The 60,948-nt window shown below is 40.0% G+C and overlaps 2 protein-coding genes and 1 pseudogene across 2 annotated transcripts in view; 2 read left to right on the forward strand and 1 right to left on the reverse strand.

Annotated features, from left to right (window-relative positions):
- Positions 1 to 447, reverse strand: part of LOC110597079 (PRAME family member 12-like) — a 2,646-nt gene extending 2,199 nt beyond the window's left edge. The window contains exon 1 of the mRNA XM_078027780.1: positions 161 to 447. Coding sequence (XP_077883906.1) covers positions 161 to 447 — 287 coding nt within the window. The remainder of the gene's footprint in view (positions 1 to 160) is intronic.
- A 21,984-nt stretch (positions 448 to 22,431) lies between these two features.
- Positions 22,432 to 25,077, forward strand: LOC144368590 (PRAME family member 12-like). Its single transcript, XM_078027781.1, has 3 exons — positions 22,432 to 22,718; positions 23,100 to 23,681; positions 24,504 to 25,077. Exons 1-3 carry the CDS (start codon positions 22,432 to 22,434, stop codon positions 25,075 to 25,077), a joined length of 1,443 nt encoding a protein of 480 aa, XP_077883907.1.
- Positions 25,078 to 25,465: 388 nt separating this feature from the next.
- On the forward strand, positions 25,466 to 57,027 carry LOC144364749 (large ribosomal subunit protein eL19 pseudogene; annotated as a pseudogene).
- Positions 57,028 to 60,948: the final 3,921 nt, after the last annotated feature.

Below are 60,948 nucleotides of genomic sequence, written 5' to 3' on the forward strand. Positions count from 1 at the left end.
TCCCAGATGGGGCTCAGCATGGCCAAGGCCTCTCCACCCCTCATTGCTGGCAGCACAGGAAGCCTGTGGTGCACAATTCAGCACCCACTCTCCCTGCCTATACCCATTCCTTCCCTGGCCCCGAGAGTGCTCCCTTCCAGGCCACCTGGGTCACCCTCACCTGGGGTGATCCTGCTGTGCAAGCAGCATGTCCAGGCCTTCCAGGGCCACTCGGATCATCTCAAGCTGTGGCTTCCTCATCAGGGCCCCCAGGGGCAGGCGGGTGAAGGGCCAGGCCTGCACCATTTTCTTCAGGACCTCAGTGTGTCCCCTGCTGAAGGCCTCCACAAAGAGTGGTGGGAAGAGCTCTATGGGAAGGTCCTCCAGATTCAGGACGGCCCTGGACTTGTCGCTCAGCAGGCTGCACCCTGCCAGCTCCAGCAGCGTGGGTGGAGACTGGACGCTCATCCTTGGGAGTCTGAAAGAAGAAAGATCCTGGAATATGGTCCAGAGAAAAGGCCACTATCCCATCCATTGCCAGCCTCTGGGAAGGGGGTACGGGGAAGTCTATAAACACACCTCACTCTTATGCGTGAAAGCTTTGGATTATTAGGTTGTCCTTCTAAAAGGGAAATTGGAGTGTCATGTGACCTAAACAGTAGGCTCCTAGATTCAACAACTATATGGCTGAAAATGGACTTGCCCTTATATGGGTGACATTCATTTTAATTTTTTTTTAAATGAACATTTATAAAGCTTGTGGCCATATTATAAAACACTTGGAAATTACAACATGGATATCTGTTACACATGTGAGATTCTGCCATCTTAGGGGGATGTTGAAGAGAACAAACAGATCAGAGAAGAATCTATGAACTATTCCATGAGATCATTTGGAGCTTTTGGTTTAAATTGTTTAAACAAATTATAAATTACAAAACAACATAGGCCATACATTATAGTCTTTTAGGGGCCAATATTGGTGACTGAATTTAGGACACTCAACCACTGAGTCACTTTCCTAAGCCTATTTTGTATTTGAGATGGAGACAGGGTCATACTGATTTGTGTAGCATTTTGTGTTCTGAGGCTGGCTTTGAATTCTAGTCCTCCAGCCTCCTCAACCTTTTGTGTTGGCGGGATTATTGGTGTGTGCCACCAGCCCAGCAAAAGAGTATAATTTATAGGCACACAATATAAATATTTCCATCATCAGAAAATAGAATTGCAATCAATTAGAATGAAATAGAAATCCAATCTCCTTGGTGAAAAAAAAAAGTAGCTGGGGCTTGAACTGGGCTTGATCCTCAGCAGAACATAAAAATTAATAAATGGTGACCTGGGGATATACCTCTGTAATTAGAGTGCTTGCCTCGAATATACAAGGCCCTGGGTTCAATCACCATACCATACCACCAAATAAATAAATAGGTAAATAAATAAATTATATTGTCCATATAATCCTTAAAAAACAAAAAAAAAACAAACAAATGAATAGAAGTTGGGTGAGGGAGCCTACACTTATAATTCCATAGGCTCTGGAGACTGACACAGGAGGATCAAGGGATCAAAGCCAGCCTCAGAAAGAGCAGGTGCTAAGCAACTCAGTGAGACTCTGTCTCTAAATAAAATACAAAACAGGGCTGGGGATGTGGCTCAGTGGTAAAGTGCTCCTGAGTTCAATACTGGGCACCAAAAACATTTTTTAAAAAAGGAAATTTTAAAGTGACATAAACCAAAATGAAAATCCTAATATTTAGCATAAAGGCAAAACCACACTGAGAAGCAAAATTGAAGTCCTAAGTTGCTTCAGGAGAAAAGACAGGAACAAAATTGTTTTTGAATCCACACAGGTGAGGAGGGAAGGCGCTGGTCCTTAGGCCAGTGACAGACTTACGGGATCTGGCCAGGTGTGCAGGTGCTCTGAGCTTCAGTAGGTCAGGATGTGTCTCCTTAGGCTGCAAGACACTTGTGCTTCTCTTCTGGCTCTGCAGAAGCGTTTAGGGCCTCTCTGGCCACGCCCCCACCTCTCTCTGATTGATCAGCATCCAATCAGAAAGCAGTATGTGATCACCTTCCAAAATCTCCACCCACTTAATAATGGGTGGCGGTTAGACAATTGCATTTCTGTTTTTTCGGTCTCTTTGTTTTAGTCAGCTTTATGGTGCTGTAACTAAAAGACCAAGGACAACAATTACAGTTGAGAGCCACAGCCAAAGGGGCCCCAGCAATCTTCCAGCTGCCAGCAAACTTCCAGCTGCCGGCTGATGATTGGCTCACAGAGGCCCCAGCAACATCTAGGTGTTTGGCTTCTCTGTGGTGATGCTCATTGGGCTGTTTCCCCGCCCTTCAGACTGCAAAGCTGATGATTGGCTCACAGCGGCCCCAGCAACATCTAGCTGATTGGCTCCTCTGCGGTGATGTTCATTGGGCTGTTTCCCTGTTCTTTCAGACCACGGAGCTGCTCATTGGGGGACTTCTTTGGCTCCGCCCACGTGACCCAGCCAATCGGCCTCAAGAGCAGGAGGATTGTGGGAGGTGGTGAGGCTGGTGTGGGTGAGAGGCTTGTGGGAAGCCAATGGTGGCAGTTGGGCTCTGAGGGTTTTTTCCTGAGGAGCTGTTTTGTTTGGCGTTTGTAGTTCTAAAAATAAAGTTAGTTTCTTTTGACAGGTGGCTCCTGAACTGTGCCCAGCCAGACTGCGGCAAACTACAGAGGAGGAAATGTTTATTTGGGTGGCTTGGTTTCAGAGGCCTCAATCCAGAGACAGCACCTCCAAGTTGAGACTGAACATCATGGCAGAAGCATGTGGCAGAGGGAAGAGGCTCACATTACCAGAAAGCAGAGAGAGAGATGGCCACTTGCAGATACAAACTCTACACCCATATTCACACCCCAAAGATCAGCTTCCTCCAGCCACAGCCCAACTGCCCCCATTTTCTCCCAGTTAATCCCACCAGAGATTAATGCACTGGCTAGGTTATGGCTATAAACCAATCATTTGTCCTCCAAAACATTGTCACAAGTGAGCTGTTAAGAGACACAGCGTCTAAACCGTGATGGTCTTTTGGGGGTATCTTGTTGGAAAGTGTCCCTGCTCACATCACATAATCATATGTAAGATGTATAATTACAATTGGCTATGTTTATATTTGGTTTCTGTTTCACATCATAACTTACCACAAATGAAACACATTTAATTTCATGTGTGTGTGTGCACCCCTAGGATTAAGTCTACATCCAACACTGTCTCTGGTTTATATGCTCTACAATATTTGAAATCTACACTCTGATTTAATTTTAAGTTTCTCTGGAATTTATCTGTGTGTCACCAGCTGAAAGGGTGACTTCATGCCACAGCCCTGGCTTCTCTTATTACCCCTGACTTGGTGCACAAGGCAGGTCAAAATTACAGTCAACCTATATCACAACAGACAGTGTCTCTCCAAAGAAAAGTGTAGTCAGTCATAATAGGGCAGGAATGCAGGACACTTAAGGAAAGATGAGGCAGTGCCCCATCCAGGAGGCAAAGGGAGACAGGGTGTCAAAGGCAGCTTTGAATCAATTATCACTGGTTCCACAGATTCAGTACCAAGGGTGGCCTCAGTTCAAGGACAATAGGTGGTGACTGGCCAGGTGTCCTCTTAGAAATTATGGGTTTATTTTATGCACAGCTGAGGTTGGAGCTGACTGGTTTGTGATAGTTCCTGCCATCATGCAGGGCTGCCTAGGGACCTTCACTTTGCAGCACCCTGCTTCCCCTTCATCAGGATTTGACAAAGTTACTTCCTGTTGATTTGAGCACCATTTATGTTTCCCCCTTGGGATGAAGATTTTTTTTCTCTGGATGCATCACCTAATTGTTAGGGTTTGATTCTATCTCAGTTCCAGGATGGACTTTTCCTGGTTGGTCCAGTCCCCCATTGGAGGGAATTAATAGATGACTAGGAATCAATGTTGATACTCATTAAGCCACATTTGAACAACAAGGTGGGTTTGAAGAGAGTGGAGAGAGAGAGAGAGAGAGAGAGAGAGAGAGAGAGAGAGAGAGAATTTTTAAATATTTATTTTTTGGAGGACACAACATCTTTATTTGTACATGATGCTGAGGAATGAACACAGGGCTGAGTGCATGCCAGGTGAGCATGCTATAGCTTGAGCCACATCCCCAGCCCAAATGATAGCTATTGATGATAAACATTTTGAATCTTCATGGCTTAAAATCTGTTGGCAATATATGATAACCAGTTATTAACAAGTTGATTTGATTGAAATACATTTTTATATAATGTCTGGAATAGTATCTGAAAACATAAGAGATTTTTTATGAATTTTTGCCATTATAAAGTAAATATTAATAAAGTATCCCAATAAATGTAACTTGAAAATGTTATGACACATTTGACATGACTTCCCATCATATCAAAATTAGGCTAATTGCCTTAATGTCTCTTTTCTTGAAATCCCTTGAGCAAATATGAAGTTCTCTAGAACATCCCAATGTTAGCTCAAGGTCAAATGACTATGTAGACTTTCATAGTAGAGAAGTTAGTCAATAATCTCAAATGGTTTAAAGCTCTTAGTGAAAAGTGGGCTTTCAGATCATTATAAAAGATAAATCATTTTACCAGAGTGGTGAAAGATATTTAAAGTGAATACAGAAAATTATGTCCTATGAAATAATACTTCAACTTTTAACAGAGATGATTCAGTTTTCCTTTTCCCATGTAATCAGAGAACTGGATAAAAGCAAATTGAAGCCTAAAAACTTACTCTCCCCTCCTCCTGTACTGAGCATTGAACCAGGGGCACTCTACCACTAAGTTACTGGCCCAGTTCTCTTTGTTTTATTTTGAAACAGGTTTGGCAATTGGCCAAGTCTGGCCTGAATCTTGCCATCCTCCTTTCTCAGGCTCCTGAGAATCTAGAATTACAGGCATGGCCCACCTCACCTGGCTTAAAAGAGCATCTGTTTGAGAAATGTTCAACTGGAACATTCCACGTGGAAGCCATTACTCTATTTAATTGTCTTTGGAATCATTTGCCCACCAGTTTCAAAATGTGCTTGAGAATGAACCATAATAGACTCCACTGCAGTGCAGAAGAAAGTCTCTAGTGGAGTTTCTTGGAATTTACAGGTCCCATTCTGTGTTTTATTAATCTCTTGAGAGCCAATGATAAAAATCCTATGATCTTCTTTGGAAAGTTCGGAGTTGAGAAGCAATTTTTTTGGTGTAAAGTTGTGGTTTTGGCAGAGTCCTCCTGAAAGTCTATTATCAAACTCTCAAGCTCAAGGACCTTCTCCTGCATGATCCTCTGCCCTCCACTTCTGTGAGGTTTTGGTACATAAATTTCATTTTGATTCTGCATTCTTTCACAGTAGCATCATCAGCTGGGACACTGTGACCATGGAATATTCTAAGCCATTACATGGTCAGTATTGGCTCCCGTGAGTTGTCTGAATCTGATGGCAATCACTTGGCATGCAAAAGGCTGCTGGACTGTGTGTTTTTGTGTGTATTTGTGTGTGTGTGTTAGTGTGTGTGTGTGTGTTTGCATATGTGTGTGTAGTGCTGGGGATTATGTGCCTGGGGCAGTTTACTATTGAGTTACACCCCCAACGCTTTTTAATATTTTAATTTGAGACAGGGTCTGACTCTGTTTCCCAGGCTGGCTTGGAATATCTGATCCTCTTGCCTTAGCCTCCCAAGTTACTAGGATTCTAAGTGTGCACCTCAGTACCTGGCCATAGAGCATTTAAAACCCTCAAGAGTTTACACTGCACTGGCGAGCAAGTGCCATAATTAAAAGAGAATAATAGCCTCAGACTGCAAAATTCCTCTGGATGAACTTTATACTAATACCGAGACCTCAAATTACTCTCAGACCACACATTGCCATTACAATTAAGCCTTTATTGCTGGCCAGCAGCAGACACTCTCCTCTCTAAAAGCAAAGATAACTCCTTCAGTTATGCCTCATATTAAAGCCAAAAAACCACAAAAGGGAGATTTGGGGGTGTAGTCAATGTAACCAAGCAAATTGGATATGTAAAGAAGTGTAATGTAGTACAATTCTATTTATATTTTTATATTAACCAAGTTTCAGACTCTGTAATGTGCAATAATACTCTAAAATAACAGTTGCTGTTTCACCAGAGATGTACAAACCTTCATTTGTCCAATTAGTTGCTCTAGAGCATAAACCTTAACAGACACAATGTATTTAATATTTTAAGAAGTGTTTGTCATTTTAATATGTGAATCAAACTTTGGTTTATATCAGCACATTAAAATTTGCTCTTAGGGAATAGCCTTGAAAACTGTTAACTATTTGTGTTATATACATTAACAACTTAGTTATATAAAAACATTGTAATATTTTCCTTTATTTATAGATGTTTACATTAACTTACTTAGACTCTATTGTTTACTTAGATGTATTATAATTATGTTTTACCACACAGAGGCTTTCTTACCTGGAAACATGTTTTTTACTAAATATATTTTTATATTTAGGACCTTTTAATAATTTTTAATCCATGGATCCCTCTTTTTGTTTATATCTTAAAATAACCCTTATTAATTTCTGAATTTAGATAAATTAATCCATTTTAATAGGAGAGAATATATTTATAGTACTGTAATTGAAATGCAGTTGAAACCTCTTGACTATTTGTATATAGAATTATACCTGCTGGGACTTTTAAATTTTAGAAACCTTGTTTTGGTGATAAGGTAAAATAATTTTAAATTTTTTAAATTTACCAATATATGAAAACAAGAACGGTGCTTAAATATTTTTATCTTCTGCAATTTAAGGAGTTTTATTACTTGATTTTACCTTTAACAGTTAACATTTAAACTTTGTAAACCAATCAGATGTCTCTAATACACACATCCATGATTAATTTTATATAGGTCAGATCTAATTTACATTTTTTTTAAAAAACAGGTATAAGACAAGTGCATTGAATAGTATTTGTAATTTTTTCCCATTGAAGAAAAATCCTAGAGATAATGGATATTAGACACTTTATAGATATTAACATTTTATTAACTGACCAAATAAAAACAAAACTGTGCATTAGTAACTTTAAAGACATTTTAACTTTTATTTATTCACTCAATTTCAATAGAACCTTTTTAAATTCTATGAAGGAAAGGTATTTGGATCCTTTTTTAAAATTTAATTTATGAGCTCATATATCCATTTTTTATACTAAATATATGTAGACACGGCAATATATGTAGACACACAGTACCCTGGTGCCCCTACAAAAAACAGACAAACAAAAGACTTGTAGGTTATTTATTAAAAACCTATTAGATTGAGAATTAACCCTTGTAAATTGGCCTTAGAAGAAAGCAGAATGCAAACAGAAAAACATATTAACCTAGGCATATCAGATCAAAATTATGAAGTTAACAAATATAGATTTTCAAAAACCTTCCTGGCCTTCTTCCTGAATTGGTCCTGCTCAACAAAGGTGAAAAGATTTAAGGGAACATAGACAAATGTTAGGGCCTTATTTCTCCCTGAAGAAACTTCCCAAAGATGAACTCCATTGTTCTCCTAAGAAGAGTCACCCAGATTGGGGTCCCATTGTATGGGGTCCCATTGTATGTCCAGTCTCCATAATCCACTGAGGTGGGAACTGTGAGTTATTTGGCCAGTTGGAGAGCAGAAGATATGTATCCAAAGCAGTTATTTCTGATATGGTTTGGATATAAGTTGTCCTCCAAAAGCCTCTGTGTTAATGCAAGAGGTGAAATGAGCAGATCATGAGAGCTATAACCAAATCAGTGGATTACTCCATCAAATGGACATATTTCTGTGTGTGTGTGTGTGTGTATTCTTATAATTAGCATGTTTTCAATCCTAGATTACCATTGATAAAATGCAGTTTCAGAAGCTCTCTCTGGCTTCTAAGGTCCTCTGACAATGACTGGTTTTAGCTGAGTTTCCATAACCTAGGTAAGTGCCATCCCAACCAGAACACAATTCAACTTTCCTCCTCAGGGGTTTTCCTGAATCTTCTCCAAAGCTTTTGTTTGTCCAAGGCTTTTTCCAAATCCAGAGTCCTGTCTTTTCTGTCCTTCAGCCTTTCAGTCTGATACCTTGTCAGGACTTTTAAGATAATCTTATGACCCAAGCCATTGGAGTCAAAGAAGGTGTGGGTGAATGACCAGAAAGTTTGGCTGGGAGGTCTCCACAGAAGAAACATAGGAGACCACTCATCACCTGGAACTAGGGGAGAGCAAGGAGCTGGAGCTAGAAAGGTGTCCCCAGGAAGGGTTTGCTAAGTGGAAATTGGCAGGCTTGGGCAGGGTTGGAGCATGGTCTGAGGTCTGTTTCCACTTCCAGAATGTAATTGAGAGGACCATGCTCCCTAGAGGGACTGTTTGATTCAAAGGAATCATTGCCACCAAGGTGAAAAAGAATGGCTTGCATTTGAGTGACCATGAGCAGCTTGGAAGACCATGGAGGTTGCCTTAGGCAACTTGACCTGAAGTTGCTCTTTTGCACCACAAAGAGGAGTAAAGCTTCTCCTGGGCAGGGAAGAAACCTGCAGTATCAAGGGTAGTAAGACTGGCCTTGAAGGGAGTTGGGAAGTTGAGGCCCTTGGTTCTCAGAGGCCACATGCAGCCAGGCTCTGCCTGCACCAGGGGTAACAGGAGCTCTAGTCCAGCACGAAAACTAGATATATCAACAACCAGGGTCCAGTTTTCTAGTTTCATCTCCCCATTGCCCTCCAAGATGCCTCTACCCAGTTTCACTACCAGCACCTACACAATATCGAATAACAGAAACAAACAGAAAATCACGTTTGGGGGTGGGGGAGATTGGTTTTTAATTAATTTTCATGCCTATTCTCTCCACAGTCAGCCCCAATCACAGAAAAATGTAATCTGAAGCAAGAGCCACCTAGAAATCAGTGTCAAATGAGCCAGAAGAAGGCAGGCTTGTCCCAGTGTGTCCCCTTTCCTATCAAGTAACTTTCTACTGCTGGGTTTTAGAGCCAGATGTCATTGTGCCCAGTAGAGGGAATGGGCAGCTTGTGGGTGGACTCTGCCTTAGGTCAGAGTTGTCAATTTTCCCTTAGCTGTTTTTATTTTCTTTCTCTTCTCCTTTTCTTCCTTATTCTCCTTCTACCTCTCTTTCTCCTCTCCATTCTTCATCTTCTTTTTTGGTACTGGTGTTTGAACTCAGGGTACTTAACCACTGAGCCGCATCCCCAGCTCTTTTCAATTTTTATTGATGTGGGATATCACTAAGCTGCTTATTGCCTTGTTAACTTGCTGAGGCTGGCATTGAACTTATGATCCTCCTGCCTCAGCTTCCTAAACCTCTGGGATAGCAATCATTGCCCAGCACATCTGGTTCCCATCCCTGTCTTATGCTGAGACAGGATCTCACTTTGTTCTGCATATTACTCTCAAACTCATGATCATCCTGCTGCAGCCTCTTAAATAGCTGGATTAGACAGGTACCAGCATGCTCCATTTAAATGTAAGCAATGCTAAAAGCCACATAGAGTATTTGAAAACATTGCAAGTAAGAGATGGAAAATGCTAACTCTTAGATGAGGCTTGATTGTCATGTGTATGTTGTACACATGACAGCATGCCACTTTGGAGTGGAATACCAGTAAAGAAATAGATCCGAATAGAGTCCAGCCTATAAAAAATATTATGTCATTCCAGATATGGTTACATGCACCTATAATCCTCAGCTCCCAGAGAGGCTGAGGCAGGTGGATTATGAGTTCAAGCAGTGCCTTGGCAATTTAACAAGACACTGTCTAAAAATTCAAAATAAAAAAGCCTGGGATGTAGCTGTAACAGAGCATCCCTAAGGTTCAATACCCGGTAAAACACTCCCACACATATTTGCAAAGGGGAAATAAAGAAATTTAGCACAGTGTGGTGGCATGTATCTGTATTTCCAATGACTTGGTGCTGAGGCAGGAGGATAAAATTGCTTAAGCAAGATTTAATTGCTTCAGCAATTTAATGAGACCCTAAGCCACTTAGTGAGACCCTGTCTCAAACTGAAAATATATAAATGAAAAGAAGATGTAGCTCTGTGTTTTAGTGCACCTGGATTCAACCCTCAGAACCAAAACAAAAACCAAACCAAAACAAAAATTACAAAAAAAAAAAAAAAAGGATAAAAGGGCTGGGGATGTGGCTCAAGTGGTAGTGTGCTCGCCTGGCATGCGTGCAGCCAATGTTCGATTCTCAGCACCACATACAAACAAAGATGTTGTGTCCACCGAAAACTAAAAAATAAATATTAAAAAATGACTATTCTTAAAAAAAAAAGAAAAATAAAAACAGAAGGAAAGAAGTTTCATATGATCTAAACCAAAGCAGAAATCAAAACTATTGGGATGAAGGCAAATTTTATGTAGAGACACTAAGTCCAGACCTCTGGTCATTTGAAGAGAAAGATATGTGATATTCTCTTTGCATTACAAACTATGTGCCACTATTTTGTGTTTTTTTTTTTTTTTTTTTTTTTTGGTAATGGGGACTGAACCCAGTTGTGCTCTACCATGGAGGTACATCTCCACCTCCTTTTAGTTTTATTTTGAGACAGGATCTTGATAACTTGCTGAGTCTGGCCTCCCATTTGTGCTTCTCCTGTGTCAGCCTCCAGCATTGCTGGGTTTGCAGACATGTGCTACCACTTTTTGGCTTTAGGTAACTAGGGAAGACTGTCTGAGTGTAGACCCTCTAAAGGTTCTGTTTTGAGCTCAGTTGCCCTATATCACTAAAGCAAATGTTGTCAAATACTTTGTTCTCCTCCCTGATGCTAATGTAATAATGAGGACACAGGTTTCAGAAAAAGGAAAGGGAATGTTTACTATTTTGGTAGCAAAAAAAGAGGGTCTTCTGTCCCAAAGGCTGTCATTCTGCCTATCAGAGGAACAGGTTGTTTTTTTTTACTTACTTGATTTAAAAAACAAAAAATAAATGACAGCAGAATGCATTACAATTCTTATTACATGTACACAGCAAAATTTTTTATATCTCTGGTTGTATATAAAATATGTTGACACCAATTCTTGTCTTCATACATGTAGTGTATTTGTATAATGATGTCCATCACATTCCGGCATTCTTGCTAATCCCCTGCCCCCTTCTTTTTGCTCCCACTCCTTTGCCTTATTTAGAATTAATCTATTCCTTCCATGGTCCCCCTCTTTCCCCTACTATTAGTCAGCCTCCTTAAAGCTGAGAAAATATTTGGCATTTGTTTTTTTGGGTGGGGGATTCTGTAACTTAGCATTATCTTCTCTAATGTCATCCATTTACCTGTAAATGCCATGATTTTATTCTCTTTTAATGCTGAGTAATATTCCATTGTGTATATACGCCACATTTTTTTTTCCATTCATCCACTGAAGGGCATTTATGTTCCCTCCACAGTTTACCTATTGTGAATTGTGCTTCTATAAATATTGATGTGGCTATGTACCTGTAGGATGCTTTTTTAAAGTCCTTTAGGTATAGTCTGAGGAGAGTAATATCTTTGTCAAATGGAAATTCCATTCCCAGATTTCCAAGGAATCTTCATACTGCTTTCTGTATTGATTGCACCAATTTGCAGTCTCACCAGCAATATATGAGTGTGCCATTATCCCCACATCCCTGGCCAACATTTATTGTTGTTTGTCTTCATAATAGCTATCATTCTGACTGAAGTGAGGTGATATTTTAGAGTAGCTTTGATTTGCATTTCTCTGATTGCTAGAGATGATGAATATCTTTTCATATGTTTGTGCATTGATTCTATATCCTCTTCTGAGAAGTGTCTGTTCAGGTCTTTGGCCCATTTGTTGATTGGATTATGTGGTTTTTATGGTGCTTAGCTTTTTGAGTTCTTTATATACACTGAAGGTTAGTGTTGAACAGGTTGCTTTTACAGAGGTGATTCTGAGAAAATTAGATTAGAAGAAGAAACCAGGAAGGAGAATATCAGGGACAAGAATATCAGGGAGGAGGAAGTTAGGGAGAAGACTTGAGGAAAAGAAAAAAAAATATGTAAGATTCAAAGCCACAAGAGATTTAGTGAAAGCATCAAGCAAACTCTTGTTACACACTGAACCACATCCCAAACTCTCCCTTTTGTGGAGGAACTGAGGATTGAACCCAGGGGTACTTTAACACTGAGCCACATCCCTAGTACATTTTATTTATTTCTTTTTTATTTTCAGAGGGGTTATTACTAACTTGCTCAGGATGTCTGTGAACTTGCAATCTTCTTGCCTCAAATCCTGAGTTGGTGGAATTAGAGGATGTGCCACTGTGTCCATTACAATCCACATTTTTTAAAAATCCCCACCCCAAAATTTTATTCAGCAAAAAAAAACAAGGTACACAAGTCTGTTTTTCTATTTCTCTCTTTTTTTCTTTTTCCTTTGTACCAGGAGTAGAACCCAAGGACACTAATCCACTGAGCCACAGTTCTAGCATTTTTTTAATTCAATTAATACAAGTTATAGGAAATGAATACTTTAATTATACAACATGTTGGGCAATTAGGCCTTTCCTATTAGTTCCATTACCTGATTTCTGAAGCTTATTGATTTTGAGCTAAGATAAAACATTGAACTGTTTCATTGAAAAATTAATAGAGACACAATTCCCTGCATTAGTGAAGTCAAGGCACTGAGTGAAATTTACCAGTTGTATTTTGCTAATTTAATTTGTCTCTCAGAAATGCCCTTAGTGACACCACTGGTGTAGGTCTCTTTGTGCTGACACTAAGCAGATGTCAGAGCTGCAGTGTTTCTAATTCTCAAGGCTTCTCTTCCTGGATCTTTAGTCATCTTCTGTAACTGATTTCTCTGTTTGCTTCTGCCTCTGCTCACACTTCTGTACTACTGCATATTGTCTGGGCTCTAAGGCTGCAGGGTCTGCCTCCTTGGACTAAATCAACCTTGGATTGAACATGGTTGAAAATAAGTACATCTTGGCTGAATGTGTAGAGACTTTTTTCTTGTCATTATTCTCTAAACAGCACAGTGTAAACTGCTATGTAATATTCTCATTGTATGCTGTGGTATAAGGAACCCCTAGATGGTTTAAAGCACACAGGAGGATGTTCATAGGTTATATGCAAACACTGCATCATTTATACCTGACCTTGAACATGTGCAGAATTTGGTATACAAAGGGAGGGTCCTGGAATCAATTTACTGTGGATACTGAGTGATGGCTGTACTTGGCCTTTGGCTAGGGAGTATAATTTTCACATATGTGTTTACTCTCTAGGTCATTTAAACCCTACATATTTTCACACATTAACAATCATTTGTTTTGTAGTGGGTACCAGGGATTGAACTCAGGAGCACTTAACCACAGTGGAACATTCCCAGCACTATTGTGTATATATTTTAGAGACAAGGTCTCCTTGATGAGCTTAGTTCCTTTCAATTGCTGAGGCTGGAATTGAACCTGTGATCCTCCTGTCTCAGCCTCCTGAGCCACTTGGATCACAGGCATGTGACACTGTGACTGGCAACCATCATTCTTAGTATCAAAAACTAACCCAGGTACATTTAAAGAGAGAGAACAAGTATAAGCATGTTGTAAAGCCCACATGATTACTGTGAAAGTTGGAATAATGCTGTGGAAGTGGGCAGGCACCAAGGGAACCTGGCTAGTGTTGGGATGGGCAAAGGTATGACATCTGCAGTGGAGGGGAGAAATAAATCCTTTTAACACACTAATGTTTTTTAATGCTTTATTCACTCAAGTCACTCAATACAATTTAACTGTATAGGTTGTTAACCAAGAAAATGATAATCCTTAATGCTGGGTACTGCAATACACATAATCAGTTGAAAATTAAAAATTCTATGTTAACTCTGAGCACAGCAAACATTTAATCATGCCAGACTCATTACAGATATTTTCTCTGCATGCTCGGCTCAAGAGCTAGGTTTAGAATATCAAGTCTAAGGGTTGAAGTCCAGCGTAGGTTCACTCACTCAGAAAACAGTGATCAGGTCAGGAACTGATGGAGGCTTCTCCTGAGCTGGATGTGCCTGCTTGTTGAGGACACAGTCATAAGAGTAAGGCGCCATTTTTTCCAGGGTCGAGATGTGGCTGTAGAGTTTGAGAGAGGTGAGGATGATGCAGAGGATCAGGTAGATGATGAGAACAGGTGGGATTTCAGAGCAGGACCTCATCAGGCTCTCCAGCATTTTGCCATGTGTGCAGCTGTCTAAATATCTGTTTTATTGCTCCATCATTTCTACTAAATGTTGGGGCTCTGCTCACCCTTTCAGTCCCTATCAGCTCTTACCATGTTTCTTAGTGACGTCTTACATTCTGGGTCACAACATCTGGTTTGAAAGTTTCTTCCCAAAACTCTCAACTCTGACTCCCATTAGAGTTAAAAAAAAAAAAAACTGTGAGTGTTAAGCATAGCCAAAATAAGAGGTTAAGGAATGCATGAAACCAGGAGAAGGAAACCAAGGCAACCAAAGCACAAATTACAAGGAAAAGGACAGAATCCAGAGTACTGGTAGCAGAGCAGAAGGAGGTTCTGTTCAGGTTAAAACGCTCTTTGGTAATTATAAAAATTTTCTAAATCCCAGAGGAAGCCCAAAGGAAAAAAAATGGCAGCATGTTCACAAAGACAAAGAAGGAAATCCAAACTTATCCCATTAGAAAACACCAACCCACAGAAACAGACTAGAGAGGAAGGGAGGAAAACAGAGAAAAAGAACTAAAGAGCAATCAGAAAAAGAAACTAATAACAAATAAGCCCAGTCAGAAATAATTCTGTATCTTTCAATAAAAAACCTTGAATTTAAATAGATTAAAGTCCCCAATTATAAGAGGTAAAGTGACTGAATGGATTTTCTTTTTCAATGTACTCAGTTCCTGCTGTCTACAAGAAAGTCACTTCACCTCAGGACACACACAGAGTGACAGTGAAGAAATGGTAAAGACATTCTACAAGAAGGAAACCAACCTAGAGCAGGAATGGCTAGATTCCTATCAGATAAAATAGACTACAGATTAAAACACAATAAAAAGAGACAAGGTGATCACACCATGATAAAGGGTCTATTCAACAAAATGAGACAGCAATTGTACACATACATGTACCCGACACCCAAGCACCCACATGTGAAAACAGATATTACTGGAATGTAAAAGAAGAAGTCGACTACAACACAGTAAGAACTGTGGGGGTTTCAACTCCCCTTTTCAGCACTGGACAGATCATCTCTGCTAACAGTAGACATTTAAGACCATCCCAACCAACTGCTGCAGAGCAAACATCCTTCTCAATAGTACACAACACATTCTCCATTTATTCTCAAAATAAATCTGCATAAATTTAATAAGAATTGAATTTATAGCAGACCAATGGTGTTTCCTTTTTGGGAAGTTCCTTCAGGGAGGAATAAGGCCCTGACATCTATCTATGTTCCCTTAATTCTTTTCACCTTTGATGAGCAGGCCCAAGTAAGGAAGAAGGCCAGGAAGGTTTTTGAAAGTTTATATTTGTTAAATTTATAATTTGATCAGATATGCCTAGATTAATATTTTTTTCTAATTACATTCTGCTTTCTGCTAAGGCCAATTTACAAGGATTAATTCTCAGTCTAATAGTTTTTTTTTTAAACAAATAACCTACAAGGCTTTTGTTTGTCTGTTTTGGGTAGGGGGACCGGGGTACTGTCTGTCTACATGTATTGGCATGTCTACATATATTTGGTACTAAAAATTGACATATAAGCTCATAAATTAGAATTTAAAAAATGGATCCTAATACCTTTGCTTCATATGTCTTAAAAGGTTCAATTGAATTGGGTTAATGAATAAAAGTCAAAATGTTAATAAAATGTTAATGTCTAAAAATAGTTTAATATCCATTGTCTCTAGGATATTTCTTCAATGGGAAAAATTTACAAACACTATTCAATACACTTGTCTTATACCTTTTTTAATAAAATGTAAATTAGATCTGACCTATATAAAATTAATCATGGATGTGTGTATTAGAGACATCTGATTGGTTTACAAAGTTTAAATGTTAACTGTTAAAGGTAAAATCAAGTAATAAAACTCCTTAAATTGCAGAAGATAAAAATATTTAAGCACCGTTCTTGTTTTCATATATTGGTAAATTTAAAAAATTTAAAATTATTTTACCTTATCACCAAAACAAGGTTTCTAAAATTTAAAAGTCCCAGCAGGTATAATTCTATATACAAATAGTCAAGAGGTTTCAACTGCATTTCAATTACAGTACTATAAATATATTCTCTCCTATTAAAATGGATTAATTTATCTAAATTCAGAAATTAATAAGGGTTATTTTAAGATATAAACAAAAAGAGGGATCCATGGATTAAAAATTATTAAAAGGTCCTAAATATAAAAATATATTTAGTAAAAAACATGTTTCCAGGTAAGAAAGCCTCTGTGTGGTAAAACATAATTATAATACATCTAAGTAAACAATAGAGTCTAAGTAAGTTAATGTAAACATCTATAAATAAAGGAAAATATTACAATGTTTTTATATAACTAAGTTGTTAATGTATGTAACACAAATAGTTAACAGTTTTCAAGGCTATTCCCTAAGAGCAAATTTTAATGTGCTGATATAAACCAAAGTTTGATTCACATATTAAAATGACAAACACTTCTTAAAATATTAAATACATTGTGTCTGTTAAGGTTTATGCTCTAGAGCAACTAATTGGACAAATGAAGGTTTGTACATCTCTGGTGAAACAGCAACTGTTATTTTAGAGTATTATTGCACATTACAGAGTCTGAAACTTGGTTAATATAAAAATATAAATAGAATTGTACTACATTACACTTCTTTACATATCCAATTTGCTTGGTTACATTGACTACACCCCCAAATCTCCCTTTTGTGGTTTTTTGGCTTTAATATGAGGCATAACTGAAGGAGTTATCTTTGCTTTTAGAGAGGAGAGTGTCTGCTGCTGGCCAGCAATAAAGGCTTAATTGTAATGGCAATGTGTGGTCTGAGAGTAATTTGAGGTCTCGGTATTAGTATAAAGTTCATCCAGAGGAATTTTGCAGTCTGAGGCTATTATTCTCTTTTAATTATGGCACTTGCTCGCCAGTGCAGTGTAAACTCTTGAGGGTTTTAAATGCTCTATGGCCAGGTACTGAGGTGCACACTTAGAATCCTAGTAACTTGGGAGGCTAAGGCAAGAGGATCAGATATTCCAAGCCAGCCTGGGAAACAGAGTCAGACCCTGTCTCAAATTAAAATATTAAAAAGCGTTGGGGGTGTAACTCAATAGTAAACTGCCCCAGGCACATAATCCCCAGCACTACACACACATATGCAAACACACACACACACACTAACACACACACACAAATACACACAAAAACACACAGTCCAGCAGCCTTTTGCATGCCAAGTGATTGCCATCAGATTCAGACAACTCACGGGAGCCAATACTGACCATGTAATGGCTTAGAATATTCCATGGTCACAGTGTCCCAGCTGATGATGCTACTGTGAAAGAATGCAGAATCAAAATGAAATTTATGTACCAAAACCTCACAGAAGTGGAGGGCAGAGGATCATGCAGGAGAAGGTCCTTGAGCTTGAGAGTTTGATAATAGACTTTCAGGAGGACTCTGCCAAAACCACAACTTTACACCAAAAAAATTGCTTCTCAACTCCGAACTTTCCAAAGAAGATCATAGGATTTTTATCATTGGCTCTCAAGAGATTAATAAAACACAGAATGGGACCTGTAAATTCCAAGAAACTCCACTAGAGACTTTCTTCTGCACTGCAGTGGAGTCTATTATGGTTCATTCTCAAGCACATTTTGAAACTGGTGGGCAAATGATTCCAAAGACAATTAAATAGAGTAATGGCTTCCACGTGGAATGTTCCAGTTGAACATTTCTCAAACAGATGCTCTTTTAAGCCAGGTGAGGTGGGCCATGCCTGTAATTCTAGATTCTCAGGAGCCTGAGAAAGGAGGATGGCAAGATTCAGGCCAGACTTGGCCAATTGCCAAACCTGTTTCAAAATAAAACAAAGAGAACTGGGCCAGTAACTTAGTGGTAGAGTGCCCCTGGTTCAATGCTCAGTACAGGAGGAGGGGAGAGTAAGTTTTTAGGCTTCAATTTGCTTTTATCCAGTTCTCTGATTACATGGGAAAAGGAAAACTGAATCATCTCTGTTAAAAGTTGAAGTATTATTTCATAGGACATAATTTTCTGTATTCACTTTAAATATCTTTCACCACTCTGGTAAAATGATTTATCTTTTATAATGATCTGAAAGCCCACTTTTCACTAAGAGCTTTAAACCATTTGAGATTATTGACTAACTTCTCTACTATGAAAGTCTACATAGTCATTTGACCTTGAGCTAACATTGGGATGTTCTAGAGAACTTCATATTTGCTCAAGGGATTTCAAGAAAAGAGACATTAAGGCAATTAGCCTAATTTTGATATGATGGGAAGTCATGTCAAATGTGTCATAACATTTTCAAGTTACATTTATTGGGATACTTTATTAATATTTACTTTATAATGGCAAAAATTCATAAAAAATCTCTTATGTTTTCAGATACTATTCCAGACATTATATAAAAATGTATTTCAATCAAATCAACTTGTTAATAACTGGTTATCATATATTGCCAACAGATTTTAAGCCATGAAGATTCAAAATGTTTATCATCAATAGCTATCATTTGGGCTGGGGATGTGGCTCAAGCTATAGCATGCTCACCTGGCATGCACTCAGCCCTGTGTTCATTCCTCAGCATCATGTACAAATAAAGATGTTGTGTCCTCCAAAAAATAAATATTTAAAAATTCTCTCTCTCTCTCTCTCTCTCTCTCTCTCTCTCTCTCTCTCTCCACTCTCTTCAAACCCACCTTGTTGTTCAAATGTGGCTTAATGAGTATCAACATTGATTCCTAGTCATCTATTAATTCCCTCCAATGGGGGACTGGACCAACCAGGAAAAGTCCATCCTGGAACTGAGATAGAATCAAACCCTAACAATTAGGTGATGCATCCAGAGAAAAAAAATCTTCATCCCAAGGGGGAAACATAAATGGTGCTCAAATCAACAGGAAGTAACTTTGTCAAATCCTGATGAAGGGGAAGCAGGGTGCTGCAAAGTGAAGGTCCCTAGGCAGCCCTGCATGATGGCAGGAACTATCACAAACCAGTCAGCTCCAACCTCAGCTGTGCATAAAATAAACCCATAATTTCTAAGAGGACACCTGGCCAGTCACCACCTATTGTCCTTGAACTGAGGCCACCCTTGGTACTGAATCTGTGGAACCAGTGATAATTGATTCAAAGCTGCCTTTGACACCCTGTCTCCCTTTGCCTCCTGGATGGGGCACTGCCTCATCTTTCCTTAAGTGTCCTGCATTCCTGCCCTATTATGACTGACTACACTTTTCTTTGGAGAGACACTGTCTGTTGTGATATAGGTTGACTGTAATTTTGACCTGCCTTGTGCACCAAGTCAGGGGTAATAAGAGAAGCCAGGGCTGTGGCATGAAGTCACCCTTTCAGCTGGTGACACACAGATAAATTCCAGAGAAACTTAAAATTAAATCAGAGTGTAGATTTCAAATATTGTAGAGCATATAAACCAGAGACAGTGTTGGATGTAGACTTAATCCTAGGGGTGCACACACACACATGAAATTAAATGTGTTTCATTTGTGGTAAGTTATGATGTGAAACAGAAACCAAATATAAACATAGCCAATTGTAATTATACATCTTACATATGATTATGTGATGTGAGCAGGGACACTTTCCAACAAGATACCCCCAAAAGACCATCACGGTTTAGACGCTGTGTCTCTTAACAGCTCACTTGTGACAATGTTTTGGAGGACAAATGATTGGTTTATAGCCATAACCTAGCCAGTGCATTAATCTCTGGTGGGATTAACTGGGAGAAAATGGGGGCAGTTGGGCTGTGGCTGGAGGAAGCTGATCTTTGGGGTGTGAATATGGGTGTAGAGTTTGTATCTGCAAGTGGCCATCTCTCTCTCTGCTTTCTGGTAATGTGAGCCTCTTCCCTCTGCCACATGCTTCTGCCATGATGTTCAGTCTCAACTTGGAGGTGCTGTCTCTGGATTGAGGCCTCTGAAACCAAGCCACCCAAATAAACATTTCCTCCTCTGTAGTTTGCCGCAGTCTGGCTGGGCACAGTTCAGGAGCCACCTGTCAAAAGAAACTAACTTTATTTTTAGAACTACAAACGCCAAACAAAACAGCTCCTCAGGAAAAAACCCTCAGAGCCCAACTGCCACCATTGGCTTCCCACAAGCCTCTCACCCACACCAGCCTCACCACCTCCCACAATCCTCCTGCTCTTGAGGCCGATTGGCTGGGTCACGTGGGCGGAGCCAAAGAAGTCCCCCAATGAGCAGCTCCGTGGTCTGAAAGAACAGGGAAACAGCCCAATGAACATCACCGCAGAGGAGCCAATCAGCTAGATGTTGCTGGGGCCGCTGTGAGCCAATCATCAGCTTTGCAGTCTGAAGGGCGGGGAAACAGCCCAATGAGCATCACCACAGAGAAGCCAAACACCTAGATGTTGCTGGGGCCTCTGTGAGCCAATCATCAGCCGGCAGCTGGAAGTTTGCTGGCAGCTGGAAGATTGCTGGGGCCCCTTTGGCTGTGGCTCTCAACTGTAATTGTTGTCCTTGGTCTTTTAGTTACAGCACCATAAAGCTGACTAAAACAAAGAGACCGAAAAAACAGAAATGCAATTGTCTAACCGCCACCCATTATTAAGTGGGTGGAGATTTTGGAAGGTGATCACATACTGCTTTCTGATTGGATGCTGATCAATCAGAGAGAGGTGGGGGCGTGGCCAGAGAGGCCCTAAACGCTTCTGCAGAGCCAGAAGAGAAGCACAAGTGTCTTGCAGCCTAAGGAGACACATCCTGACCTACTGAAGCTCAGAGCACCTGCACACCTGGCCAGATCCCGTAAGTCTGTCACTGGCCTAAGGACCAGCGCCTTCCCTCCTCACCTGTGTGGATTCAAAAACAATTTTGTTCCTGTCTTTTCTCCTGAAGCAACTTAGGACTTCAATTTTGCTTCTCAGTGTGGTTTTGCCTTTATGCTAAATATTAGGATTTTCATTTTGGTTTATGTCACTTTAAAATTTCCTTTTTTAAAAAATGTTTTTGGTGCCCAGTATTGAACTCAGGAGCACTTTACCACTGAGCCACATCCCCAGCCCTGTTTTGTATTTTATTTAGAGACAGAGTCTCACTGAGTTGCTTAGCACCTGCTCTTTCTGAGGCTGGCTTTGATCCCTTGATCCTCCTGTGTCAGTCTCCAGAGCCTATGGAATTATAAGTGTAGGCTCCCTCACCCAACTTCTATTCATTTGTTTGTTTTTTTTTTGTTTTTTAAGGATTATATGGACAATATAATTTATTTATTTACCTATTTATTTATTTGGTGGTATGGTATGGTGATTGAACCCAGGGCCTTGTATATTCGAGGCAAGCACTCTAATTACAGAGGTATATCCCCAGGTCACCATTTATTAATTTTTATGTTCTGCTGAGGATCAAGCCCAGTTCAAGCCCCAGCTACTTTTTTTTTTCACCAAGGAGATTGGATTTCTATTTCATTCTAATTGATTGCAATTCTATTTTCTGATGATGGAAATATTTATATTGTGTGCCTATAAATTATACTCTTTTGCTGGGCTGGTGGCACACACCAATAATCCCGCCAACACAAAAGGTTGAGGAGGCTGGAGGACTAGAATTCAAAGCCAGCCTCAGAACACAAAATGCTACACAAATCAGTATGACCCTGTCTCCATCTCAAATACAAAATAGGCTTAGGAAAGTGACTCAGTGGTTGAGTGTCCTAAATTCAGTCACCAATATTGGCCCCTAAAAGACTATAATGTATGGCCTATGTTGTTTTGTAATTTATAATTTGTTTAAACAATTTAAACCAAAAGCTCCAAATGATCTCATGGAATAGTTCATAGATTCTTCTCTGATCTGTTTGTTCTCTTCAACATCCCCCTAAGATGGCAGAATCTCACATGTGTAACAGATATCCATGTTGTAATTTCCAAGTGTTTTATAATATGGCCACAAGCTTTATAAATGTTCATTTAAAAAAAAATTAAAATGAATGTCACCCATATAAGGGCAAGTCCATTTTCAGCCATATAGTTGTTGAATCTAGGAGCCTACTGTTTAGGTCACATGACACTCCAATTTCCCTTTTAGAAGGACAACCTAATAATCCAAAGCTTTCACGCATAAGAGTGAGGTGTGTTTATAGACTTCCCCGTACCCCCTTCCCAGAGGCTGGCAATGGATGGGATAGTGGCCTTTTCTCTGGACCATATTCCAGGATCTTTCTTCTTTCAGACTCCCAAGGATGAGCGTCCAGTCTCCACCCACGCTGCTGGAGCTGGCAGGGCGCAGCCTGCTGAGCGACAAGTCCAGGGCCGTCCTGAATCTGGAGGACCTTCCCATAGAGCTCTTCCCACCACTCTTTGTGGAGGCCTTCAGCAGGGGACACACTGAGGTCCTGAAGAAAATGGTGCAGGCCTGGCCCTTCACCCGCCTGCCCCTGGGGGCCCTGATGAGGAAGCCACAGCTTGAGATGATCCGAGTGGCCCTGGAAGGCCTGGACATGCTGCTTGCACAGCAGGATCACCCCAGGTGAGGGTGACCCAGGTGGCCTGGAAGGGAGCACTCTCGGGGCCAGGGAAGGAATGGGTATAGGCAGGGAGAGTGGGTGCTGAATTGTGCACCACAGGCTTCCTGTGCTGCCAGCAATGAGGGGTGGAGAGGCCTTGGCCATGCTGAGCCCCATCTGGGAAAGGCTTCCAGATGTGGAGGTGCTTGTGGCAGCTGTGGTGACCCATGGAGGAGGAGGCTGTACCTGCCCCTGCCTCAGTCTGTACAAGTGGGGGCACCAGGCTGGATGGGAGGGAAGTGGATGGAGAAAAGTGAGACAGAAGGAAGAGGTGGAGCAGGGGGCAGCAGCTGAGAGGGGTAGGTTGGGGCCTCAGGGCTGAGACTCTGCTGTCGTCTCCACAGGAGGTGGAAACTGCAGGTGCTGGATTTGCGGAATGTTCCCCAGAACTTCTGGAGGATGTGGTCTGGAGCCGTGGTTGACGCCTGCTCACCAGAAGACATTAAGAAGAATCGAACATTGAAACTTGGTCCAGCAATGGCAGCTAAGCAACCCTTCAAGGTTTTCATGGACTTGAGCCTCAGAAAAAGACCCCTGGATGAATTCCTGACCCACTTGTTCCTGTGGGTCACACAGAGAAGGGACAGGCTGCACCTGTGTTGCAATAGTCTGAAGATCTTTGGGAAACCCACCAGCCACACCAGGAAGGTCCTGAGACTGCTGCAGCTGGACTCTATCCAGAAGGTGGAAGTGCACTGCACCTGGGCGGCCTCCAGTTTGGCTGCTTTTGCTCCTTTCTTGGGCCAGATGAGGAACCTGAGGAAGCTGCTTGTCTCCCAGGTCTATGTGCCTGCCTACACCTCCCAAGAGGAGCAGGAGCAGCTGCTTGCCCAGCTCAATTTGCAGTTCCTCAGGATGGACTGCCTGCGGAAGTTCTGTGCCAATGCTATCTTCCTCCTCAAGGGCCATCTGGAACAGGTGCTGAGGTGAGTAAGACGGAGGAGAGCACCCTCTGCAGACCAGTTACAGGAAATTTGCACCTACCAGCCACTGAAACTCTCATGGTTAATAAGACACTGGGATTTCAATAACCTATCCTTTTGTTCCTATTTGATCCTGAAGCTAGATCACATAATGTGCATTGGAGCAGACTCCTAAAGGAGGGTCCATAGCCTGGGAAGTGCCACCATGCTGGGAATCCAGTTGGGAGGGACAGGAGCTAGGGATGGGATTGATGTTTCCTCCATGGGAGGCCTGTTCAAATAAGGTGGTGGAAAGTGGGTAGAGAAGAGTGCTTGGAAGGAGGGAAGCCCCCACACTTACACCTGTCAACAGAAAAGCTCTGTGATCCCCAGCTGGGAGCAGAGGTCCTGCCTCCATACCCACCTGGGAAAGGCTGTTCTGAACTCCAGGTAGTGATCCTGGGTGTAAGGGTCAGGAGCAGGGGTGGAAATCTTGCTGAGAATATAGTATGTGAGCCTCTCAGAGGGTTAACCCCAGGGGATTTTGTTACATCCTGCCCAAATTTTTCCTTCATACATGACTCCCCATGACCTCCTGTGGCCAGACCTGTGACTTTCTGCTTGGCAGTGAGGAGGGGACACAGAGATGTGGACTCATCTTTTCACAGGAGATGTGGTGAAAGGCTCACCCTGACATGGGGTGATGTGAATCACCAGATTCTGCAAAAGGCAGCATTCTAAGTGTGGACCATTGTCAGATCACCAGGGTGACTTTGGGTTTGGGCCAATTTGTCTTCTCCCTGCTTGACATTGCTCCTCAGTATTAACTTTCTGGTTTTTCCTTAGGCACCTGAAGACCCCCCTGGAGACCCTCTCAATAACCAACTGCCCACTGTCAGATTCTGACTGGAATTTTCTTTCCCGATATCCAAACGCCAGACAGCTCAGACACCTGGAACTGAGGGGCACAAAACTGACCGATTTCAGTCTGGAGCCCCTCCAAATCCTGCTGGAGAGCACTGCAACCACCCTGAACAGCCTGGACCTGGAAGATTGTGGGATCACTGACTCCCACCTCCAGACTCTCCTGCCTGCCCTGAGCCGCTGCTCCCAGCTTGTGATCTTGAGCTTCCATGGGAACTGCCTCTCTATGTCAACCCTGAGGAACCTGCTGCTTCACACTGCCAGGCTGAGCCAGTTGAGCATAGAGCTGTACCCTACCCCTCTGGAGAGCTATGATGCCTGGGGTACCATCCACCCAGGGAGATGTTCCCAACTCTGTGCTGAGCTGACAGCAATAGTGAGGGACTTTAGGCAGCCAAACATCCTTGTGTTCTGTACTGTCCCCTGTCGCCGTTGTGGCTACAAGTTCATGTATAACCAGGGCCTCACTCACTGCTCCTGTCCAACACCTGCCTAGTTGGGTGTGTTTCAAAAGTGTACCTCTAGGCAATTGGAGTTATAACCAGGATGTAAGGTCACCTTAGAGGGAATACAGAGCCCACCATTTCAGACATTGCCTAAAGTGTGGTTGCGGAAAGGAAACTACAGCAGGGGGCTCCATTGGAGGGAAGCCCTCTGAGGTTAGGACTTTCAGGACATGTGTCTTTATAGAGACATACATAGGGACCTGGATTTCTAGAATGGGATTTAGGCTTGATGGGCACAGAAAGAAGCTATTGTGTTTCATGGCTGGTCCATAAATAGTCAGAAATGAATAGAATCTCAAGGTTAGTCTTCTGATGTCTTCTGCACTGGATTTACCTGTCTTCCTAATGAAACCTTGGGATTCTGTGGAGAAAGAAGGCATGGAGTACTTGGTGAACAATGAGGTTCAGCCCCAAGAAGTCAAGGTATCAAACTGAAATCTGGTCATGATATGTGGCTACTCTGTGGCTTAACACATGCAGATTCACACAGATGGATTGGAACATTCTACCTAGGCATTAAACATGAGCCATTGCAAGGAAACCTCTTCTCAGTGAACCATTTAATGCCACCCAGACATTAAATGCTGGCCCTTCCGCATGGGTCTCCATGTAGACCCAGAAAACTCAGGTACCAGTCTCTGGATCTGCTGGGCAAGAGCATCTGTGCACAAGACAGGCCGAATTGCCTCACTGCCAGTGCCTGCAGGAAGTGTCCATGCTGCTCATTGATCAGAGCCTCTGGGCCTCACTGAACCTTGCCTGTCATTTACCTAGGTAGTCTGTCCTCATTTAAACTAGTGGTGCCCCTTGAAGGTATCCAAATTACCTTTCAGCAAAATAGTAGAATCATATATGTAGATAACACTTGAAAATATTTCAAAATGAAACTGAATCAATTACAAGCTCTGGTGGGGCGGGAGTTGCACATAACTGACAGATCTTGCCCTAATGCTTCCTTCCACTGAGGACTGCACTGATGGGGTTGTGGAGCGACCTTAGCCTTAGCTTCCCATCCAAGGATGAGAACGAGGTCCACTCAGTCTTCATTTGAGGTGTTCTAAAGCTGCCTGTGGACGTGTTTTAATTATGGCTTGAATAATCCCCCACCCATAGTGAACTGGAACCCACTTTGATGTGTAAACAGAGCGCAGCTCACTCTTGGAACTGGTAGCAGAGTCTGGACCAAGCACAGCAGGCTTCTCTTTTACCCACAGAGTGATCTTTGTGCCTTGATCCCTCTTTATGGCACTTTTTTTTTCTCAGGCTCTAAGTCTAGCTTGCACGTGTGGGGCAGGTGGAAGGTTCTGAATGACATTCAATTTGTTGGATTGTAGGATCAAATAAAGTCAAGGAAAATCTGCATAATGAGATCTGTCATCATGTGTTCTTTTAAGAGTTATCATGACTAAAACGGGTCTTGAAGATATTCTGGTGCCTCCAGACCCCTTGAACACGGCAAGGGTTGTGAGGGCACTTTGCTTTCTCAGACCTGGTTTGTAAGGGTGGCCGGGTCAGGAAGTGGGGACTGGGTTTCACTCCTTGACTACTGAGTGATTCAGAGTCCTTTGTACACCTGTATCCAGACACTACAGCCGCTTCTGGAACACTGGCCAATTTTACCTCCAAAATTTAAAAACCCAGAAACCTTTCTATTTTAGAGAACTGAGTGAACTTCATCAAAGCTAACTCAGGGAGCTGGAGACATTTCTCAGTTGTGGAGCACTTGCTAGCATGTTGAAGGGCCTGAGTTCCATCCAAGGCATCACAGAACTAAGTAAACAAATAAATAAATCCAAAAATTATGTGACTACATTGGGAAGGTTTAATTAGAATAGAGCTGTCTATCTGTTAGAAATATTCAAATTGAAGGACCCAGAACCGACATAAAAACAATGGAATGCATTCTTTAATTGGTCTGGACAGGTGGGTCAAATTGATGTCCTGAAAGATTCTCTTCAAAAAACAACTGCAAAAGCCGGCTTGGTGGTGCTCAGCTGTAGTTTTAGCAGTTCAGGAGGTGAGGAAGGAGGCTGGTGAATTCAAAGCCAGCCTCAGCAATTTAGTGAGGTTGTAAACAAGTTTGTGAGACCCTGTTTCAAAATCCTACCTCGGGATGGGGCTCACTGATGTAGCACCCTTGAGTTTACTGCTTGGTCCCCAAAACAATAACAAACAAGTATGAAAAGCTGGTTGCAGTGGCACATGCCTGGCATCTCAGCTACTCAAGAAGTTTTATGATTTTATTCCTTCTCCCAATTTTACAAACTGGGGCATGACTTATCCTTATTTTTTCCAGTCCCTTGAGATGCAATATTGGGCCATTTATTTAAGATCTATTTTCCTAATAAAGGTGTTTCTTGCTGAGGACTTCCGAGTTAGAATTGCTCTTGCCTAATCCCCAGGTTTTAATATCTTGTGTGGTATTTTTCATTGGTCTTCAGGCATTTTACACTTTCTTTCTAAATTTTTAATTATTTTTCTTATTTCTTACATACATGACAATGTTTTGATTTCTTCAATGACCCATTGGTTGTTGGGGAACATGCTGAATAACTCCCATGATTTGTAACTGTCCAGGTGTTCCTGCTGCTATGGATTCCATTCTTATTAAATTTATGAAGATTTATTTTGAGAATAAATGGAGAATGTGTCATGTGCTGTTGAGAAGGATGTTTGCTCTGCAGTGGTTGGGTGGGATGGTCTGTAAATGTCTATTGCAGAGATGATCTGTCCAGTGCTGAAAAGGGGAGTTGAAGCCCCTACTGTTCTTATTGTGTCCTAGTTGACTTTCTTCTTTTACATTCCAGTAATATCTGTATTGCACATGTGGGTTTTCCGGTGTCAGGTACATGTATGTGTACAATTGCTGTCTCATATTGCTGAATCGACCACTTTATCATGGTTCCATCACCTTGGGTTTTTTTTTTATTGTGTTTTAATCTGTAGTCTATTTTATCTATCATGAGTCTAGCCATTTCTGCTCTAGGTTGGTTTTCTTTCTGTGGAATATTTTTCCATTCCTTCACTGTCACTCTGTGTGTGTCCTGAGGTGAAATGACTTTCTTGTACACAGCAGGTTACTGAGTCCATTAAAAAAAGAAAATCCATTCAGTCACTTTACCTCTTATAATTGGGGAGTTTAATCCCTTTAAATTCAAGGTTTTGGATTGAAAGATACAGAATTATTTCTAACTGGTCTTATTCATTTTTAGTTACTTTTTCTGATTTCTATTTAGATCTCTTTCTATGTTTTCCTCCCTTCCTCTCTAGTCTGTTTCTGTGGGTCGTGTTTTCTTCTGGGATCAGATTGGATTTCCTTCTTTGTCATTTTTAAACATGCCATCATTTTTGTTTTTCTCTTTGGGCTTCCTCTGGGATTTAGAAAATTTATATACTTACCAAAGATCATTTCAAGCTGAACAGAACCTCCCTCTGCTCTGATACCAGTACTCTGGATTCCATCTTTTTCCTTGTAACATTTGCTTTGGTTGCCTTGGTTTCCTTCTCCTGGTTTCATGCATTCTTTAACCTCTTACTGTGGCCTTGCTTAACACTCACCATTTTGTTTTTAAATTTTCTATTTGTTATGTGAAAGTTTAAATATCCCTCTTATGTAATCCAGGCACACTTCTGTATGCATGTGATCTCTCAGGAACCCCTGGCAGGAGCATTGCAAATTGAAAGCTATCCTCAGCAACTTAGCAAGCTCCTAAACAACTTACTGAGACCTTGTCTCAAAATAAAGAATAGAAAGGGCTGACTTCTCATTAGATCCAATACCTTCAAGAGCCTGTACTCTCACCTGAGGCCTGCACTGGAAGATATGCTGTGTTCCCTTCCTGCAAAAAGCTGGCTGTGAGATACACCAAGAAACCAGACAGCACAGAAAAAATTTTGAAATGCAAGGGCAGGCCAGTTCTGAAATCTTAAGAGTTCTGCTTCCACACTGGAATAAGAGAGTGAGTGTGTGTTTTTATTTTTCTATGGAGGATACACAAAGGCTTTTCCATAGAATATGATTCACCAAATAAAGTAATGGGTGGCCTGTCCCAGCCCGACAGGTAACACCCAACCCCAGAGCTACAGAGCAGTCTCTACATCTCCATCATGTTCCCCTTCTCTTAACTCTCAAGAACTCTGGTGAGGGAGGCCAGCAGGACTCTTCAGGGGTAATAGAATAAGGTATCGATGGTGCATACACACATATATAGATAGGTAATATGTGTTAGTTTTTGTTTGTAGCTGAGGTGGAGTTTAGTTGGCCTTTGAATGAAAGCCCTTCCTGTGTCAAGGAATTCCCCACTCAACGTGGGATTCTCCAAGTAAGGCAGGGTCCACCATCAGTTGATAGGAATAAAAAAAGTCAAATGTATTTTTCTGCTTCCTGATGTAGTTTGGGGTTAATGCCTAAGGTGTGACCTGTGTCCCCAATGTGCTAGGTCACCTGGCAGCAGGTCTTAATCAGGATGTCTGTGGGGGTTCCAAGCTATGGTCCAGGCTAGCTGTAAGAATGGCCTTAACATTAAAATGGCCTAAGCCTGAGTATTTCTAGTTGAAAATGAACATGCAGGTCCACCAGGCACAGCCTCCAGAGCCCTCTAGTATGAATCAAGCACAGCCTGATAAAGACAAGTTTCTGTCCACAACCCAGTGGAAACTCAGTGAAATCATGGTCATTTGCCTTTACCCTGATGGGAGTCAGAGGTGAGAGTTCAGGGCAGAAATTGTCAAACCAGAGGTTGTGACCGGAAAATGTAAGAGGTCACTAAGAATAATAGCTGATAGGGACTGGAAAGGTGAGCAGAGCCCCAACATTTAGTAGAAATTATGGAGCAAATGAACAGACATTCAGCCATCTGCACTCATGGCCACATGCTGGAGAGCCTGATGAGGTCCTGCACTAATATCCCAACTCTTGTCATTATCTGCCTGATCCTCTGCATTGTCCTCACTGCTCTCAAACTCTACAGCCACATCTGGACCCTGGTGAGAATGGAGATTTCTTCTTAAGACTGTCTCTTCAACCAGCTATCACATCCAGCCCAGTAGAAGCCTCCATCGGTTCCTGACCTGATCCCTGTGATCTGAGTAAGTGAGCATCTGCAGGACCCTTAGACTTGAGACTTTAAACCTGGCACTTGAACTGAGCATAAAGAGGTAATGCCTGTAATGAGTCTGGCATGATTAAGTATTTGCTGTGCTCAGAGTTAACTTAGAATTTTTAGTTTTGAATTGATTATATGTATTGCAGTGCCCAACATTAAGGATTATCATTTTCTTGATTAAGAACCTATACAATGAAGTTGTATTGAGTGATTTGAGTGAATAAAGCATTGAAAAAAGCATTAGTGTGTGAATATGATTTATTTCTCCCCTCCACTGCAGATGTCACACCTTTGCCCATCACAACACTAGCCAGCTTTACTTGGTCCCTGCCCACTTCCACAGCATTGTCTTAACTTTGCCAATAATCTTGTGGGTTTTACAACATGCTTACTGTACATTCTCTCTGCTTAAATATACCTGGGTTATTTTTTGATACTAAGAACCATGGTTGCCGGTCACAGTGTCACATGCCTGTAATAGCAGTAGCTGAGGAGGTTGAAATAAGAAGATCACAAGTTCAAAACAGCCTCAGCAATGGCAAGGCACTAAGCTCATCAGCGAGTTCCTGTCCCTAAAATATATTCACAATTGTGCTGGGGATCTCGCTCAGTGGTCCAGTGCCCATGAGGTCAATCCCTGGTGCCCACCACAAAACCAATGATTGTTGATGTTTGAAAATATGTAGGGTTCAAGTGACCTAGAGAGTAAACACATATGTGAAAATTATACTCTCTAGCCAAAGGCCAAGTACAGCCTTCATTTAGTATCCACAGTGAATTGATTCAAGAACACACCTTTTTTATACCAAACTCTGCACATGTTCAAGGTCCAGGTATAAATAATGCAGTGTTTGCATGTAACCTATGCACATCCTCCCATGTGCTTTAAACCATCTCGAGGTTCCTTATAACATTTAATACAATGGAAACATTATATAGCAGTTTACACTGTGCTGTTTAGAGAATAATGACAAGAAAAAAGACTCTACACATTCAGCACAGATAAACTTATTTTCAACCATGTTCACTTCAAGGTTGATTGAGTCCAAAGATGCAGACCCTACAGCCTCAGAGCCCAGATGAGAGTCACCGTAGCACACAAGTGTGAGCAGAGGCAGAAGCAAACAGAGACATCAGTTACAGAAGATGACCAAAGGACCAGGAAGAGCAGCCTTGAGAATTAGAATCACTGCAGCTCTCACATCTGCTTGGTGTCATCTCACAGATACCTACACCCCTAGGGCCTCCAAGGGCATTTCTGAGAAACAAATAAGACTAGAACAATGAAACTGGTGAATTTCATTCCATGCCTAGGTTTTAATAATGAAGGGAATTTTGTCTCTATTAATTTTTCATTAAAAAAGTCCAATGTTTCATCTTACCTCAAAGCAATAAGGTGCAGAAATCAGAAACTGAACTAAAAAGAAAGGCCTAATTGACCAACATGTTGTATGATTAAACTATTGATTTCCTATAACTTGTATTTACTGAATTTAAAAAAAATGCTAGAACTGTGTGTGGCTCAGTGTTTTAGTGTCCTTGTGTTCTACTCCTGGTACCAAATGAAGAAAAAAAGAGGAGAAAAAGAAAAAGTCACGTGGGTACCTTGTTCTTTTGCTGAACAAATTTTTGGGGTGGGGAGCTTTTAAAATGGTGGATTGTAGTGGACACAGTGGCACAAGTTCTAATTCCACCAACTCAGGAGCTGAGGCAAGAGGATTGCAAGTTCATGGACATCCTGAGACAGTTAGTGATAACCCCTCTCAAAATAAAAAATAAAATGTACTAGGGATGTGGGTCAGTGTTAAAGTACCCCTGGGTTCAATCCCCAGTTACTCCACAAAAGGAGGAGTTTGGGATGTGGTTCAGTGTATAACAGGGGTTTGCTTGATGCTTTCACTAATTTTTTTGTGGCTTTGAATCTTACATATTTTTTCTTTCCCCCAAGACTTCTCCCTAACTTCCTACTCGTGATCTTCTTGTCCCTGGTGTTGTCCTTCCTGGTTTCTTCTCTCTAATCTAATTTTATCAGAATCACCACTTTAAAAACAACCTGTTCAGCATGAATCTCTAGGGTATATAAAGAACTCAAAAAACTAAGCACCAAAAACAAGCAACCGAAACAACAAATGGGCCAAGAACTTGAACAGGCACTTTTAAGAAGAGGATATACAATCAATCAACACACGTATGTAAAGGTGTTCATCATCTGTAGCAATCAGAGAAATGCAATTCAAAAGTACTCTAAGATATCACCTCACTCCAGTCAGAATGGCAGCTATTATGAAGACAAACAACAATAAGTGTTGGCGAGGATGTGGGGATAAAGGCACACTCATATATTCCTGGTAAAACTTCAATTTTGGTGCAGCCAATACAGAAAGCATTATGGAGATTCCTTGGAAATTTGGGAATGGAATTAGCATTTAACAAAGCTGTTACTCTCCTCAGACTAAGCCCAAAGGACTTAAAAACAGCACCCTACAGGGACACAGCCACATCAATGTTTATAGCAACACAATTCCCAATAGGTAAACTGTGGAGCCAACTTGAATGTTCTTCAGTGGATGAATGGATAAAAAAATGTGGCATATATACACAATGGAATTTTACTCAGCATTAAAAGAAAATCAAACCATGGCATTTACAGGTAAATGGATGGCATTATAAAAGATAATGCTAAGTGAAGTTAGAAATTCCCTCCCAAAACAAATGCCAAATATTTTCTCAGCTTTAAGAAGGCTGACTCATAGTTGGGTATGGAGGGGGACCATGGGGAGAATAGATGAATTCTAGATAAGGCAGAGGAGTGGGAGGGAAAAGAAGGGCACAGGGGATTAGCAAGGATGGTGGAATGTGATGGACATCATTATACAAATACATGTATGAAGACAAGCATTGGTGTCAACAGACTTTATATACAACCAGAGATATAAAAAAATTGTGCTGTATACATGTAATAAGCATTATAATGCATTCTGCTGTGATTAAGATTTTTAAACAAGTAAAAAATAACAACCTATTCCTCTGATAGGCAGAATGATAGCCTTTAATACTTCCCACCCCAAAATTTTATTCAGCAAAAGAACAAGGTACCCAAGTCACTTTTTTTTTTCTTCACTTTTTTTCCCCTTTTGGTACCAGGATTAGAATCCAAGGACACTAAACCACTGAGCCACAGTTCAAGCATTTTTTAAAATTCAGTAAATACAGAATAGTGGGGAATTGCTCCTCCAGGCAGGAGACCCCTCCCACATGGGTGTCAGGTGGAGATCTTATACCACTGTAGCCATGGTAGAGGGTACTTTCTCCTTCAGGTGGGTGACCCCTCCTACCTGGGTGGCTGGGGAGTTCCTATACTACTGCAGGCAGGGTAGAGGGAACTCTCCCCTCCAGATGGGAGATCCCTTCTATCTGGGTATCCTGGAGAGCTCCTATAACACTGCAGACAGGGTAGAGGTGAGTTGCAGCTTCAGAAGGGAGACCACTTCCAACTGGGTGTCAGGGGGAGTTCTAATAATGCTGCAGCCAGGGTAGAGTGGACTCTCCCTTCTAGTTGGGAGACCCCTCCCACCTGGGTGTCTGGGTGAACTCCTATACCTCTGCAGCCAGGGTAAAGGGGACTCACTCCTACAGGCTGGATCCCCACAGCAAGGGTAGAGGGAACATGCCCCTGCAGGCAGAAGACCCCTCCCACCTGGGTGTACTAGGAGCTCTTATATGACAAAAGGTAAATTAGAAGGGACTAGCCCTTCCAGGTGGGATACCCCTCTTACCTGTGTGTCAGGGTAGCTTGTATACTTGGAAAGCCAGGGTAGAGGGGACTCTACTGTCCATGCAGAAGACCACTCCCACCTGTGTGTAGGGGTGCACTTGTATACCACCTTAGCCAAAGAAGAGAAGACTTGCTCCTCCAGGCGGCAGACGCCTCCCACCTGGGTATCTGGAAGAGCTTGTATACCTCCAAAGCCAGGGTAGAAGGGACTCATTACTCCAGGTGGGACACCCCTCTCACCTGGCTATGGGTGGGGGGCCGCTTATACACCCTCAGCCAGTGTAGCTGGGACTTGATTCTCTACTCGGGAGACCTCATAACCTGGGTGTCTGGGGGAGCTCCTATACCACCAGGGTCAGGGTAAAATGGATATGCACCTCCAGTTGGAAGACCTACAGTTGCAACTCCAGTTGAAAGACTGCTCCCACCAGGGGAAAGTCATATATTGCTGCAGCCAGGGTAAAGTGGACTCTCCCCTTCAAGCATGAAACCCTTCCCTTCTGGGTGTCTGAGAGAGCTGGTACACCCACTCAGCCAGGGTAGAGGCACTCACCCCTCTAGGCGGGAGACCCTTTCCTCTTGGGTAACAGGGAAAGCTCCTTAACTGCTGCAGCCAGGGTAGAGTGGACTGGCCTCTGCAGGCAGAAGACCCCTCCCTCCTCGGTGTCAGAGGGAGCTCATATCCACAGTAGAGGCAACTCGCACCTGAGGCAAGAAACACCTCCCAAATGGGAATGGCTGTAACTCCTATACCCCCTTAGCCTGGGTAGGGTAGAGGGGACTCCCTGCTCCAGGTGAAAGACCCTGCCCACCTGGGTGTCAGGTGGAGCTCATATACCCTAGCAGCCAGGGTAGAGGCGACTAGCACCTACAGGCAAGAGACACCTCCCACCTCCCACCTGGGAATGGGGGTAACTCCTATACCGCCTTAGCCAGGGTTGAGGGGACTAGCCCCTCCAGGCAGAACACCCCTCCCACCTAGGTGTCTGGTGAGCTCATATACCTCAGCAGCCAGGGTAGAGGCAACTCCGTCCTCCAGGCGAGAGACACCAACCACTTGGGGATGGGGCTAATTCCAATACTGCCTTAGCCCGGGTAGAGGGGACTCGCCCCTCCAGTCTTGTTACCCCATAATCTGGGTGATGGGGGAGCTCATCCCCAGGGTAGAGAGGGGACTCGACCTTCCAGGCGGAATATCCATTCCACCTGGTTGTTAAGGGGTGTTCATATACTCCCACAAGCAGTGTAGCAGGGTCTCGCAAAAGGAGGCAGGAGACCCCTTTCATCTGGGTGTAGGGGGACCTCGTATACCACTGCAGCCAGGGTAGGGTGGCCTGGCCTCTCTAGGCCAGAGTCCCTCCCACCTGGGTGTCATGGGGAGATTATTTACCCCAGCAATGGTAGAGGGAACTCGCCCCTTAAGGCGAGAGATACCTCCCTCCAGGGTGTCAGTAAAAGCTAGTAAACCATTTCAGCCTGTGTAGAGTGGACTTGCCACTTCAGGTGGAAGATACCTCACATCCGGATATGGGGTGGTGGGGTGCTCATATACCTCGGCAGCCATGGTAGAGGTAACTGGCACCTCCAGTAGAAACACCTCCCACCTTGGAATGGTAGTAACTTCTATACCACCTTAGCCAAGGTACAGGGGACTCGCCCCTCCAGGCAGGAGACCCCATTACCTGGTTGTGGGGGGTGGAAAAAACTTCTATACCCTTACACCCAGGGGAGAGAGGACTCGGCCCTCCAGGCAGAAGATCCCTTCCATATGGTTGTCAGGGGAGTTCATATACTGCCACAGACAGGGTAGAGGGGACTCTACACTCAAGGTGGATGACCTCTCCCACCTGGGTGAAGGGAAACTCTGATACCACTGCAGCCAGTATAGAGAGGACTCACCTCTTCAATCCAGAGACCCTACCAGCTGGCTGTCAGGGGGAGTTCCTTTACAGCCACAGCCAGGGTAGAGGGGACTCATAACTCCAAGAGAGAGACCCATCCAACCTGGGTGTCAGGGAAAGCTAGTAAACCACTGCAGCCAGGATAGAGGGACTCACTCCTTAAGGAGGGAGACCCTCCCATCTGGGCATGGGGGATGGAGCTCCTGTTAGACCAGGACGCAAAAAAAGACCACTGACTCCAATTAAAATCAAATTAAAGCAAGCTTATTATTTGGACTGGCTGGGCTGCCTTTCCCTCCCAAAGCGGCGGGAACAAGACAGCCCCCCACCTTTCCTACAGCCCAGCTTTATAGCCCAAAAAGTTACACAAAAGGGGTGTTACAGATAACAGAACTCTGACAAGCATCACACTAATGATAGTTTACACATTTTTTTTTCTGCTGGCCCCAACATCAGAATTTATGAGGACCATTAGAGCCTCAGTCAGGATGGCCAGGGTAGGCCAATATTTATGAGGTGACACTAAAGTTTCAGAGAGGGCTGCTATCTGGTCAGAGAGCCATGCATGGGTGAGTTCAAGACACGGGAAGGCATTCCAAGCAGGTTTAGAATTTGCAGTAATTTATAGTAAAGCCAAAATTATCTTTTCATGGCTTTGTTGCAAGATTGCTTCCAATTTTAATAAAAGATCAGGTTGGGTCTATCATTCCCCCCTTATGTGTCTTTTTCAAATTTTTGATAAGGTAGGGGAAGAGCACTGAGGAAATTTTAATCCCTCAGGCAACAGTCTCCAACTTTTAGAACTCACCTAAAACTGGTCTCCCTGATTTCACCTGACTTAATTAATTACTTATATTGACAGTCTATTTTTGGCTCCATTGTTGTAAGAAGAGAGGCGTCACTCGTTTTGGCTTCTTCTGAGCTGAGAGGGGGTGACAACATAAGGGGGCACAGCGTGATGTGTGAGTTGCCTTTTAGAAGTCAGTTAAGGGACATGAGTTGCCTTTTAGAAGTCAGTTTGGTTTGAAGTCTGCTTGGGGAAGAACAGGTTGTAAAATCATCTGAGGATGGTGCTTCTATGAGAGAAACAAAAACCGAGTACTGAATAAATGTTGCAGCAGCTGGAACATGTCACTGGATAGAAGTTCCTTCACCAGGCTTTAACATCCCCAGTTATCAGGACTGTAAGCATAACATTTAACTTTTAGGACTACATTTGTCCCTCCCCATAAGATACAGTTTAATAATTTAATGTCATCTGATCTTGCAAAATTTTTTTACTAGTATGAGCTCTGTGTCTAATAGAGAAACCTTTAATCCTGTTACTCAGGGCTGCATAATCATACTAGAAAACACGAAGCCTACCTGTGTAGGTTAGGAATATCTGTAGGCCTTAAACTAAATACTTCTGTCTCTGGCAGCTCCTCTTGATAGTCTATTTTTATAGTTATCAGGCATTTCTGTCTGAGAATCCTTCTTTGTAGCCTCCAGTCTTACTTATTTTGGGAGGCTAACATAAAGTGTATATCTTAAAATATATTATTATTATTATTATTATTATTATTATTTTATTATTATTATTATTATTATTATTATTATTATTTAAAATGCCCAGGAATGGCTGTATTTTGGTTTTAATGTCTTTGCTAAGTGTTTAAGATGAAGCAGTCAAACTGACTTTTGTTTCTATCTATTCTTAACAGTCAGCTGAGCTTTTAAGGGAATCATTTCTGGGGAAACTTGAGAGCAGCTTCTCAGTTCTGCTAGTGCCATTTGTGCTAGGATGGGTCCAGGTCTTGCTTGACCACGTGGCTTCCCCTGGAAGCATCAGGGATGTCTCCTTTCTCTGATGACTCTCCTTTTCATATCAAATGCACTGATAGGCTTTCTGTTCTCCAGTGGTCTCATTAGTCTCCCTGATAGGGAGGTTATGTGGCCCAGAGTTGCAAAGCTCTTTAGAGAAGTCCCCTGTTCCCTGGATTCAGACTGACTCAGAGGGCAAGAGCCAAATATTGGTTTTTCTGGCCCTTTTAATTTAACTTTAATTTTAAAACTTAATCTTAAACATCCAGCAAATAAATTTTAACAGCCTTATATTTATTAAGAGTACTGGCCTTTAAAGTCTATAACTTTATAATTATTTATCTTTTTATTAATTGGGATCTGTATTATCCTATCTGTCTTGTACCTGATGGCTTATTATCTTAAATTAACCCATGTTGTGTTCTTAAAGCAACACTTTTGTAAAACACTATCAGGGAATCTTTAGATCACTTATAAGGAAATTACAAAATAAAATTAACAAGAGTAAAAACACTTAGTTTGTGTAATAGCTACCCTGAATATTTGGCTGAGTTACACACTATATCCCCTGTTTGAGCTCCTAGTAATCTTGACAGAAAAAAACAACTTTTGAAAATAACTTTAAATGAACTAAAATCTGGTCTACTCCTTTTGTAGTCATTCTCACATGTAGTAAGATGGGACACAGAGCCTTTTCTCAGGTAAGGCAGAGCTCTTTATTAATCTTAAGTGTTTTAGTTCTAAAGCTGATCATTTGGGTTTTTTTTTTAAATATCATTCTACAAAGTTTACATAAATTGTTTGAGGTCACATGAACATTAGCTAACACCATATGATATCACATTTAAAACATGAATTAAAGAAAGGCTGAAAGTTTTTTAATCTTTTCATAGATTAGGCTCTCAATAACTTAAAAATACATTTAAATTTTTCCCCAATGTAAAAAGTAACATAAAACTTTTTTATTGATAACAGGTAAATAAATCCCCAATATATTTTACCATACAACTTCAGAACACCAGCTTGATATAATGCTCTTTTAAAGTTTCTACCTTACAGACTTGTATACCTGGAAGATATGAGCACATTAATAACATCACAATTACATTGATGTTTCTACATTAACCAAGTTTAGCTTTTAAAGAAATGGCAGTACAGTGCTCTAAAATAACAGTTCTTATTTAACCAGTTGTTTAATTTTTATGGTTGCTTTCTCTAGAAAAAAAATAAAACTTAATAAACACAATGTTATTGGTAAACTTATGTTTTAAGAAATTTTTGTCTCTTTAACACATGACTGATTTTTACAATCTTATACAGACCTTAGTACAAACTTATATAGACCTTAGTAAATCAATCAGATATCTAACAAAAGTACTCATGAATGAGTAATCCCATATCAAATTTACTTTACTTATTTTATCAAAATATTAGACAAGTGTATTGAACAGTGCTAGCCATTTTTTTTTGTTTTTCTTGAAAGAAAAGTCCTAGAACCAAGGCATTTTAGACATTGTATAGGCATTAATATTTTATGAGTTTTTTTGGAACACCTAGGAAAACTTGTAAGCTTAAATAAAGACATTTATTTTTATCTATTTATCCAATTTAAATTGAACCATTTAAATCACATGAATTAAAGATCTTTGGATCCATTTTTTTTAATTTGTTTTTATGAGCGCTCCTTATATATGTTAATTGTATATCATATATAAGATATATTGACATATGTATATATAGACATACAACACATAACAAAAGTGTGCACACATAACAATAGTAAAGGCCTTAGTAGCTTTTCGAAAATCTGCATAATGAGATCTGTCATCATGTGTTCTTTTAAGAGTTATCATGCCTAAAACGGGACTTGAAGATATTATGGTGCCTTCAGACCCCTTGAACACTGGAATAGTTGTGAGGGCACTTTGTTTTGTCAGATGCCTGGGGATAAAGCACTCACCTCTATTTGAGTTCCTCATCTTTTGACTCTAGGTTGATTTGTGCTGTGAGAAAGCACACAACTGTAGGATGTCATAACAAACAGGGCCTGGGTTGTAAGGGTGGCTGGGTCAGGAAGTGGGGACTGCATTTTTCTCCTTGGCCTCTGAAAGATGAAGAGTCATTTGTGCACCTGTATCCAAAGACTCTACAGCCCCTTCTGGAACACTGTCCAGTTTTACCTCCATAATCTAGAAACCAAGAACACATGCTATTCTAGATAAGTGAGTGAACTTCATCAAATCTAACTCAGGGAGCTTGGGACATTTCTCAGTGGTGGAGCACTTGCTAGCATGTGGAAAGGCCTGGGTTCCATCCAAGGCATCAGGGAAATAAGTAAACAAATAAGTAAATATAAAATTGGTGTGACCAATATGAGAAGGTTTAATTGGAATAGAATTAATTAATTAATCTGTTAGAAATATTCAAAAAGAAAGAAACACAACTCACATAAAAACAATGGAAAGCATTCTTTAATTGGTCTGGACAGGTGGGTCAAATACATGTCCTGAAAGATTCTCTTCCAAAAACAACTGGAAAATCTGGCTTGGTGTTGCTCAGCTGTAGTTCCAGCAGCTCAGGAGGTGAGGCAGAGGATGGTGAGTTCAAAGCCAGCCAAAGTAATTTAGTGAGGTTGTAAGCAAGTTTGTGAGACCCTGTTTCAAAATCCTACCTGGGGATGGGGCTCACTGGTGTGGCACCCTTTAGTTCACTGCCTTTCTCCCCAAAACAATAAGAAGCAAGTAGGAAAAGCTGGTTGCAGTGGCTCATGCCTGGGATCCCAGCTTCTCAAGAAGCTTTAGGATTTTATTCTTTCCCCCAATTTTAATAAATGGGGCATGACCCACTCTTATTTTTTCCAGTCCCTTGAGTTTCAATATTGGGCCATTTATTTGAGATCTATTTTCCTAATTAAGGTATTTGTTGTTTGAATATCTTGTGTGGCCCTGTTCATTGGTCTGCAGGCATTTTATACTTTCTTTTTTTATTATTATTTATTTTTCTTATTTCTCACATACATGACAAAGTATTGATTTCTTCAATGACCCATTCGTTTTGGGGGAACACGATGATGAAGAATTTCCATGCTTTGAAACTTTCCAGGTGTTCCCCCTGCTATGGATTCCATTCTAATCAAATTTATGGAGATTTATTTTGAGAGTAAATGGAGAATGTGTTGTGTGCTTTTGAGAAGGATGTTTGCTCTGAAGTGGTTAGGTGGAATGGTCTGTAAATGTATACTGTGTGCAGAGATGATCTGTCCAGTGCTGAAAAGGGGAGTTGAAGCCTCCACTGTTCTTACTGTGTTGTAGTCGACTTCCTCTTTTACATTCCAGTAATATCTCTTTTGCACATGTGGGTGCTCGGGTGTCAGATACATGTATTTGTACAATTGCTTTCTCATGTTGCTGAATTGACCCCTTTATCATCGTGTGATCACCTTGTCTCTTTTTATTGTGTTAATCTGTAGTCTATTTTATCTGACAGTAGTCTAGCCATTCCTGCTCTAGGTAGGTTTTCTTTATGTGGAATATCTTTTCCATCCCTTCACCATCACTCTGTGTGTGTCCTGATGTGAAGTGATTTTCTTGTAGACAGCAGGTGACTGAGTCTATTTAAAAAAAGAAAATCCACTCAGTACTTTCCATCTTATAATTGGGGAGTTTAATATCTTTAAATTCAAGGTTTTGATTTAAAGATACAGAATTATTTCTGACTGGTCTTATTTGTTTTTAGATTCTCTTTCTGAGTTCTCTTTCAATATTTTTCTCTATTTTCTTCCCTTACACTCTATTCTGTTTCTGTGGGTTGATGTTTTCTTCTGGGATAAGTTTGGATTCCCTTCTTTGTCATATGTGAACATGCTGTCATTTTTGTTTATTTTTATTGGGCTTCCTCTGGGATTTAGAAAATTTTTACAGTTCCCAAAGAGCATATTAAGGTGAACAGAACAGAACCTCCCTCTGCTCTGATACAAGTACTCTGGATTCCATCTTTTTCCTTGTAACTTCTGCTTTGGTTGCCTTAGTTTTCTTTTCCTGGTTTCCTGCATTTCTTAACCTCTTACTGTGGCCATGCTTAACACTCACCATTTTGTTTTTAACTTTCCTATTAGTTATTTGAATGTTTAAATATTCCTGTTAAGTAAGCCAGGCACACTGCTGTATGCATGTAATCTCTCAGGAACCTGAGGCAGGAGCATTGCAAATTGAAAGCTATCCTCTTCTACTTAGCAAGTCCCTGAACAACTTAGTGAGACCTTGTCTCAAAATCAAATATAAAAGGGGCTGACTTCCCATTAGACCCAACCCATTCAAGAGCCTTAAGTATCACCTGTGGCCTGAACTGGAAGATATGCTGTGTTACCTTCCTGTAGAGAGCTGGCTGTGAGATACACCAAGAAACCAGACAGCACAGAAAAAATTTTGAAATGCAAGGGCAGGCCATTTCTGAGATCTTAAGAGTGCTGCTTCCACACTGGAAGGAGAGAGTGAGTGTGTGTTTTTATTTTTCTATGGGGAACACACAAAGGCTTTTCCATAGAATATGATTCACCAAATAAAGCAATGGGTGGGCTGTCCCAGCCCGACAGGTACAACCCAAACCCAGAGCTACAGAGAAGTCTCTACATCTCCATCATGTTCCCCTTCTCTGAACTCTCAAGACCTCTGGCAAGGGAGGCCAGCAGGACTCTTCAGGGGTAATAGAATAAGTTAGGGATGATGCATACACACATATAGAGATAGGTAATATGTGTTAGTTTTTGTTTGTAGCTGAGGTGGAGTTTAGTTGGCCTTTGAATGAAAGCCCTTCCTGAGTCAAGGAATTCCCCACCCAACATGGGAGTCTCCAAGTAAGGCAGGGTGCACCATCAGTAGATGCGAATGAAAATGTCAAATGTATTTTTCTACATCCTGATGTGGTTTGGGGTTAATGCCTAAGGTGTGACCTGTGCCCCCAAAGTGCTATGTCACCTGGCTGAATGTCCTAATCAGGATTTCTGTGGGGCTCCAAGCTGTGATCCGGGCTAGATGTAAGGATGGCCTTAACCTAAAAATGGCCTAAGCCAAAGTATTTCCAGTTGAAAATAAACCTGTAGGTCCACCACGCACAGCCTCCAGAGCCCTCTCGTTTGAATCAGGCACAGCCTGATAAAGACAAGTTTCTGTTCACAACCCAGTGGAAATTCAGAGTGCAGTCATGGTCATTTGCCTTCACCCTGATGGGAGTCAGAGGTGAAAGGTCAGGACAGAAATTGTCAAGCCAGAGGTCATGACCCAAGAATGTAACACATCACTAAGAAACACAGTAATAGCTGATAGGGACTGAAATGGTGATCAGAGCCCCAATATTTAGTAGAAATTATGGAGCAAGTGAACAGACATTCAGCCAGCTGCACTCATGGACACATGCTGGAGAGCCTGATGAGGTCCTGCACTAATATCCCAACTCTTGTCATTATCTGCCTGGTCCTCTGCATCATCCTCACTGCTCTCAAACTCTACAGCCACATCTTGACCCTGGTGAGAATGGTGACTTCCTCTTAAGACTGTCCCCTCAACCAGCTTTTACATCCAGTCCAGGAGAAGCCTTCATTGTTTCCTGACCTAATCACTGTGAGTGAGTGAGCATCTAGTGGATCCTTAGAATTGAGACTCTAAACCTGACACTTGAGCTGAGCATGCAGAGGGAATGTCTGTAATGAGTCTGGCATGATTAAGTGTTTTCTGGGCTCAGAGTTAACTTAGAACTTTTAGTTTTGAATCAATTATGTGTATTGCAGTGCAATATACATTATCATTTTCTTGATAAAGAACATATGCAGTAAAATTGTATTGAGTGATTTATGTGAATAAAGCATTGAAAAAAGCACTAGTGTGTGATATGACTTATTTCTGCCCTCCACTGCTGATGCAACATCTTTGCCCATCACAACACTAGCCAGCTTCCTTTGGTACCTGCCCACCTCCACAACATTGTCCTAAATTTGCCAATAATCTTGTGGGCTCTACAACATGCTTACTGTACATTATCTCTTCTTAAATATACCTGGGTTAGTTTTAGATACTAAGAGCCATGGTTGCCAGTCACAGTGGCACATCCCTGTAATCCCAGTGGCTTAGGAGGCTGAGATAGAAGGATCACGGGTTCAAACCCAGCCTCATCAGTGGCAAGGCACTAAGATCATCAGGGAGATCCTGTCTCTAAAATATATTCACAATTGTGCAGGGTATGTGGCTAAGTGGTTGAGTGTCCCCGAGTTCAATCCCTGGTACCCACCACAAAACCAATGATTGTTGATGTGTGAAAATATGTAGGGTTCAAGTGACTTAGAGAGTAAAATTATATGTGAAAATTATACTCCCTCTCCCAAAGCCACATACAGGCTCCACTCATTATCCACAGTGATTTGATTCCAGGACCCCACCTCTTTTGTACACAAAACTCTGCACATGTTTAAGGTCCAGGTATATATGATGCAGTGTTTGCATATAACATATGCACATCCTCCAGTGTGCTTTAATCCCATCTTGAGGTTCCTTACAACACAGCATACAATGTGAACATTATATAGCAGTTTACACTGTGCTGTTTAGAGAATAATGACAAGAAAAAAGACTGTACACATTCATTACAGATAAACTTATCTTAAACCATGTTCAATCCAAGGTTGATTAAGTCCAAAGATGCAGAGTCTACAGCCTCAGAGCCCATATGATAGATGCAATAGCACAGAAGTGTGAGCAGAGGTAGAAACAAACAGAGACACCCGTTAGAGAAGATGATCGAAGAACCAGGAAGAGCAGCCTTGAAAATTAGAAGCACTGCAACTCTGAAATCTGCTTGGTGGTGGCACAAAGAGACCTACACACCTAGGGCCACCAAGGGAATTTCTGAGAGACAAATAAGACTAGCAAAATGAAACTAGTAAATTTGATTCTGTGCCTACATTTAAATAATGTAGGGAATTGTGTCTACTAATTTTCAATGAAACAGTCCAAAGTTTCATCTTATCTCAAAGCAATAAGCTTCAGCAATCAGGAACTGAACTAATTGGAAAGGCCTATTTGCCCTACATGTTCCATAACTGAACCATTCATTTCCTATAACTTGTATTTACTGAATTTAAAAAAATGCTAGAACTGTGGCTCAGGGGTTTAGGGTCCTTGTGTTCTACTTCTGGTACCATTGGGGGGAAAAATAAGAGAAAAATATAAAGTGACTTGGGTACCTTGTTCTTTTGTTGAATATAATTTTGGGGTGGGGGTTTTAAAACATGTGGATTGTAGTGGACACAGTTGAACAACCTCTAATTCCACCAACTTAGGAGCTGAGGCAAGAGGATTGCAAGTTCATGGACATCCTGAGCAAGTATGTGATAACCCCACTCAAAATAAAAAATAAACTGTACTAGGGATGTGGCTCAGTGTTAAAGTACCCCTGGGTTTAAACCCCAGTTCCTCAAAATAAGGGGGAGTTTGGGATGTGGTTCAGTGTATAACAGGGGTTTTCTTGATGCTTTCACTAATTTCCTTGTGGCTTTGAATCTTACATATTTTTTTCTTTCCCCCAAGATTTCTCCCTAACTTCCTACTCATGATCTTCTTGTCCTGGTATTGTCCTTCCTGGTTTCTTCTCTCTAATCTAATTTTATCAGAATCACCACTTTAAAAACAACCTGTTCAGCACGAATCTCTAGGGTATATAAAAACTCAAAAAGCTATACACCAAAAAAAATCACGTAATCCAATCAACAAATAGTCCAAGGACCTGAACAGACACTTCTCAGAAAAGTATATAGAATCAACAACAAACATATGAGAAGATGTTCATCATCTCTAGGAATCAGAGAAATGCAAATCAAAACTACTTTAAGATATCATCTCACTCCAGTCAAAATGGCAACTATTATGAAGACAAACAACAATAAGTGTTGGTGAGTTGTGGGGAGAGAGGCACACTTACATATTGCTGGTGGGACTGCACATTGGTGCAGCCAATACAGAAAGCAGTATAGAGATTTTTGAAAATCTTGGAATGGAATTTCCATTTGACAAAGCTATTACTCTCCTCAGACTATACCAAAATGACTTAAAAATAGCATCCTAAAGGGACACAGCCACATCAATGTCTATATCAGCACAATTCACAATAGCTAAACTTTGGAGCCAACCTAGATGCCCTTCAGTGGAAATATGTATTAAAAATGTGGCATACATACACAATGGAATTTTACTCAGCATTAAAAGAGAATAAAATCATAGCATTTACAGGTAAATGGATGGCATTGGAGAAGATAATGCTAAGTAAAATTAGGAATTCCCTCCCAAAACAAATGCCAAATATTTTCTCAGCTTAAGGAGGCTGACTCATAGTGGGGTAGGAAGGGAGACCAATGGAGAAATAGATGAGTTCTAGATATGGCAGAGGAGTCTCAGGTAAAATAATGAGGCAGGGGATTTGCAAAGATGGTGGAATGTGATGGATAGCATTATACAATTACATGTAAGAAGACAAGAATTGGTGTCAACATTCTTTATATACAACCAGAGATATAAATAATTATGCATCAGAAAACCCTTGTTACATTCTGCTGTCATTTATTTGTTTTAAAATCAAGTTAAAAAAAATAACAACCTGTTCCTGATAGGCAGGATGACAGCCTTTGGGACAGAAGACCTTCTGTTTTTATTTTTTCTACCAAAATAGCAAACATTCTCTTTCATTTTCCTCAAAACTATGTCCTCATTGTTATGTTAGCATCAGGGATACGAAAAGAGCATTTGGCAACAAGTGATTTTGTGGTATATGGCAACTGAGCTCAAAACAGAACCATTAGAAGGTCTACACTCAGACAATCTTCCCTAGTGACCTACAGCCAAGAAGTTGTATCATATGCCTGCAAACCCAGCAATGCCGGAACTGAGGCAGGAGAAGCACAAGTGGGAGGCCAGCCTCAGCAAGTTAGCAAGATCTGTCTCAAAATAAAAATAAATGGAGGTAGAGATGTAGCTCAGTGGTAGAGCACCACTGGGTTCAGTCCCCAGTACCAAAAAAGAAACACAAAATGGTGGCACATAGTTTGCGATGCAAAAAGAATATCACATTTCTTTCTCTTAAAATGACCAGAGGTCTGGACTTAGGGTCTCTACATGTAGTTTCCCTTCATTCTAATAGTTTTAATTTCTGCTTTGGTTCAGATCATATGAAACTTCATTCTTTCTGGTTTTTATTTTTTGTTTTTCTGTTGTATTTTTTTTTTTTTGTTTTGGTTCTGGGGATTGAATCCAGGTGCACTACACCCCAGAGCTACATCTCCTTTTCATTTATATATTTTCAGTTTGAGACAGGGTCTCACTAAGTGGCTTAGGGTCTCATTAAATTGCTGAAGCAATATAATCCTTGCTTAAGCAATTTGATCCTCCTGCCTCAGCCCCAAGTCATTGGAATTACAGACACATGCCACCACACTTTGCTAAATTTCTTTATTTCCCCTTTACAAATATGTGTGGGTGTGTTTTAGTGGGTGTTGAAGCCTAGGGATGCTCTGTTACAGCTACATCCCAGGCTTTTTCATTTTGTATTTTCAGACAGTGTCTTGTTAAATTGCCAAGGCGTTGCTTGAACTCATAATCCGCCTGCCTCAGCCTCCCAGGGAGCTTGAATCACAGATGCTGTTCACCAAACCTGGAATGACACAACATTTTTCAAAGGCTGGACTCTATTCTGATTAATTTTTTTCTTGGTACTCCACTCCAAATGAAACGCTGTCACGTGTACAAAATACACATGACAATCGAGCCTCATCTCAGAGTTAGCATTTTTCATCTTTTAACTTGCAAATGTTCTCAAATACTATATGTGGCTTTTAGCATTGCTTACATTTAAATGGAGCCTGTTGGTACCTGTCTATAATTTAGCTATTCAAGAGGCTGCAGCAGAATGATCATGAGTTTGAGACTAGTATGGACAACAAAGTGAGATCCTGTCTCAGCATAAGACAGGGCTGGGAACCAGATGTGGGGGATCATGATTGTAATCCTAGTGGTTTAGGAGGCTGAGGTAGAAGTATCTCAAGTTCAAAGCCAGCCTCAGCAACTTAACAAGGCCATAAGCAGCTTAGTGAGACCTTGCCTCAATAAAAACTGAAAAGAGCTGGAGATATGGCTCAGTGGTTAAGTACTCTTAGTTCAAACCAAAAAAGAAAAAAAGATGAAGAATGGAGAGGAGAAAGAGGGATAGAAGTAGCATAAGGCGGAGGAGGAGAAGAGAAAGAAAACAAAAACTACTAAGGGCAGATGGACAACCCTGACATAAGGCAGAGTCCACGTAAAAGCTGCCCATTCCCTCTACTGGGCACAATGGCATCTGGCTCTAAAACCCAGCAGTAGAAAGTTAATTGATAGGAAAGGGGACACACTGGGACAAGCCTGCCCCCTAGTGGCTCATTTGACACTGATTTTTAGGTGGCTCTTGCTTCTGGTTACACTTTTCTCTTATCAGCGCTGACTGTGGAGAGAACAGGCATGAAAATTAATTCAACACCAACCTCCCCCATCCCCAAAAGTGATTTTCTGTTTGTTTGTTTTTGTTATTGGATGGTGTAGGGGCTGGTGGTGCACCTGGGTAGAGGCATCTTGGAGGGCCCTGGGAAGATAAAACTAGAAAACTGCACCCTGGTTTTTGGTGAATCTAGCTTTCCTGCTGAGTGTTGTTTCTTTTTAACATCCTTTTAACTACTGGAAAATAAAGGCACCAAACACTTTCTATATGGAAACTCATGATGCCTGAATTGAAGCAAACTAATAAGAAGAAAGGAATTATCAGAGGCTGGAGTGGAGCAGCCACAGTTAAATCGTAAATAAGGTTTTTGGAAGGAAATATGGAGAAGTTTCTTAACCTCAAACACCCTCTGAAGTCTATTTTAAAATGCATTAATTACTTTTGAATTTATCCACCATTCCCTTTAATAAAGATTATAGTGTTCCTGATTAAAATGGAACTGGCTATGTCATTAACAATATCATGAACAAATTCCTGATGAAGATAAATGGTGGGTGTAATGGGTAGCAATGGTGTTTGGAAGAGAAAAGCAAATAGAGACAGAGGTATGGAAAGGAGAGAAAATTATGAAGGGAGAAGAAAGAGAAGAGAATAAAGTAGACCAAATGAGACAGGAGATGATACAGGGAGAAGTGGATTCAGTGAAAGAGAAAATAATATGGAGATAGAGATAAGGAAGATAGACAACAGGTGATAAGGAAAGAGAGACACCATTCACTGATAGAAAAAGGAGAAACACTTCTCATATGCAAAAGGGTCTGGTGGAAATGAGGCCAATTCATCTTTAAATTACCTGGATATGATAAACAGAATCTGGATCCACAGTTGTTTTTCAGATTTGATTTTTAAAAATTTACCCATAAGGCTTAAACATACCTGTTCCCAAATCAATAGCACTAATAGTACTGAAGACCCCCAAACAAACATTCCTTCAAAACCACTAGAGGAATGATGCACCATGTACAACTCATAAAACCCCTTATGTCTCAAAACTGAAGGATACCAACAAAAGGGGTAAGGATTCTGAAAGTCGATCACCAGGTAGAGGACAACTCTCAAGAGTTCAAAGAAGCAAAGTTTGCCACTCTATCTGCTCCAGGTTATTCTCAACAAGTTTCACAATGGATCTGTATTTAAAGCATCCTCAACCATCCAAGTATTATATGTCAAACCTGACACAGAGAATGTTTTTTAAGAATTACTATTCACTGGTTAAATTATAAGTAGGGTTGTTTTTCAATCTGAATCCTTCTCCTAAATCTTTTAAATATATTATCTGTCATTCTGCGTCCAGATAATTATGGCACTTGCAAAGACAAACAAAAATGGTAGTTCACTTTTGAATTATTATTATTATTATTATTATTATTATTATTATTATTATTATTATTATTATTATTATTATTATTTCTACTAGGGATTGGACCCAGAGATGATGTACCACTGAGCTATCCTCAGACATTTTGGTTTTCTCTTTTGAGACATGGTCTCACTACGTTTATCAGAGCCTCACTGAGTTGCTGAGTCTGGCCTTGAACTTAGGCTCCTCCCCACTCATTTGGGATTGCAGGTGAGCAGCACAATTTTCATCTCTCCTTTAAATTAAAAGTATTATTTTATTAATCTCCGTTGTCTTGTGTTGTGTTTAAAGTAATTTTGTACCATGCAAATCCATTTTGAGTATGAAAACTGCATTTCTAAAATAATACTTTTCTGCAAGACCAAAATGTTTGGTTTATAATAAAAGTATAAAGTGCCTCTCCAAAAGAAAAACCATCACTGTATCTATTGTGTAAGTCCAACATCTTAGGTGGTTCAACAAGTCTTAAAAAACACTTCTGGAAAAAGAAGTTTTTCATAATGGAAAACAATTTTCCATAATGGAGAAGAAATTACTTGTGTTTTTACTATTTTATTTTATTATTGTCTCTAGTATTTTTCTTCTCAAAAGGAAATTCACATTCTCTATATGTTGCTTTTAAATCAGCCTTGAAATAAATTCTGTTCAGCCTGAAATTAAATATTCCTAAAATCATGGTCAGGTGTTGTCTTCAAAGTATCTGGTTCCAGAATGAATGATCTTTTAATCTGCAGTAGTAACATCAACCATATTGTTAATTTTGTAGTATAGGTAACCTACTTTTCACAGCAGAACATAGGTCTGCTATGAAAACCTTTGATTAGTTCTGGAGACCTGTGTTTTTTTTTTTTTGTTTGTTTGTTTTTGGGGGGGCAGGGCAGTGGGGAGGGAGGATTGTGATAGCTAAGGGGGCTCTACTGACATCTAGTGGGTTGAGGCCAAGGATGCAATGAAACAGCCTACATGCACAGGAGAGCCCCCATCCTCAACAAGGAATTATCAGCCCCAAATGTTTACCAGTGCCAAAAGGTTCTAGATCCAACTACCTCTTTGTAAGCTTTAGGACAGAAAAAAATTAAATTATGCCACAGGTTACACCCAACAAAATGTGGACTGTGGGCCATTCTATTGGACAAACAACACAATTTCTTCAACAAATTAAGTGGCAAGAAAACAGGTGAAACAACAAATCTCTAAAACAAATTTCTTATAAGATATATCAAGTACAATAATTAATTATTTAATTAATAATTATTTCATATATTTAAATTTATATTTCTTAATTTATATATAATTATATATATATAATTATATATATATATATATTTAGTTGTACATGGACCAATAACTTAATTATTTTTTTAATGTAATGCTGAGGATCGAACCCAGTGCCTCACATGTGCAAAGTAAGCACTCTACAGGATAGCACCTCCCCCTGCCCCTAAATGTGTTACTTTTATTTAGCTTTTTTTTTTTTTACTTTTATTTGGCTCCTAAAATCAACAGATTATTTATTTCTATTTTTTTAAAAGTTGAGAGTCATTTCACTATAAATGAGCTAGAAATTTACAACATAACTTCAAAGGAGGCATGAGTTAGCAATTCTTCTACACTTTCTTGGTAAATAAGGAGTTTTAATCTTCTAGTGTAAAATTCACAATCTAATGTTGTGTTTATGTGAATGCTAAAATATTTGTGGGTTGTGACAGGAGTGATTTAGGTTGGTGATATATAAATATTGTTTTCTAGTGTGAAGGAAGTTCTCATGGTGGTATGTGAATTGCCCTCATGTTGTGATTAATGTGTGGAGGGAATATAAGGCCATAATTAGTATATTAAGTCCTCTTAGAATAATGGTAAACTAAGTCAGGAAAATGATGCTATAACTACAAATAATTCTCCAGCTGAGCTGACACTTGGTGGTGAAGATAGGTTAGTTAGACTTACCAGTACTCATCATGTTACTATTAAAGGAGTTAATATCTGTATTCCACAAACTAATAGTAGTTCCACTATGGATTCATAGTCTGTTTGTGAGGCAAAATAGCATTGATGATGTGAAGCTGTGGGATGATTACAACTGTGACTCTAGTTAATCTTTGTGGTTTTGAATAAGTGTGGCCACAATTACTAGTGCTATATGATGTGGATAAATTTGGGATTAGCAATTTTTAAGGCAGTTTCAAGTAAATAGAGTTTGTTATTTGTAGCAATTGGTGATTCTCCATAGGAATTATAGTAGAAATGGATAGGGTATACATTGTATTAGTGGATTTGAAAATATAGTAGTGCTTATTATACTATAGCTTCCTAGTCTTGGTAACACAGCTGCAAGTTCTGTAGATCCAGCAACTGTGGCTTCTATGTGTGCTTTTGGAACTAGACAGGGGCTGTAACGGGATATTTTTTCTGTGAATCCTATTATGTTTGCCATTCATGGAAGGCCATTACAAAAGAAGCTTGGTAATTCGGTAGCAAGTTATTAAGAAAAATTGAATGAACCTGTAGAGTTTTGAACATGGAATAATGCTATCAGTACAGGTGAAGAGCCAATCATCATATAGAACTGGAAATAAAGTCTTGCACTTAATTATTCAGCTTGGTTTCCTCACTAGGTGATAATAATTATAATTGGAATTAGAGTTGCCTCAAAAAGAATATAGACTTGAACTTGTTTTCTGACAATAAATGCCATGACTAAGTATATTTGTAGAAAATCAATATGCAGATATGTAGGTTTTTCTATATCTGATGTTTTGGAAAGATGGTACTTATTGTAATTGCTTGGAGAAAGAGTTAGGTTGTTAATTTTAAAAGCAGTGCTCATAGTGAGTTGGAAAAAAATTAATGAAAAATTTAGGCTATTTTTGCCAAATTGGTTTAAGAGAAATAAGTTGATGAAACTAATTGGTAGGCTATGTAGTGATTCAGTTTATAGAATTTTTAGAGTATCATCTTACTAATGCAAATATAATTATGGATATGATAATTTTCAGCATTGGAGGAAGCTTAAGTTTTACATGTGGTCTAAGCTGTATGTGTTATACACTGTTCAGTAATGCTAGGCCCACAGTGGCTTCTCAGAATGCAAGTGTTGATGAAATGATTGGTACAAAGGTGGCTAAATATAAAGGATAATTAAAATTATTTGAGTCCCACTAGGTATAGTGGCTCATTCTTATAATCCTAGCAACTAGGGAAGCTGAGACTGGAGGAGAAGAAATGTAAGCCCAGTCTCAGCAATTTATCAAGTACTAAGCAATTTAGTAAGCCTCTGTCTCAAAATAAAAAAAAAATTATAAGGTCTTGGGGTCTTGTGGTAGAGCACCCCTGGGTCTCATTCCCAGTACTCAAAATAAATAAATGTATAAATAAAATTATGAGAGTTTCTAGAATAAACAATGATAATATTATGCCTTTTAACATAGTTTGAACTTTTAGGAAGTTGCATATAATCCAATGAATTTTATTCAAGTAGTGCTAATAACACTATGATGAGAAAAATAGGGATAATAAGTAGATTAACTGTATCCTGCTGTTAGGAATAGAAGTTGAACATTGGATTATAAGATGTTAGGCCATTAAGGGGATCAGCATTTTAACAAGTCCTTTTTGGAGTCAGGGCATATAGTTATGTATTGGATTGTAGATTATATCAGCCCTTAAATCCAGGGTGCTCTTACAAGCAGGCCTTATGTCTCTTGGTCTGTTGTACTGGGAGAAATATTGGGTTTATATAAACCAACATGGATTGCTCAGATCTAATCTCAGATTATGTAGGACTTGACTCATTGAACAAATGGATCATTAATGATGGTTACACCATCCAACATCCAGGTCGTAAATTCTATTGCCAATATGGACTCTAGAGTAAGATTGCACTATTGACCCTAGAAGAAGTTATTTTTTCAATCAAATGTTTGGGTCAATTATTGATTTTGCTACTTCAACTGGTATGATCTAAGTTTTAATCATCAGAGCTTGTATTCTGCTCTAAGGTCACCCTAACTGAAAATTTTCAATAGGTTAAGCATTATTCCTTATAATTAGGTTAAGATTTATTAAGTTGATTTAAATTAAATACCATGAGGCTCTTCTCATCTTATTTTAATATCCCTATCTTTTCATGTAGAGGTCAATTTCACAATTAAGGTGAATTAAGAGGTCAATTAAGACAATTAACCTGGTATGGTCATTCATACAAGTCCATATTTAAAGAATAAATGACTGTGCGACCTTTGCACAATCAGGATACTGTAGTTGTTAATAATATGTCACTGAGAAGGCATGACTGATGCAAAGTATGCTATAGGTGATGATTTTGGTAAACAGGAGAGATTTGTGTTTGCCAGATCCTTTTACTCTTTAGAATCTTTTCTTAGGTATATGCCTGTGTTAGGTTAGTGATTATTTGAATAAACAGTCAATAGATTAATGTGTTTTTATTTAGACACTAGCCATTCTTGTGTAGTTTTATGACAGGACAATTTATTTCTTGTTATTTATATTAACATGCTTTCTTCTATTTATACATAGATTAATCTAGAAAAATGTTAGACATTTATGGAATTAATGGGAAAGTATTAGAATTTGTTGTACTTGAATGCTTTCTTAATTAGTGGACTGTTCTTAAGCCAACTATAAAGATTTAATAACTTACTCTATAAAGGACTGTTTTCAATTTTTAAAAAGCTGTCCCTCTTTGGATTAACATTTAAATTGACATCATTAAAAAAATTTTTGTTGGGCCTTGTGGCACTGGCCTGTGATCCCAGAAACTTGGGAGACTAAACTATAGGAATGCCCAAACTGGGCAACATAGGAATACCCTGTCTCAAAAAAAAAAAATTAAAATTCCTTTAGGTCAATTTAAAGTGGAACTTCAATTCTATTCTGGATATCTAGATATCAACATACAGGACAAGTTTGTCACCTCTATTAAGGGATCTCACTGCATTGCTTCAAAGATGTGTTTGTTCTGACAATTGTCTACAAATACCTTGTTCAGTGTTCATTGTTCATGCCTTTAAATTCGTTCTGGTTTATTTATTATGCAACGTGCATAAGAGATTAGCTTTGATTTTTTTTTAACTTTAAACTATTCTTTCATCTTTTCCTCGATAATATTTTTTTTCTATGGTTTCTCAAGAAATTTGTATGTCCTATGATTTAAGTTGTCAGTAAAGGTCTTCCTCAAAGATTCTTCTAATACTACATGATGATAGAAATTACCATCAAATTGTATTTGAAATTTGCTGATATTTGCTAATACTGTACAAGTTGTGTTCAATATATGACTAGTGTTAAACCAACTTTAAGATTTTTTTTAATTGCCTAATGTTGGTTTGAGGCAGAGAAATTTAAAATCAAGTCTAATCTATTAGTGTAAAATAGAATGTGCAGACTTGGGTTCCAACTGATTGTCCCTCTAGACATAGCTTCATCCCAACATGCACAGGAACTTATGACAGAAAACAACTTTGCCATTAAAAGAAGAATTAACATCTTTCTTTTAGAGAGAACCCCAGGCTGCTAGGAAATCTTGAGCTGAGAATCCTAATGAGGCTAAAATATTGAAGAGCAGAGTACCTCAGGTAAGCCATGAACATTCTCTGATGTTGAAGTCTCACTTGTGGACTGAAGGAACTAGACTAGAAGGTACTGTCTCCTCATGGCTGGCTCATCTGCCAAAATAGGGGCTTTTCTAAATAATTCACAACTATGAAAATGAAATTATGAAATGCTTATTATCGTAAGTGTAAAAATTCAGAAATAAAATACAGTATTATACTATTTAGAGATACTATTTTTTTCTATTAGTAGGTATTTAATTGAGATAGTTATATTTGTCTATTATCTATTTCTGATGTTTAATCATCAAATACAATTTGTATAGCAGGAATTGAAGACTGACAGCTGGATATGCACAGATGGGTTATCTTGGTTTTGAAGCATTAAGATTAGAAATCCACTTTTTAAGCAGATCTTTCAGGGCTCTCCTATACTCACTAAACTTTGAGAACCATTGGGTTTGACATCTGATCTCAAAGACTTGATTTGTTAAGGGCCACAGTTATCTTGTCCAATATTTCTAACTAAAGTAATATTTTTTAGGTGGTGGACATCTGTAAATCCCAGCTACTCAGGAGGCTGTGGACGGAGAATCAAATTAAGGGCAGCCTGGGCAACATAGCTAGAGCCCAATATTAAAAAAAAAAAAAAGTCAGGCATTGTGGAACAAGTAGTCTCAGCTTCTTGGGAGCCTGAGGAAGATTGTTTGACTCCACAAGTTCAAGACTAGCCTGGGCAATATGAAGAGACCCTGACTCAACCAAAACAATCCCCAAAACATTTTTTAGTATAAAACAAACAAACAAACAAACAAAAACAAGTGGCAGGCCAGAGTTGGCCTGTGTGATTTGTATCACATTTATTTAAATACATATAGTACACATATATATATGAAGAGAGAGAGAGAGTCATGCATTGAATTCAGGATGTTTTGCTCAAATGTGAAAGATGAAAAATTAGCATAATTCACTGAACTCTTCAGAAATAAGCTAACAGGCTTAAGTAAATATGATCTGTGTACTATGTAACCATTTGTGCACTGTTAACAAATGAAGACAATTGTGTGAATATATGTGTACAATATATATATATATATATATATATATATATATATATATATATATATATATACACATATATATAAACATGTTACAAGTATTTAATGTTTAAATCATAGATATATTATGAAAAACTTCAAACTATATTTGGCTCTTTTCTTTCATGGCTACAGGTGCAGCCAGGAGGTTGCTCAGGCTTCAGAAGAGATTCCTCCAGTGACTTCTGCTGTGGCAAAAAGAAGGTTTCATTGGATTCAAATGAGACCAAAAAAATCTCCAATGCCAACTCTGAACAGCAGATCTGGAAGCTGATAAAAGATGGCTGATCATCCACAAAATCAGTGACTGTCCATTCTGGGGCCCCATGCCAGAAAAGTACCTTGACTCCCCAGAGGCACAGGCATGTGTGAATAGGTAAGCAGAAGAGTACAGCTAATGCTCCAATGCAGGAAATGGTCACATGGGTGCAGAGGATGTGGATTCTGTGTAGGCTGCTCAGAGATACCATGAATTTAAAATTGGCTACCACATGTACCACAGCCTCTATCTGAAGGTAAAGGGCAATGTATTCAATAACAAGTGGATCCTCCTGGAACATATTCGCAAACTGAAGTCAGATAAGGCTAACAAGAAGCTTCTGGCTGACCAGGCTGAGACCAAGGAGGAACACAAGCTCTATGAGGAGCATTCCAGTTCAAGGAAGAGGACATCAAGACTCTGTCTAAGGAGGAAGAGACCAAGAAATTAGGCTCCCATCTTGTGTCTGTACATAGTGGCGTTCATGATTACATAGATACTCCTTGAAACAAAAACAAGCTTTATCTGTGAAAAAACTGTATTGTACCACAATTTTAGAAATTAACAGTTTTATAAATCATCCTTTTTACAATAAAAGAAATACAGTTAGTCTGCTCTTTGAATTGTGAGGCTTGAAGAAGCCATGTTACTTGTTTTAAAACCAGTAATATTTTATCACTTCAAATGTTTCTGCTCTGTTGCACATACTTTAATTTTTTTTAATCTTAAAAATTGTTCTAAACTTCTTTCACCATTATATACAATGTTCTTATGGTCAGCATTGAATTTTATTGGAAATGTATAATTTTCTTGTTGAAGCCCATGTCCTGAAAGACTTTGGACATATTTAAAAACCTAAATACTGAAATGTAATGAAACAATATCATTCAGAAAGAACTTTAAGTGCATCCCTATAATTGTCAATGGTAAAAACTGGCAAAACAAAAAATCTTAGTACAAGTTATGTAAATGTAGTTGGCAACCTTTGGCTGATACAGAAAATATTAGAAAATGAAGCTGTCAATTGTCATTTAGAAAATAATTTTTAAACAGGACAACTGTTTAAAAAAAATCTCAAGCTCTTTTTAACACTCATATAGTTTATGTGGTAATAATTCTATTTTAACCATTGTAGTTAGAAATACTATTGCTATACTTAGGCACTTAGCTCCAGTCTAGAAAATGAAGTCATTTCTGGATAATTCTATCAGTTTGACAACTGAATTTTGTTGAAGATGAAATAAAAGAGGCTGCTTTTTCATTATGGGAATGAAAAATAAATGAAACTTTAAATCATCACACTGTGTTTGTAGGTTCCAAAAAACGAAATGTAGTGGTGTGCATAATGAGCTCAGGAGGCTTAGAGAACAACATGGCCTGTTTGGGCTGCAATATTTTCTGCACTCAGTTCAAGAATTTGAAGCTGAGCAAGAGCTAGACATCTACTGAATTGATTTTTTAAAGAGCACCTTGCTTCAAGGACAAGAACTTAATTTTTCCTGATAAAAGGGAAAAGTGCCTTTCTTTCTTACTTACTTTTTTTTTGTACTGGGAACTGAACCCAGGGGTGCTTTACCACAGAGCTCCATCCCAAGACCTTTTTTAAATTGCCCATGCTGTCCTTGAACTTGAGATTTTCCTTCTTCACTGGGGTTACAAATGGGTATCACTGTACCTCCTGTGTGTCAATTTTTTTTACAAACCAAACTTGAATGGCATTTAATTAAATGGTCAAGTTTGAGGTAATAGATGCATAACCTTGTAGATCAACTAGTAATTCATTTGAGTTTGTTGAGTGAGATGAAAAGTGCTTAGAACAGTACCTGACCTAATAAATTCTCAGTACACTTAACAATCACCTTGTTAAGATCAACATTTCTTATCATGTTCTATATATCGTGGGATAGTGGAACTGTGCACCTTGACACCTGTCTGACAGTTTTGCCACTGTCCATGTTCACAGCCCCAAATCCTCTTGTGCCACCTGGTTCTCCTACATCTTTGGGCAGTGTTTTGCAGACAGGTGCACACCAGCATCACTTGCAGGTTCATCACCTCATCTTACCTCCTTCTTCACCTGGGACTTCTGGCCTCTCTTACCTGGTTCCAAGCCAGTGCTCCTGTGATTTGCTGTCCTGGGCCTTCTCCACATTGATAGAATATTTTTAACACATCCACAATACCAGTACCTTGATGTGATGCTTCCTCTTTATCAGTGTTGTCCAATGGACCTTTCTGCCATGACAGAAATGTACGGTATCTGCACTTCACTGTCAGATATGATAGCCACCAGCCCATGTGGTTATTGCACTCTTAAATTAAGTGGTGAGACTGGGATACTGAAATTTGATTTTTTAAAATTTTAATTTATTTAAACAGTCATATAAGGGCTTTGGTTCCTGTATTGGATGATTAATATGTAGGTTAGACATTTTAATTGGTGTTCATTATAATTTTTTTCCTGATCTTTTTCCTTATCTCTATTCCTTTCTTTGTTCCTTTTTTCCTTCCCTTCCTTCTTCCTCCCTCTCTCCCTCCCTCTTTCCCTTTTAATTTTTCCCTTTCTCTGGGTCCATCATTGCTTCCAACCTTCTTCCCTTCCTTCCTTTCTTCCTTCCATCCATCCTTCCTTCCTTCCTTCCTTCCTTCCTTCCTTCCTTCCTTCCTTCCTTCCTTCCTTCCTTCCTTCTCTCTAGCACTGGAGCTCAAACCCAGGGCCTCAGCATGCAAGGAGAGTTCTCTACCACTGAAACACATCCCAGCCTTCAGGAGAGTTTTCAATTAAAGTCTCCTGAAAGAAAGCTGGGTGCACAAATATGATGATTACAGTTTTAGAAATGGAAGTTTCATGCCTTTAATCCCAGTGGCTAAGGAGTCTGAGACAGGAGTATCATAAACTCAAAGCCAGTCCCAAAAAATTAGTGAGATCCTGTCTCAAAAAATAAGGGCTCTGAATGTGGCTCACTGGTAAAGCTCCCCAGGGTTCACTCCCTGATATCAAGGGAAGGAAAAGAATTTTAGAAAAGGAAAAAAAAACATTTTTGAAATAATACAAGTTGCAAAATTTTAGCTTCCATTTAAAATTTACATCTATTCTCAGAGTTTATTTATAGGCAAATTCTGCTATTTGTTCCAAAAAAACCATGGTACTTGGTTTAAAATTTGAAATGGTGGTCTTTACTTTCTTTCTTTCTTTCTCTCTTTCTCTCTTTCTTTCTTTCTTTCTTTCTTTTTTTGTGGTTTTTTCTTTGCATTGCGGTTTAACACTGGTTTCCAGATTATGGCCTATTTCAAAATTTTGTCTAAGTCTAGCTTCACTGAACTCAATTGCATATTCACAATAGTTCACTAAAATCCTATGGTTCTTCAGCATTTCTTGAACAAATCCTTAGTGTTTTGACACCATGGATAATAGGTATATCTGCGTTCTTCTCAAATTATTATAAAACATTCAGTTTGTCATTTTCTGGTAAAAGCCTAGCTCTTCTGCCTTATAAGATTCTGTACTCTCAGTTGCAGGGCTTCTGAGGGTCAGGTGCTACATGGGCTGTTAGAATGTGCTAAACCTTAGTGAAGGATTCTGGAGGAAGACCCCTGGTCTACCATGGCTGCTTTCATTGAAGCTCTGAATACCTTAACTCCTCCTCACACCCAGCCCCAAGATAATAATTCAAAGAGAAGAAAAGAAAATAGAGGAGCACAGACATAGACACCCTGGTAATGCATAAATTTTCACTTCCAATAATTCTGAAGTTTGAGCAGCAATTTGGGGGCCTTTTAAACTTTTTCACTCCATAGGTCTTCTAGGTCAAAAGGTCAGAGGATGTCACTATGACCCTGCAACTTCTTTTGATCATGCTCTTAGAATCTGAACATACTTTTAAAATTTTTATCTCTCTGCCAGTCTTAGGGAAAGACAGACAACCACCACTACCACCTCTCCTCTGCCACCAAATAATTCTTTATATATCAGGCTGTTTCTTATTGCCAGCCCTGAAGTGGGCTAGATTTTTGATCCTCTCTCCAGTTTCCGGTTCTACATTAATGTTGCTAGTTTATTTTATGATGAAACTATGTTAATTCCAGAGAGGTACTTTACCTTCTTCAGGTTGGTACAGACATTTTGAAACCTGAGCACTGTCATCAGGGCATCCCCAAGTCCCAGACATAATATCTTTGAAATTCCAAGTCCTGCATGTATGGGGGAAGGGTGAGAGAAAACTTTTACAAGGACTGATATGGAGGTCTTGTTTGCAGTTGAGAGTTTCCTTCAGGTGTGGAGTCGGGGTCTCCTTGACTGCAGAAATGTAGGTCTGTACTAGTATGATTGGGGGCTTGAAGGTTCTCAACATTCCTACCTGTGGTCTCTTCCTCAGCTGTTCTGAGCTGGAGGATTGAGAGGCTATAATGGAGAGAACTCAGTCTTGG

The sequence above is a fragment of the Ictidomys tridecemlineatus genome, chromosome 11 (genome assembly GCF_052094955.1).
Source record: "Ictidomys tridecemlineatus isolate mIctTri1 chromosome 11, mIctTri1.hap1, whole genome shotgun sequence".
Classification (NCBI taxonomy): domain Eukaryota; kingdom Metazoa; phylum Chordata; class Mammalia; order Rodentia; family Sciuridae; genus Ictidomys; species Ictidomys tridecemlineatus.

Coding starts and splice junctions, on each gene's coding strand:
- LOC144368590 (XM_078027781.1), top strand. CDS start 22,432: ATGAGCGTCCAGTCTCCACCCACGCTGCTGGAGCTGGCAGGGCGCAGC. Junction 22,719..23,099: donor GCACAGCAGGATCACCCCAG/GTGAGGGTGACC, acceptor TCGTCTCCACAG/GAGGTGGAAACTGCAGGTGC. Junction 23,682..24,503: donor CATCTGGAACAGGTGCTGAG/GTGAGTAAGACG, acceptor GTTTTTCCTTAG/GCACCTGAAGACCCCCCTGG.